Raw genomic sequence first — 60948 nt, 5'->3', positions numbered from 1 at the left:
CCATCCACAGGATGCACTGCAGTAATTCGCCAAGGCTTCTTCGATAGCACCTCCTAAATCCATGACCTCCATCACCTAGAAGGACAAGGATAGCAGGCACATGGGAACAACACCACCTGCACGTTCCCCTCCAAGTCACACACCATCCCGACTTGGAAATATATTGCCGTTCCTTCATCGTCGCTGGGTCAAAATTCTGGAACTCCCTTCCTAACAGCACTGTGGGATGACCTTCACCATACGGACTGCAGTGGTTCAAGAAGGGGGCTCACCACCACCTTCTCAAGGGCAATTAAGGATGGGTAATAAATGCTGGCCTTGTCAGCGATGCCCTCATCCCATGAATGAATAAAAAAAATAGGCTGGTTGGCATAATACAGTTTTAATATTAGAACCAGTAAAAGTCCAGGTATTTGTTCTCACTTATTCAGTGTCGAGCATTTGGATCACAAGTGCAGCTCATTGAATCTCTCGAGAGTCTTTAGGTGCCTGTTGCCACTTCCCCATCTCTCTCCTCATGACATGCCTCAAAATATGTAAGTGGGCTGAACAATACAGATGACAAAATAGATGACATGCATATTTCATGAGCTGACTGCTCCTTTTGGCTCTATAAATATCTTAAAATGACAGAAGACTTACCTGTTTCAGGAGTGTTCTGCAGGGGTCCCTTTAAGGACCACTGGTTAAGCTGCTCAGTACCAGTAGGTGGAGCATGCCTGGTGCACCCTCCACACATTGGTACACAAAAATGGCTTTGGGGTTCTACAACCAGTGTAGAAACCCCATCTAAATATTGAATAAGGGATTAATAGATGGTGCTCAGATGGTTGCATGAGTGCCAACTATTACACCTTGGACCTTGGGGAACCCAACCACTCAATAAAGCTGCACTGCCCGCTCCTTCCGATGCTGAAATACATGCCAAAGTTGATGAACTGTGCTGCCTTGCTGAACAGTGAAATGGTGACCCGACGAATGTCGTTGTGGACAGCAAACTGACTTAAGGTCACCTGTTGCACCTTGCAAAGAGCAGGTGACAAAGAAGTTGACTGTGTTGTGAATGCTTGAACTTGGTTGAAGATCTGCCTGTGACAGATCACACAACTCCTTCAGTGATAGCTCATGCATGAAGTGCACCTTCCTGATGCATAACTCCTGGCTCATATCTGTTGTTGATGAATAATGGCAAGATGATATGCGTCTCTTCCTATGATGCCATTTAAGTGTTGCCACCATTAATTTCTCCTTCTGTTATTCTTCTTTCTCCTCCATTAAGTGGTGTGCCGAGGAATCTCCATAGGGAATTCCATCTTGAGGGATTGCACAAGACCAAATTATCACTCTCCTGGTGTTCCTAAGCACTTGGGTCTCTGCCAAGTTGTAAAGCTCTTGGGTAATTGCAGGAAGCAAGATATTGTTTGCAAATCAAGATCTGCAAACATCACCTAATGTTAAAAAGTTAAGTTGCACTTATCTTTAGAGCTTCTGTTCCTGGCCATCCTTTTTAACACTGGGTGCAAGTCTGGCAGAAATGATGGGATTTGGAAAAGGTGATGTCAACCGGTCATTATCCTGTTATTTCCATACATATAAGGAATTGGTGACGGGTGCTCCTTCCACTGGTTACAGTTGCTGTGAAATTTCAAATTGCTGTAAAAGTCGGTGGAGACTCAGCGGAACCAGATTCCACTTCAAGTTCCTCCCTGCCTTCCCAGATGGCACTAAAAATATGCCTCCACAAAGAGGAATTTCAAGGCCTGAATCTATGGATTGGAAAATGAATTGGAGTTAATGTTACAGAATCCAAGAATAGAACTAAGCCTAGTAACTTGCTGTTGGCATCCATACAAAGCATTTTACACATGCACTTAATTTCCTAATGTACTTCTGCAATTGCTCCAAGCAGCACAGAGAGCTTATTTAAATAAGATTCATGAGTTGACACGACCAGTTCAACACACCATCTCCCTGTGCCTTGGGCCTCATGCAGCAGTCCCAGTGGCACTTGCACAGGGCTCGCTGTATTGGCCTTATATTCTTATTCAGCCACATTGGCCTTTGTCGTCCTTTAATCTGTTTTGATTTACCCAGAATGAATTTCAATTATATTACCAATTTCTATTTTTTTTCTGTAGATTTTGCAACAATTATTGTATTCCAATTTGTTTTTACTCAATTTGTATTCCCTTGAAATTTGCTTTTATAAAGTCAAAATGTTTTTGTCTCTTGCCTTTTTGCATGCTCAGATCAGCATTTGAATTTTGGTTATTATGATACTTGGATCTTAGATTTTCTACCTTTGTACTAATCCTGGGTCAGAATAGTATTTGTTCACCTTTGCTGTTTGATAAATTGAGTAAGAAAGCAATCCTGCACCACCTCTTCCTTAATTTTTTTGGTCTGCTGTTTTCCCAATCAACAGTTGGTAGTTGAAGTCCCCCAATATTAGTAGTGCAGCCCTTTTACAACAACAGCAACTTGCATTTATATGGCACCTTTAACGTAGTAAAATGTCCCAAGGCACTTCACAGTAGCGTTATCAAACATAATTTTGACAGCAAGCCACATAAAGAGATATTAGGACACGTGACCAAAAGCTTGGTCAAAGAAGTAGGTTTTAAGGAGCATCTTAAAGGAGGAGAGAGAGGTCGACAGGCGGAGAGGTTTAGGAAGGGAATTCTGGAACTTAGGGCCTAGGCAGCTGAAGGCACGGTCGCCAATGGTGGAATGATAAAAATTGGGGATGCACAAGAGGCCAGAATTGGAATAGTGCAGACATCTTGGAGGGTTGTAGAGCCGGAGGAGGTTACAGAGATAGGGAGGGGTGAGGCCATGGAGGGATTTGAAAACAAGGATGAGAATTTTAAAACTGAGGCATTGCTGGACTGGGAGCCAATGTAGGTCAGCAAGCACAGAGGTGATGGGTGAACAGGACAGATATGGGCAGCGGAGTTTTGGATGAGCTCAAGTTAACGGAGGGCGCAAAGTGAGAGGCCGGCCAGGAGAGCATTGAGTGTAGAGGTAAGAAAGGCACGGATGAGGGTTTCAGCAGCAGATGAGCTGAGTCGTTGGCGGAGTCAAGTGATCTTATGGAGGTGAAACGGATATGGGCAGCAGAGTTTTGGATGAGCTCAAGTTAACGGAGGGCGCAAGGTGAGAGGCCGGCCAGGAAAGCGTTGAGTGTAGAGGTAAGAAAGGCACGGATGAGGGTTTCAGCAGCAGATGAGCTGAGTCGGTGGCAGAGCTGAGTGACCTTACGGAGGTGGAACGGATATGGGGTCGGAAGCTCAGCTCAAGGTCGGCATAGGACGGCAAGGTTGCGAACATGCTTCCTTCATCTTTTAAAAACACCTTTGTCTATTTCCTCCTCCTGTTCAGAAGGTCTATACAACAATAGTATCACAGTATCATAGTAGGTACCGCACAGGAGGAGGTCATTCGGCCCATCGTGCCTGTGCCGGCTCTTTGAAAGAGCTATCCAATTAGCCTCAGTCCCTTGCTCTTTCCCCATAGCCAAGCAATCTTTTTCCCTTCAAGCATTTATCCAATTCCCTTTTGAAAGTTACTATTGAATCTGCTTCCACCACTCCGCCTCATTATGCATATCTAGCGATTGTGGCCCAGATTTCAGCCTCTGTGTACCGGAAATGGAAATTGAAAGTGTGAGGAGTTGGACATGTCACTGGACTTGGCTAAGAGTGGGATGGGATGGGATGGGATGGGTGGGTGGAGGGGGCAGCAGGAGCAATAATATCCGTCTAACTCAATTAGTAGCCTTCTCACCTCTCAGTCAGAAGGTTGATGGGCTCAATCTCCACTATGGACCTTAACACATAATCTAGGTTGATAGTTCAGTGCAGTACTGAGGGAATGATGCATTGCTGAAGGTAATACATTTTGGATTATATGTTAAACCAAGATCCTTAAGTGGATGTAAAGGTTCTATTCAAATAAGAGGAGGCAGTTTTCCAGGACAATATTTCTCCCTTGTCTAATGTGACCAAAAACATTAATGTTAGGGGAGGGTCGACAGGACAGTCAGCATCAAAAGATTAAAAATAGAGTTTAAAGAGTGCCTCATCAATCCATTGGATCATAGGAATTATTATAAACCTCACTCTGTAATGGTTGCAGTGAGACTGCAGCTGGCGCAAAGCTGAAGCAGAATGAAAATGATTCCTTGATAGTCTTATGTTACTTGTCTATATTTGCTTTGGGAGACCTCACACCTGAATTACACTACACAGTCTGTATTGAAGCAAAGTCAAAGCTGCTTCATATTACACAGAATGTGTTGCATAACTGGCCTCTATATGAATTAAACTTTAATCAGGAAAATACTAATGTAATGAACCTCCTTTGAGGTTACCTACTAAACAGCATCAGACAAAGCATAATATAAACAATTAGGAATTGCTTTTAGGACCTAGGTTTTCACATTTATAAATGGTTTTAAATAGCAATGTTGAAACCACTTGTCTCCTCCCACAGCTCTAATATCCTTATGATGAAAAACCTTGTGGTTTTAAATCCTATGGAATAGCATTTCATCAAATAATACCCCATTGAGAACATAATTCTTCCATAATGGAAATGTAGTCTGTTGCACTTATAACTGAATTCAATTCCATGGCTTTGAAAATTAAACTGACCCTGTATTGAAAATAAAAAGATGATATGATTTCCTTCACCAAAATTGAGAGTAAATACATCATAGAATTCTCTTTAATAAATTGTTATTCATTTCCTTGGTTAACTGGGAAATATTCATTATAGAATGTTACCCTAAAATGTTGTGTTAATGTCTTTTTCAAATTATCATCAACTATTTCACACTCAATCTGACTTTGAATACACGGGCAGGGCTGAAAAAAATGGGAAATATTAGAACACAGCTTGATCAATCAAATTTATGGTCTTTAGTTTACTTGCGATTGTTCTTTGATTATAACACACTGATATACATTACATTCATTGTGCACATAGGACATTGTGTTAGTGAGTGAATGTTACCAATTGGCTTGAGTTAAGAACTTCCTAGAGAGTTGCAATGGTGCTAATGTGCACTGTTATGCTGTGCTGCTGCATCAGTGGTGCATATATTCCTTTAAATGCAATAGTTCTCGGAAACAGATTGTTTATTCACCTTTAACGATCATCTGAATACAGCCAGTATCATCCTAAGATGCTATATATTTTTTACATAAATCTCTCTTTAAAGCACCATGAGTTTTCAACAGCAGCTGTGTGGCCAACCCAATTAAAACGAGCCACTTAATTATGTTTATCAAATCAAATCTTTGAATTGTGACACTTTTTGTTTATTTTTGTTTATTTTTTTACCAGCAAGAAAATTAAGAGTCAACAGAAATAACCCTTTTGAAAAAATTAGCTTAAAGTATTATTATTAAAAATAGACAGTAGAGAATAATGATGTACAGCATGATCTGAACCATCTGCCTCTGGAAGATTGAAGAGTTCGATGGTTTAATCCAGATTACTGAATGCAACTCATTTTCTCAAAGGCACTTGACTAGCTCCCTGTCTTTGAAGTGAAAAACAGCCAGGCTGACTCGTCCTCTGTTTATTTTTCCTTATATATATATATGTTCTATCTGCAGCTTCATATCTGATTAATTATATTATTAATATAGGATGTCTTTTTTGTTGAAAACGATGGTGAGTGGGCAGGTGAAGAATTTAGGACTTGGAGGTAGAGATGAAGAAAAGAAAGAAGAAGGAGGTGCTTCAGATCCGGCAGCTGCGGCAGGCATGACTAGAGAAGAATATGAAGAATACCAAAAGCAGGTGGTGGAAGAAAAGTAAGTTTAACAAAGACCATAAATATGATTTAAATGATTACAATTTTATTAATGTCCAAGAAACAAACAATATCAACCAAACAAAATAATGACATGGCATTTGCAGCATAATATATAATTTAAAAGGCAGTTTTGAACCTAAATTTTAACACTCTGCTAGATTGTTGATAGAAAACAAAATTCTACATTATTACTTACATAATTAGCATTATTGGTGTCAGTATGTGGATGACATAAAACAATTTTAAAAATCTCTCTCTATGCATCTTTATAGATTTGTGCTAATTATTAGTTTTTAGACTGTTTTAGAACAACTGTATGTTAACTGACTGCTATTTAACTTCAGATAAAATTTCCAACAAACCCACCAACCCCCACCTCCGAAATTCCTAAAAGTTTGAAAACATATCCTAGTACCTGTCAGAAAAGGTCTTGTTTCAATGCTTAAGTTCTCCAACCCCCAAAATCTTTCTGTTTGAGGTGCTTGTTTGTTTTACAAAACAAGAGTTGATCAGCAAATTTTTTTAAAAGGTGTTGAAGGCATAACATATATTGATATTCAAATATATTCAGTAAGAACAACTGAGTAGGCATATTTATTTCTTTATTTTACAGCTTTTAAAGTTTGGTGAAATGTCTTTTTTTGCTGGTAGGGGGGCAAGAAGGAAAATAGCATCTCAGCGTTACAAACTGACAGGTTTAAAATGCCTGATTTTATTAGACATAAAAGAACTGCAATCCTCTTGTTTTCATTCTGTTTAATTGGACTTTTGAAGCAAACATCATATAAAAACAAAGAGGAAGTATTACGAGATTATCATGCTTCACGCTCATGTATAATACTATTAACCTTTTAAGAGGTTTAATAGTTGCCTCACTGTGTTGTCAAGTTCATTGATGGACAATTGCATTAGGTGGGGTTAATACATAGAATTATGTAGAATTACACAGAATCTACAGCACATAAACAGGCCATTTGACCTAACTGGTGTATGCCGGTGTTTGTAATCCACATGAGGCTCCTCTCGCTCTAATTATCTCTTCATACCCTGTCCCCATATCCCACTGTTCCCTTCTCATTCATGTATGCATCAAGCCTCCCATTAAATGCACCAAAGCTATCGTCTCCAACCATTCCATGTGGCAGTGAGTTCCACATTGTTACCACTCTCACTGTAAAGAAATACCTCCTAAATTTTTTATTTGTTCTGTTAGTGGCTATCATATATATGCCTCCTTGTTCTAGAAACAGTTTCTGCATCTCCACCATATAATTTTAAAGACCTCTATCAGGTGTCCTCTTAGTCTTCTCTTTTCCAGAGAAAAGAGCTCCAGCCTGCTCAATCTTTCCTGATACTTGCATCCGCTCAATTCTGGTACCATCTTTGTTGATCTTTTCTGCACTTTTTCCAGTGCTTCAATATCCTTTTTGCAGTATGGAGACCAGAACTGCACAAATGTGGTCTAGCCAAAGTTCAGTATAAATTTGTTAATGGGCCAGAAATCGTTCCAAGCAGTGAGGCAACGCTCACCACAGCTCCTGCAAATTTAATTAACGAAAATACTTACTGCGGGCGGTGTGGCGTCGAATTGCTTGAATTTGAACTTTAAACAAAATGTGGCCTATCAACCCTGCCTCTGAGCAGCGTGAGTTGCTGCACAGCTGGAAACATCTGTGAGGAGGAGACACACCCACAAAATCTGTCAGGAAGAGAAGTCACACCCACAGATTTTTAAAAATAAAATAAGAAGGGAAAAGTAAAAAAAAATTTTAATTTTTTAATTTTTAATTTTTTTTTAATGACCAAAGATGATTAAAATAAGGAGTAATGAGACTCCACATTTTAAAAGTTAATTTTTAGTTGCTTGGCAGTCATTAAGAAACTTAGTTTAGACCACCTGTTTGGCGGTGTAATTAGTTACTTTCCAGCTGGGTAGATAAGCAAGTTGGCGCTTTTTCAATGATTTCTCTGATTGCAGCGTGCGATGGCCCTTTAATTCGAAGCTGTCATATCACCAGCAAACCACTAGGAGCAAGTTTTCGATTTCCGCATTGCACTGCGCATGTGCAAAAGTAGGAACTTGCTCCTTCAATTCACCACTAAAAACGGAGTGCGCTGTTGAGCTCCTCCGTTATTTCGGGAGCGATTTCTGGCCCATTATTTTGTCATTCCCTCCCTGCTTTTGTAGTCAATTCCCCCAAAAATGAGCCGTAGTACTTTGTTTGCACTCTTTATGGCCTAGTGTTGCTACTTTTAGCGATTTATATATCTGTATTCCCCAGATCTCTTTGCTCCTCTACCCCATTTAGTTTCTTATCTTATTCCTCCTACCAAGATGAACCCCTCACACTTCACTATATTGAATTTAATTTGTCATTTATCCATCTACTTTGTGAGCCTATTTATGTCTTCCTGCAGAGAATCATAGAATGGTTACAGCACAGAAGGGGGCCATTTGGCCCATCGAGTCCATGCTGGCTCTTTGTCAGAGCAATCCAGTTAGTCACATTCCCCTGCTCTTTCCCTGCAGCGCTACAAATTTATTCCCTTCAAGTATCTATCCAATTCCTTTTTGAAAGCCACCATTGAATCTGTTTCCACCACCCTTTCAGGAAGCGCATTCCAGATCATAACTACTTGCTGCGTAAAAAAGTTTTTCCTCATGTCGCCTTTGGTTCTTTTGCCAATCACCTTAAATCTGTGTCCTCTGGTTCTCGACCCTTCTGTCAATGGAAACAGTTTCTCTTTATTTACTTTATCTAAACCCTTCATGATTTTGAACAATTTCATCAAATCTCCTCTTAACCTTCTCTGCTCTAAGGAGAACAACCCCAGCTTCTCCAATCTATCCACGTAACTGAAATCCCTCATCCCTGCAACCATTCCAGTAATTTTTTTCTGCACCCTCTCTAAGACCTTCACATACTTCTTAAAGTGCAGAGCCCAGAATTGGACACAATACTCCAAACCAGTGTTTTATAAAGGTTCAACATAACTTCCTTGCTTTTGTACTCTATACCTCTATTTATAAAGCCCAGAATCCCGTATGCTTTTTTAACCATTTTCTCAATCTGTCCTGCCACCTTCAAAGATTTGCGCACATATACCCCCAGATCTCTCTGTTCCTGCACCCCCTTTAGAATTGTATCATTTAGTTTATATTGCCTCTATTTTGGTGCTAGTCTCTGCATTATTAGCGATATCCCTCAATTTGGTATCAATTACAAATTTGAACACCACACCTCCAATTTCTGAGTATGTATATGGTGAACAACAGTGGTCCCTGCACGGATCCCTGAGGGACACCACTTCGCACTTTCTGTCAGTCCGAGAAACGTCCCTTAACTCCTACCCTCTGTTTTCTGTTTTGTAGCCATCTTTCAATCCATTATGCTACCTGAACCCTGACTCCACAAGTTTTGACCTTTGTCATGAGTCTTTTACATGGTATCTTATCGAAGGCCTTCTGAAAGTCCATGTATATTACCTCCACTTCATTGTAATGGTCTATTCTTTCTGTTATTTCTTCAAAGAATTAAATAAGGTTGATTAAAAATCCACGATGACTATTTTTTATTGGCCCAGATTATGCTGTTGCAGGGTATCTAACCGCGTCTGTCGTTAGTTAGACTTGCCCTTGCCTGTTTGGGTTTTTAAATTTTTGCGTGGCAAGTTGCTGAAAGTGTGAGCTGATAACGATACAGAGAGCTAAACAGGCCATCTGGGACTTGAGTGAACAGGGCAACCAACTGTGTAGCAACCTCATGCTATTCAATGCATTTCAAAGGTGAGGCAGGCAGTGAGATGCCGTTTTCACAAAGCTAATGGCATCTTGGACAACAACTTTTGGATATTTCAGTTTAACTGCATATCTGCCCCTCGCCTGAAGTTGCTGTACCATTTGTGCATAAGTAATGGTGAGTCATAGAGTCACAGAGTTATACAGCACGGATAGAGGCCCTTCGGCCCATCGTGTCCGCGCCGGCCATCAGCCCTGTCTACTCTAATCCCATATTCCAGCATTTGGTCCGTAGCTTTGTATGCTATGGCATTTCAAGTGCTCATCCAAATGCTTCTTGAATGTTGTGAGGGTTCCTGCCTCCACAACCCTTTCAGGCAGTGAGTTCCAGACTCCAACCACCCTCTGGGTGAAAAAGTTCTTTCTCAAATCCCCTCTAAACCTCCCGCCTTTTACCTTGAATCTATGTCCCCTTGTTATAGTACCCTCAACGAAGGGAAAAAGCTCCTTAGTATCCATCCTATCTGTGCCCCTCATAATTTTGTACACCTCAATCATGTCCCCCCTCAGCCTCCTCTGCTCCAAGGAAAACAAACCCAATCTTCCCAGTCTCTCTTCATAGCTGAAGCGCTCCAGCCCTGGTAACATCCTGGTGAATCTCCTCTGCACCCTCTCCAAAGCGATCACATCCTTCCTGTAGTGTGGCGACCAGAACTGCACACAGTACTCCAGCTGTGGCCTCACCAGTGTTTTATACAGCTCCATCATAACCTCCTTGCTCTTATATTCTATGCCTTGGCTAATAAAGGCAAGTATCCCATATGCCTTCTTTACCACCTTATCTACCTGTTCCGCCGCCTTCAGGGATCTGTGAACTTGCACACCAAGATCCCTCTGACCCTCTGTCTTGCCTAGGGTCCTCCCATTCATTGTGTATTCCCTTGCCTTGTTAGTCCCTCCAAAGTGCATCACCTCGCACTTTTCCGGGTTAAATTCCATTTGCCACTGTTCCGCCCATCTGACCAACCCATCTATATCGTCCTGCAGACTGAGGCTATCCTCCTCGCTATTTACCACCCTACCAATTTTTGTATCATCAGCGAACTTACTGATCATACCTTTTACATTCATATCCAAGTCATTAATGTAGACCACAAACAGCAAGGGACCCAGCACCGATCCCTGTGGTACCCCACTGGCCACAGGCTTCCAGTCACAAAAACAACCTTCGACCATCACCCTCTGCCTTCTGCCACTAAGCCAGTTTTGTATCCAAAGTGCCAAGGCACCCTGGATTCCATGGGCTCGTACCTTCTTGACCAGTCTCCTGTGGGGGACTTTATCGAAGGCCTTACTGAAATCCATGTATACCACATCCACTGCGTTACCCTCATCCACACGCATAGTCACCCCCTCAAAAAATTCAATCAAATTAGTCAGACATGATCTTCCCTTGACAAAGCCATGTTGACTATCCCTGATTAATCCTTGCTTCTCCAAGTGGAGACTAATTTTGTCCTTCAGAATTTTTTCCAATAATTTTCCTACCACTGATGTTAGGCTCACTGGCCTGTAGTTCCCCGGTTTTTCCCTACTCCCCTTCTTGAATAATGGTATTACATTAGCGGTTCTCCAGTCCTCTGGCACATCCCCTGTGGCCAGAGAGGTTCTGAATATATGTGTCAGAGCCCCCGCAATCTCCTCCTCTGCCTCACACAGTAGCCTGGGATACATTTTGTCCGGGCCTGGGGATTTATCCATTTTTAGGCCTGCTAAAACCGCCAATACCTCCTCCCGCTCGATGTTAATATGTTCGAGTATATCACAGTCCCCCTGCCGTATTTCTATGTCTACATCGTCCTTCTCCATAGTGAAAACAGATGCAAAAAATTCATTTAGAACCCCTCCTACATCTGCCGGCTCCACACACAGATTGCCATTTTTGTCCCTAATGGGCCCTATATTTTCCCTAGTCATCCTCTTACCCTTAATATACTTATAAAACATCTTAGGATTTTCCTTTCTTTTGCTCGCCAGTGTTATTTCATGGCCCCTCCTTGATCTCCTAATTTCTTTTTTAAGTATCCCCCTGCACTTTTTGTACTCCTCTAGGGCTTCCTCCGTCTTTAGCCTTTTGTATCTGCCAAAAGCCCTCCTTTTTTTCCTAATCCATTCTCGTATATCCCCTGACATCCAAGGTTCCCTGGAGTTCTTGGAACCACCCTTGACCTTTACGGGAACATGTTGCCATTGTATGGTCTCAATCTCCCTTCTGAAAGACTCCCATTGCTCCGATGCGGATTTTCCTACAAGCAGCTGATCCCAGTCCATTTTGGCCAGATCCTGCCTTATCCTATTAAAATCGGCCTTCCCCCAATTTAGAACCTTTATTTCCGGCCCCTCCCTGTCCTTTTCCATGACCACCTTAAATCTCACCAAATTATGGTCACTGTCACCAAAGTGCTCACCTACTAGCACTTCTTCCACTTGGCCGGCCACATTCCCTAGAATTAGGTCCAGTACCGCCCCCTCTCTTGTAGGACTTTCTACATGCTGGCTCAAAAAGCTCTCCTGGATGCACGTTAAGAATTTTGTACCCTCTAAGCCTTTTACACTCTGAGTATCCCAGTTAATATTGGGGAAGTTGAAATCCCCCACTATTATTACCCTATTATTTGCACAATTTTCTGAGATTTGCCTACATATCTGTTCCTCTATCTCCCCCTGACTGTTTGGGGGCCTATAGTACACTCCCATCAAAGTGCTTGCCCCCTTTTTGTTTTTAAGCTCCACCCATATGGCCTCATTAGAGGAACCTGCTAATATATCATCCCTCCTTATGGCAGTAATTGATTCTTTAATTAATATTGCGACCCCCCCTCCTCTTATACCTCCCCCTCTGTCTCGCCTGAAGATTCTGTACCCCGGAATATTGAGCTGCCAGTCTTGCCCCTCCCTCAACCATGTCTCTGTGACAGCAACAATGTCATACTCCCATGTCTTTATCAACACCTTCAGTTCATCCACCTTATTCGCAAGACTCCTTGCATTAAAATAGATGCCATCCAGCCTTGCCCTCACATATTTGCCCTGTCTTCCAAGCTGACTTGTTTTTTTCTCTATATTTGGCTGCACATCACCCCCTATTGTAGCTCCACTCTGTATCCCATCCCCCTGCCAAGTTAGTTTAAACCCCCCCCAACAGTGCTAGCAAACCTCCCCGCAAGGATATTTGTCCCGCTTTGGTTCAGATGCAACCCGCCCGACTTGTACAAGTCCCACCTTCCCCAGAAGCAGGCCCAGTGATCCAGGAAACTGAAACCCTCCCTCCTGCACCAACTCTTTAGCCACGCATTCATCTGTTCTATCCTCCTATTTCTATACTCACTAGCCCGTGGCACTGGGAGTAATCCAGAGATTACAACCTTTGAGGTCCTGCTCTTTAATCTGCTACCTAGCTCCCTAAATTCTTGATGCAGGACCTCATCTCCCTTCCTACCTATGTCGTTGGTCCCAATGTGGACCACGACCTCTGCCTGCTCACCCTCCCCCTTGAGAATGCCCTGAAGCCGCTCAGTGACATCCATGACCCTGGCACCAGGGAGGCAACAAACCATCCTGGAGTCACGTTTACGGCCACAGAAACGCCTGTCTGTTCCCCTTACGATAGAATCCCCTACCACTATAGCTCTTCCACTCTTTTTCCTCCCAGCCTGTGCAGCAGAGCTACCCCTGGTGCCAGGAAGTTGGCTGCTGCTGCCTTCCTCTGATAAGTCATCCCCCTCAACAATATCCAAAGCGGTATATTTGTTTGAGAGGGGGACGGCCACAGGGGACCCCTGCACTGCCTGCCTGCTCTTCTTACTCTGCCTGGTGGTCACCCAATTACTTCCTGCCTGTACAACCTTTACCTGCGGTGTGACCACCTCACTAAACGTGCTATCCACGACGTTCTCAGCATCGCGAATGCTCCTTAATGAATCCATCCGCAGCTCCAGTGCCGCAATGCGGTTTGTCAGTAGCTGCAGCTGGATACATTTCCCGCACACATGGTCGTCAGGGACACCGGAAGGGTCCCTGATTTCCCACATAGAGCAGGAAGAGCATAACACGGGGCTGGACTGTCCTGACATGACTTACCCTTTAACTAATTAATTCAAATTAAATGAATCCCACCAATTTCACTTCAATTAAAAAGGTATACTCAAGGGCCCTTGCTGAACAGCAGTCCCCCACTACACAACAGAGACCAGAGAATCCACAAACTCTAACCTTAGACAAATTCAGCAGGAAAATACTCACCAGCCAATCACTTACCTCTTCCTTGGTGACGTCCCACTTGGATTACTTTTTGCTTCTTATTTATCTCAGGTCCAGGAGTTAAGTCCCTGTGATGTCGCACAGTAGTTGTCTCTTGTTGCAGGTCTGCTGCTGCTTTTATTCCACAATCTCAGTCTTCTACTCTCAGGTCCACTACCGCTCTGCAGGAAAAGTTTGGAAAAGCAAGGCAAAGCAGCACCTCCTTCCCCCACTTCACCAAACTCCCACACTTACCGAACTCTCAGCACACTGCCATTAGCCTCACTGTTATTTTGACAGCAAAATCTGGGCCGTTATATGCTCTGTCTCTAGATGTGTTGTTATCTGACTACAGAATGAAAAGACTTAGCCACTTTGTATTTGTTATCTGTTGCATCTTTAATTTAATGTAATGGTTAGAATATAATTACTCTTAACATCAAAGTATTATTTCACTTTGTTTTAAATCAGAATTGTAAAATTGAAACTTTTTGTGGCCCAATAGTCACTAAATGTTATCAATGTAAGCAGATGAGACATCATTGAAACTCTATAGACATTAGGGTATTAGCCCTTTTAATAAGTCTTACTGAAACTAGTATATAATTCAACCAATTATGGTTGGCATAGAGGTTTGCTAATGTTTTCTCATTTAAAAAAAAATCCATATCCCAACAATTAGCAGGAGGCATATGAGGATTTAATCATTAAATTGGCTTGAACTAACTGTTTACTTAAATTACCAAGAAGAATTTTGATTGAAAAAGTAATCAAATGACTGAGGCAGTTTATTTGCTTGGTTATGTTAATGCTTCTATAGTAGCTGGTTACAGACTCTCAATAGCTATTTTAAATATTTAAATATTTTAGCATTATCAAATGGAACAAAGCATCTAACCTTACTAAAACCTGATTACAGCATTTTTCTGAGCAGCCCTTTATTCTTTCACTCTATGAATATTCAAGCATTTGATGAATTTTGAACTAATATCATTACTCGAATGGGTGAGTAGATAATCTAATGAGCGAGCATGATTTGCAGTAAGCTTTAGCAAGGGTGAACCTTAATCAACAGACTAAATACCTATAAAGCTTTTTTGAATGTTAGCAGTTCTTAGATACTTTGGCAGATGAAAATGTTATCCCACTGAAAACACCCAGGATAGTAACTGTTGACAGGGGGAACTATTACTCAGAACGATACCAGGAATGAGAAACTATGGTTATGAAGAGTCAATTGAGACACTGGACAATTTCCATCGGAGCAGAGAAGGCTCAGAGGAGATTTAATTGAGGCTTTTAGAATTATGAAGGATTTTGAAAGAAAGAAAAAAACAAACAACTTTCATTTATATAGTGCCTTTCACGATCTCAGGATGTTCCAAAGCACTTCACAGCCAATTAAGTACTTTTGAAATTTTGTCACCATAGGGAAACACGGCAGTCAATTTTCACATAGCAAGGTCCCACAAGCTTGAGCCCACTACCTTCTGACTCACAGGCCAGAGTGTTACCATTGGGCCAAGGCTGACATCTAGGCTGACTAGGGATTGACTATTTATTCTGATTGAGCAGTTAGTGATGAACGGTCATCAATTTAAAATTGTCAGTAAGAGGATGAGGAGAAAGGTTAGAAGAAAGTTCTTTATGCTAAGAGTTGTTAGAGCATCAAATGCTTTGCCTTTGGAGCACAGACCATTGCATGTTTTAAAAGAAGAAGAGTAGATAAGCATTTGAAGAGGGAAAGATACAGGATCATAGGGAGATAACTGGGCAGTGGAACTAGAATGTAATACTCTAGCAAAGAACCAGCACAGGCACAATGGACCATATGGCCTCCTACTGAGCTGTAAACATCAATGGTTCTAGGATCTAAACCACCAACTAAGAAGAAGGGTAGGAATGAAAAGAAAGAAAAGCATTGTGGAAAGTAAAAGTGTTGATGAATAACTGGGGTTGCAAAGTCCAAAGCAAGAATAAGATAGTTTTCGATTTTGTTGCTCAATGTTAGCAACATCTTTGAAGCAATTTTGTCTTTTAAAAAGCATTTGGACAGTTACATGGGTAAGATGGGTATAGAGGGATATGGGCCAAGTGCAGGCAATTGGGACTAGCTTAGTGGTATAAACTGGGCGACATGGACATGTTGGGCCGAAGGGCCTGTTTCCATGTTGTAAACTTCTATGATTCTATCATTAAAAAAAGGGTAGTAAAGTTGGCCACAGCATAGATTGGGAGTAAGGTGTAATGAAAGACTGAAAGAATGGGATGGTGGCTTGAAGCTAATAGGAATAATAATTTACAAATGAGTATAGACTAAAGATGGAGCATAGGACAGTGGAAACGAGAAAATGTTGAGGAGGTAGGCTATACTGCGGGAAGATTTGTGAACAGAGATTTATTTAAGTAATATAAAGAAAATAAGATATTCCTGGCCAAAGATTAATGACATTGGAGAGAACACAAATACCAGATCTGGAAATGATGTAATAGTAGAGTTACCTACAGGGGTTAACACTATAATTAGTAAGCAGTGGGATTGGTTGCAGTGTAAGTATACGTTCTGGTAATTTTTTTAAGGAATGAAAGATTGACATGAACTAGGCTTAGTAGAGAAATAACTTTAAGAGGTTTACAAAAAGGATTACGGGTGCATCCAGGAAAATGGGGATGGGATTTCTAAACTGTATGTGTAGCAAGGATTCCTGTCAGGTTGGGTAAATAAAAGATGAAAATGGCAGTCTATCAGACCAACTCCAGTGAAAAGCATAGATGCTAATTATTTTTTAGAAAGCAAAATAATATTAATGTTCCACACTCTCCATTCAGACACTTAGGGGGTGAAAATCCATGGAGGTTCTCCCAAATATCCACCATAACTTTGACAGAAGATCCATAGAAGCCCTGGAGAAATGGTGTATACAATGTTTACCCAATTTCTTCAGGGTTTCAGAGTATTTTTTGGCAAATTTATGGTGAAGGATTGGTGAACCACCACAGAAATTCAACCCTTTATGGTTCCAGCAGATTACTTGATTCAGATGGAGATAAACAAGGGCAGTTGTATTGAGAAATCAGAGTTATTGCAGTCAAATAAAATTTAATCCAAGAATGGTTTTGTTAAACTTGTATAGAACCTTGGTTAGATCACACTTGGAGTACTGTGCACAGTTCTAGTCTTCATATTATAAAAAGGATATAGAACACTGGAGACGGTGCAAAAAAGATTTTCAAGGATGATTCCAAAATTGAGAGGTTATACCAATCAGGAAAGATTGAACAGGCTGGGGCACTTTGTCTAGAAAAGAGAAGGCTGAGGAGTGACCTGACTGAGGTCTTTAAAATTATGAAAGGGTTCCATAGGGTAGACATAGAGAAAATATTTCCACTGTGGGGAGACCAAAACTAGGGGCCATAAATACAAGATAGTCACTAATAAATCCAATAGGAAATTCAGGAGAAACTTCTTTACCCAGAGAGTGGTTGGAATGTGGAACTTGCTATCACAAGGAGTAGTTGAGATGACTAGCATAGATGCTTTTCAGGGGAAGCTGGATAAACACATGAGGGAGAAAGAAATAGAAGGTTATGCTGATAGGGTTAGATGAAGAGGGGTTGGAGGAGGCTTGTGTGGAGCATAAACACCGGCATGGACCAGTTGGGTCGAATGGCCTGTTTCTGTGCTGTACTTTAAATGTAATTCTATGTAATATAAAAGGAATGGAAAGGGAACTAGATGGATTGTTGGGAAAAAAATCCTTGGTAGCTCACGAGATAGAGTTAGATCCTAGATTGTAGAAAAACAACATTTGTTACCTCTTCTTTCAAAAGGTAGAAGAATGACCTGGAGAACTATGAATAAATTGGTTAATGTTGATAAATGTAAACATTTTATACATTTGATCTGGTAATATTAGTTACATGCATAGAAAAACAAGTGAAATACGAAAAGAATTTGTAAGTAATAGTTGACAGGTCATTGACACTATAGATAAGTGTGAGGTGGTGCATTTTGGAAGGAAGAATAAGGAGGCCAAATACTGCTTGGATAATAAGGGTCCAAACGGGTTAGAGGAGCAAAGGGATCTAGAGGTACAGATGCACAAATCCCGAGGTTAATAAGGCCATAAAAAAGGCAAATCAAGCACTGGGGTTCATTTCTAGAGGGATAGAATTGAAAAGCAGAGAAGTTATGTTAAACTTGTATCGAACCTTAGTTAGATCACGCTTGGAGAATTGGCACAGTTGCGGTCTCCCTATAATAGAAAGGATATAGCGATACTGGAGAGGGTGCAAAAAAGATTCACAAGGATGATACCAGAACTGAGTGCTTATCCTTATCAGGAAAGGTTGAACAAGCTGGGGCTCTTTTCTCTTTTTTTTTTTATTCGTTCATGGGATGTGGGCGTCGCTGGCAAGGCCAGCATTTATTGCCCATCCCTAATTGCCCTTGAGAAGGTGGTGATGAGCCGCCTTCTTGAACCGCTGCAGTCCGTGTAGTGAAGGTTCTCCCACAGTGCTATTAGGTGGGGAGTTCCAGGATTTTGACCCAGCGACTATGAAGGAACGGCGATATATTTCCAAGTCGGGATGGTGTGTGACTTGGAGGGGAACGTGCAGGTGGTGTTGTTCCCATGTGCCTGCTGCCCTTATCCTTCTAGGTGGTAGAGGTCGTGGGTTTGAGAGGTGCTGTCGAAGAAGCCTTGGCGAGTTGCCGCAGTGCATCCTGTGGATGGTACACACTGCAGCCACTGGTGAAGGGAGTGAATGTTTAGGGTGGTGGATGGGATGCCAATCAAGTGGGCTGCTTTGTCCTGGATGGTGTTGAACTTCTTGGGTGTTGTTGGAGCTGCACTCATCCAGGCAAGTGGAGAGTATTCTTGAAAAGAGAAGACTGAGGTGTGACCTAATAGAGGTCTTTAAGATAATGAAAGAGATTGATAGGGTAGATGTAAAGAAAATGTTTCCACTTGTGGGGGAGTCCAAAACTAGAGGTCATAAATATAAAATAGTCACTAATGAATCCAATAGGGGATTCAGGAAAACTTCTTTACCCAAAGAGTGGTAAGAATGTGGAATGCACTACCACAAGGAGTGGTTGAGGCAAATAGCATAGATACATATAAGTGGAAGCTAGATAAGCACATGAGGGGGAAAGGAATAGTAGGGTATGCTAATAGGGTTAGATGAAGTTAAGGAGGGAGGAGGCTCGTGTGGAGCATAAATGCCAGTACAGATCAGCTGGGCCGAATGGCCTGTTTTTATGCTGTAGTTTCCATGTAACTCCGGCAATAACAGAGGCCTGGCTCAAAGAAGATAAGTCTTCCTTTTTCCTCAACCGAGGATTCCCCTACACTGTATTTGACAAGGCCCTTGACCGTGTCCATCCATTTGATGCACTTCTACCTTCACCCCTTAACCTCCCTCCCAGAACCACGATAGGTTCCACCTTGTCCTCACCTTCTATCCCACCAGCCTCCACATTCAACGTAACATCTTCCGCCATTTCCGCCACCTCCAGCACGATCCCACCACCAAACACATCTTCCCCTCCCCTCCTCTTTCAGCATTCCGAAGGGACTGTTCCCTCCGTGACATCCTGGTCCACTCTTCCATCACCCTCAACACCCGCTCTCCTCCCCACGGCACCTTCCCGTGCAAGCGCAGGAGATGCGACACCTGTCCTTTCATTTCCTCCCTTCCCACCATCCAGGGCCCCAGACACTCCTTCCAGGTGAAACAGCGATTTATTGCTACTTCTTTCAATTTACTACACTGTATTCTCTGCTCACAATGCGGTCTCCTCTACATTGGGGAGACCAAACGCAGATTGGGTGATCGCTTTGCTGAACATCTCCGCTCAGTCCTCAAGCGTGACCCTGACCTTCCAGTCGCTTGCCATTTTAATTCTCCGTCCCACTCCCATTGTGACCTCTCAGTCCTCGGCCTCCTACACTGTTCCAATGAAGCTCAACAGAAGCTCGAGGAACAGCACCTCATTTTTCGATTCGGCACTTTACAACTTTCTGGACTCAACATTGATTTCAATAACTTCAGATCATAACCACTGCTCCCATTTTCTCAGACAGCAGTTGCTAGTAATGGTTCTGCTGTTGCCATTTACAGCTCCTCTAGACCCATCTTTTGTTTCTTTCCTTGTCCCATTACCACCCTCCTTGCCTTGCACCATTATCCCTTTTGTCATTTAATCACTCCTGCCCTCCACCCTATCAGAGACCTTCCCTTTTGTTCTTTCCTCCCACCCCTTCCTCCCCCCCCCCACCCCCCACTTTCCCTGGCTCTGTACTTGCTTAAAAACTGTTAAATCTTTCATTTCTTCCAGTTCTGACGAAAGTCTTCGACCTGAAATGTTGCTTTGCTTCTTTCTCCACAGATGTTGCCTGACTTGCTGAGTATCTCCAGCATTTCCTGTTTTTATTTCAGATTTCTAGCATCTGCAGTATTTTGCTTTTCAAAGATGATGTTGATTGGGTACTTAATATTCCTGGCTACAAGGTATTCAGGAAAGATAGGGAAGGAAAGAAAGGAGGCGGGCGGCAGTATTGATCAAAGAAACTACCATAGCACTGGAAAGGGATGATGTAGTTGAGGGGTCAAAGACAGAATCTATTTGGTTCGAATTAAGGAACAATAGAGGAGCTATTACACTGCTGGGTGTATGGTATAGGCCATCATAGAATCATAGAATCATAGAATCATAGAAGTTACAACATGGAAACAGGCCCTTCGGCCCAACATGTCCATGTCGCCCAGTTTATACCACTAAGCTAGTCCCAATTGCCTGCACTTGGCCCATATCCCTCTATACCCATCTTACCCATGTAACTGTCCAAATGCTTTTTAAAAGACAAAATTGTACCCGCCTCTACTACTGCCTCTGGCAGCTCGTTCCAGACACTCACCACCCTTTGAGTGAAAAAATTGCCCCTCTGGATCCTTTTGTATCTCTCCCCTCTCACCTTAAATCTGTGCCCCCTCGTTATAGACTCCCCTACCTTTGGGAAAAGATTTTGACTATCGACCTTATCTATGCCCCTCATTATTTTATAGACTTCTATAAGATCACCCCTTAACCTCCTACTCTCCAGGGAATAAAGTCCCAGTCTGTCTAACCTCTCCCTGTAAGTCAAACCATCAAGTCCCGGTAGCATCCTAGTAAATCTTTTCTGCACTCTTTCTAGTTTAATAATATCCTTTCTATAATAGGGTGACCAGAACTGTACACAGTACTCCAAGTGTGGCCTCACCAATGCCCTGTACAACTTCAACAAGACATCCCAACTCCTGCATTCAATGTTCTGACCAATGAAACCAAGCATGCTGAATGCCTTCTTCACCACCCTATCCACCTGTGACTCCACTTTCAAGGAGCTATGAACCTGTACTCCTAGATCTCTTTGTTCTATAACTCTCCCCAACGCCCTACCATTAACGGAGTAGGTCCTGGCCCGATTCGATCTACCAAAATGCATCACCTCACATTTATCTAAATTAAACTCCATCTGCCATTCATCGGCCCACTGGCCCAATTTATCAAGATCCCGTTGCAATCCTAGATAACCTTCTTCACTGTCCACAATGCCACCAATCTTGGTGTCATCTGCAAACTTACTAACCATGCCTCCTAAATTCTCATCCAAATCATTAATATAAATAACAAATAACAGCGGACCCAGCACCGATCCCTGAGGCACACCGCTGGACACAGGCATCCAGTTTGAAAAACAACCCTCGACAACCACCCTCTGTCTTCTGTCGTCAAGCCAATTTTGTATCCAATTGGCTACCTCACCTTGGATCCCATGAGATTTAACCTTATGTAACAACCTACCATGCGGTACCTTGTCAAATGCTTTGCTGAAGTCCATGTAGACCACGTCTACTGCACAGCCCTCATCTATCTTCTTGGTTACCCCTTCAAAAAACTCAATCAAATTCGTGAGACATGATTTTCCTCTCACAAAACCATGCTGACTGTTCCTAATTAGTCCCTGCCTCTCCAAATGCCTGTAGATCCTGTCCCTCAGAATACCCTCTAACAACTTACCCACTACAGATGTCAGGCTCACTGGTCTGTAGTTCCCAGGCTTTTCCCTGCCGCCCTTCTTAAACAAAGGCACAACATTTGCTACCCTCCAATCTTCAGGCACCTCACCTGTAGCGGTGGATGATTCAAATATCTCTGCTAGGGGACCCGCAATTTCCTCCCTAACCTCCCATAATGTCCTGGGATACATTTCATCAGGTCCCGGAGATTTATCTACCTTGATGCGCGTTAAGACTTCCAGCACCTCCCTCTCTGTAATATGTACACTCCTCAAGACATCACTATTTATTTCCCCAAGTTCCCTAACATCCATGCCTTTCTCAACCGTAAATACCGATGTGAAATATTCATTCAGGATCTCACCCATCTCTTGTGGTTCCGCACATAGATGACCTTGTTATCTCTAGTGGGAAGGAGATAGAGGAGCAAATTTGCAGACAAATCACAGAAAGATGCAAGAATTATAGAGTAATGATAATGGCAACTTCAATTATCCCAATATAGACTGGGACAGTAACAGTGTAAAGGGCAAACAGGGGAAAGAATTCCTGAAACTTGTTCAAGAGAACTTTCTTGAACAGTGTGTTTCCAGCCCAAACAGGAAGGAAGCAATACTGATCTAGTTCTGGGGAATGAAGTGGGGAAGGTGGAGCATGTTTCAGTGGGGAAGCATTTGGGGAACAATGATAATAATATCATTAGGTTTAGAATAGTTATGGAAAAGTACAAGGAACAATCAAATGTGAAAATGCTTAACTGGAGGAGGGCAAATTTCAGTGAGTTAAAAAGGGATCTTGCCCAGGTGGATTGGAATCAAAAACAGTAATTGAACAATGGGAAGCTTTCAAGGAGGAATTGGTTTGGATACAGAGTAGACACATCTCTATGTGAGGGAAAGCTAGAGCTCCCTGGATGACTAAAGACATAGAGATTAAAAGATTAAAAGGAAACAGAAAAAGGAGGCTTATGACGAATGTAAGCTTTATAATACAGTAGGGAACCAGGCAGAATACTAAAAAAGGAAATAAGAAGGGCAAAGAGAGTGCATGAGAATAGATTAGTGGCTAACATAAAAGGGAACCAAAAAGTCTTTTATAAATATATAAATAGTAAAAGGGTAATCAAAGGAAGGGTGGGACCGATTTGGGACAAAAAAGCAAATCTTCTTGTGGAAACAGAGGACATGGCTGAGGTACTAAATGAATACTTCGCATCTGTCTTCACTAGAGAAGAAGATGCTGCCATTGTAGCAGTAAAGGAGGAGGTAATAGTGATATTAGATAGGATAAAAATAGATAAAGAGGAGGTACTTAAAAAATTGGCAGTATTCAAAGTAGAAATGTCACCCGGTCCAAATGGGATGCATCCCAGGTTGCTGAGGGGAGTAAGGGTGGAAATTCTGGAGGCTCTGGCCATAATCTTCCAATCCTCCTTAGATATGGGGATGGTGCCAGAGGACGGGAGCATTGCCAATGTTACACCCCTGTTCAAAAAGGGGAGAGGGATAACCCGGCAATTACAGGCCAATCAGACTATCTTCGGTGGTGGGGAAACTTTTAGAGACAATAACCTGGACAAAATTAATTGGAACTTAATTGGAAAAGTATGGGCTAATAAATGAAAGTCAGCAGTGATTTGTTAAAGGCAAATCGTGTTTGACTAACTTGATTGAGTTCTTTGATGAAGTAACGGAAAGGGTTGATGAGGGTAGTGTGATTGATGTTGTTGTTGTGTATATGGACTTTTAAAAGGCATTTGATAAAGTACCACATAATAAATTTGTTAGCAAAGTTAAAGCCCATGGGATTAACGGAACAGTGGCAGCTTGGATACAAAATTGGCTAGGGGACAGAAAGTAGAGAGTAATGGTGAGCAGTTGTTTTTCAGACTAGAGGGAAGTATACAGTGGTGTTCCCCGGGGGTCAGTATTAGGACCACTGTTCTCTTTGATATATATTAATGACCTGGACTTGGGTATAGAGGGTATCATTTCAAAGTTTGCAGATGACACAAAACTTGAAATTGTAGTAAACAATATGGAAGATAGTAACAGGCTTCAGGAGGACATAGACAGGCTGGTGAAATGGGCAAACACATGGCAAATGAAATTTACGCAGAGAAGTATGAAGTGGTGCATTTTGGTAGGAAGAATGAGGATAGACAGTGTAAACTAAATGTACAATTTTAAAGGGGCTGCAGGAATAAAGAGACCTGGGGGTGCACATACACAAATCTTTGAAAGTGGCAGGACATGTTGACATGTAAAAAAAAAAGCATATGGGATCCTGGACTTTACTGATAGAGGCATAGAGTACAAAAGCAAGGAAGTTATGCTAAACCTTTATAAAACACTGGTTAGGCCTCAGCTGGAGTATTGTGTTCAATTCTGGGCACCACACTTTAGGAAGAATGTCAAGGCCTTAGGGAGGGTGCAGAAGAAATTTACTGGAATGGTACCAGGAATGAAGGACTTCAGTTATGTGGAGAGACTGGAAAAGCTGGGGTTGTTCTCCTTAGAACAGAAGCGGTCAAGGGGAGAGTTTGAGGCATTGGGGACTGGGGTGAAAGGTGAATTAGATTTGGTGCGGGATAGAATATGATCAGTAGAGTTTTAGATAATTTGAAGTGTACGGAGGATTGAGGAAAGAAAATCTGGCCAGGAGATGATTCTATGATTCTACGATTGGAATAGTTCAGGTCCAATGTGTCATAGATGTTTCAGGTATCAGGTGTTCAAGATCATGAATGGTTTTGATAGAGTAAATAAGGGGAAACTGTTTCCAGTGGCTGAAGGGTTGGTAACCAGAGGACACAGATTTAAGGTGATCAGCATAAGAGCCAGAGGCGACATGAGGAAACATTTTTTTATGCAGCCAGTTGTTATGATCTGGAATGCACTGCCTGAAATGGTGGAGGAAGCAGATCTAATAGTAACTTTCAAAAGGGAATTAGATAAATACTTGATGAGAAAAAAAATTACAGGGCTATGAGAAAAGAGCAGGGGAATGGGACTAATTGGATAGCTCTGTCAAAGAGCCGGCACAAGCTTGGTAGGCCGAATGGGCTCCTCCTATGCTGGACTTACTATGGTACCTACTATGAACTCGATGTATAACATTATCATAAAATCATACAGCACAGAAAGTGGCCATTCGGCCCATCATGTCTGAGCTGGCTCTTTGAAAAAGCTATCCAGTCAGTCCCACTGCCCTGCTCTTTCCCTGTAGTCTTGCAATTTGTTTCTTTTCAAGTATTTATTCAATTCCCTTTTGAAAGTTACTATTGAACCTACTTCCACCACCCTTTCAGGCAGTGCATTCCAAATCATAACAACTCGCTGCACAAAAAAAATGTCTCCTCATTTTCCCTCTGGTTCTTTTTCCATTTAACTTAAATCGGTGTCCTCTAGTTACCGGCCCTCCTGCCAGTGGAAACAGTTTTTCCTTATTTACTCTACCTGGAGGGGGTTATAGACTGTAAAGAGTTTGAGGCATTGGGGACCGGGGTGAAAGGTGAATTAGAATTGGGTCGGGATAGAATATGATCAGTAGAGTTTTGGATAATTTGAAGTGTACGGAGGATTGAGGAAAGAAAATCTGGCCAGGAGATGATTCTATGATTCTACGATTGGAATAGTTCAGGTCCAATGTATTATAGATGTTTCAGGTATCAGTGAAGCTATCATATCATTAATTGTAGCCTAATAAATCTTAGAAATGTTTCCAAAATAAACTAGACCAAAATTGTTTCACGGATATTCATACTGATGCAAAAGGAATACCTGCTGCAGTGTGAATTTTTCCTGACCGCTGCAGAAATTATATTGACTCAAAACTCAACCAAGTGGAAAGGTTTGCTCCATGCAACCACAAATCCATTCTTCATAAATGGGGTTGACACTTTGACTACATGTGGTGCACAGAGGAATCTTTTCCCTGATAACAAAGCCCTTTAAACCTCAATATATTTGTGGGCAAAGAGAGAAGTACATGTTTAAAACATTGATTGGATTATTGAGGTGGAACCTGGTTCCAGAGAAAAATGCAAATATCAAACAATTAAATAATTTCAACAAAGAATCCAAGGCCAGAGAAAATCTCCACAGCCCCAATTTTTGGAAGCTACACATGGAATGGAGCCTCACAGCTGGCAGGGATGGGTCAAAAAATCAAGCCATTGTCCCCCAAATTGTGTGGTGCTTAATTTCCCAAGAGGCTTTATTTAAATAGATTAATTATTTAAATTGGGTCCCTAACCAAATTTTCTAAATTCAGGTGAGATTCCACTGCACTCCATGCATTGGTTGCTTTTGCTGGGTAGTGTAGTCCACCATTTTTTTTCCTCCCTTCCTGGCCCCCATGTTAGCTGATATTGTTAACAGTTCCCTCTCCTCAGGTACTGTCTTCATCCCCTTCAAATCTGCCGTCATCACCTCCCTCCTCAAATAATCCACCCTTGACCCCTCTGTCCTTACAAACTACTGCCCTATCTCCAACCTCCCTTTTCTCTCCAAAGTCCTTGAACGTTTTACACCTCCCAAATCCGTGACCATCTTTCCCGCCAATCAGGTTTGTATCCCTCCAATCAGGTTTCTGCCCCTGCCACAGTACTGAAGCTGTCCTAATAAAAGTCACAAATGACATCCCATGTGACTGTGACGATGGTAAACTATCCTTCCTCATCCTTCTCGACCTGTCTGCAGTCTTTGACATGGTTGACAACATCATCCTCCTCCTACTCCTCTCCTCCATCATCCAGCTGGGTGGGACCGCATTCTCCTGGTTCCATTCTTATCTATCCATTCATAGGCAGAGAATCACCTGCAATGGCTTCTCTTCCCATTCCCACACCGATACCTCTAGAGTCCCCTAAGGATCTATTCTTGGCCCCTCCTATTTCTCATCTACATGCTGCCCCTTGGCGACATCATCCGAAAATACACCATCAGGTTCCATGTGCACGCTGATGATATCCAACTCTACCTCACCATCACCTCTCATGATCCCTCCACTGTCTCTGATTTGTCACACTGCTTGTCCGACCTGGATGAACAAAATTTGCCTCCAACTAAATATTGGGAAGACCGAAGCCATTGCCTGTGGTCCCCGCCACAAACTTCGATCCCTAGCCACCAGCTCCATCCCTCTCCCTGGTCACTGTCAGAGGCTGAACCCAATTATTCGCAATCTTGGTGTTCTATTTGACCCTGAGATGAGCTTTCGACTACATATCCGCTCCATCACCAAGACCACCTACTTCCACCTCCGTAACATCGTCCGTCTCCGCCCCGCCTCAGCTCATCTGCTGCTGAAACCCTCATTCACGCCTTTGTTATCTCTAGACTTGACTATTCCAATGCTCTCCTGGCCGGCCTCCCATCTTCCACCCTCCATAAACTTGAGCTCATTCAAAACTCTGCTGTCCATATCCTAACTCGCACCAAGTCCTGTTCACCCATCACCCTTGTACTTGCTGACCTACATTGGCTCCAAGTCTGAGAGAGCCTCGATTTTAAAATTTTCATCCTTGTTTTCAAATCCCTCCATTTCCTCGCCCTCCCTATCTCTGTAACCTCCTCCAGCCCTACAATCCTCCGAGATCACTGCGCTTCTCCAATTGTTGCCTCTTGAGCATCCCCAATTTTAATCGCTCCACCATTGGCGGCCATGCCTTCAGCTGCCGAGGCCCTAAGCTTTGGAATTGCCTCCCTCAACCTCTCTGCCTCTCTCTCCTCCTTTAAGACACTCCATAAAACCTACCTCTTTGACCAAGCTTTTGGACCCAGTCCTAATAGCACCTTATTTGACTCGGTGTCAAATTTTGTTTGAAAATTGCTCCTGTGAAGCGCCTTGGGATGTTTTACTACGTTAAAGGCACTATATCAATGCATGTTGTTGCTGCTGCTGTTGTTGTTGTTGTTGTTGTTGTTGTTGTTTTCATCTTAGATGTGAATAAATTTAAGTTTTGTAAAGCCACCAGATTACAGCTGTGCTTTGATGATGAGGATGGCAAAAGAGATAGAGTAAGATGAAGCTGAAAAAGGGGGCGTGTGACAGATGTCAGGTTGATAATACAAGTGAGAACCAGGCTGAAGATACAAAGTACAAAGGAGAAGTGAAAAAGGAAATAAGAGGGGTAAAGAGAGATTATGAGAATAGATTGGCGGCAAACATAAAAAAAATCCAAAAGTCTTGTATAGGCATATAAATAATGAACAGGAAGTAAGAGGAGGGGTGGGATCGATTAGGGACCAAAAGGAGGTCTACTCATGGAGGCAGAGGGCATAGCTGAGGTACTAAATGAGAACTTTGCATCTGTCTTTACCAAGGAAGAAGATGCTGCCAAAGTCACAGTAAAAGAGGAGGTAGTTGAGATACTGGATGGGCTAAAAATTGATAAAGAGAAGGTACTAGAAAGGCTGGCTGTACATAAAGTAGGTAACTCACCCGGTCTGGGGATGCTTCCTAGGTTGCTGAGGGAAGTAAGGGTGGAAATTGCAGAGGTGCTGGCCATAATCTTCCAATCCTCCTTAGATATGGGGCATGGTGCCAGAGGAATGGCGAATTGCAAATGTTACACCCTTGCTCAAAAAAAATGTAAGGATAAACCCGACAACTACAGGCCAGTCAGTTTAACCTTGGTGGTGGTGAAGATTTTAGAAATGATAATCCGGGACAAAACTAATAGTCATTTGGACAAGTGTGGATTAATAAAGAGCACGGATTTGTTAAAGACAAGTTGTGTTTAACTAATTTGATTGAGTTTTTTGATGAGGTAACAGAGAGAGAGTGTTGATGAGGGCAATGCGGTTGATGTTGTGTATATGGACTTCCAAAAGGCATTAGATAAAGTGCCACATAATAGGCTTGTCAGCAAAATTGAAGCCAATGGAATAAGAAGGGCAGTGGCAGCATGGATATGAAATTGGCTAAGTGACAGGAAACAGAGAGTAGTGGTGAACGGTTGTTTTTCAGACTGGGGGAATGTACACAGTGGTGTTCCCCAGGGGTCAGTACTGGGACCATTGCTTTTTTAGATATATATTAATGACTTGGACTTGGGTGTACAGGGTACAATTTCAAAATTTGCAGATGACAAAAAACTTGGAAGTATAGTAATCAATGAGGAGGATAGTAATAGAGTTCAAGAGGGCATCGACAGGCTGGTGGAATGGACGGACACGTGGCAGATGAAATTTAATGCAGAGAAGTGCGAAGTGATACATTTTGGCAGGAAGAATGAGGAGAGGCAATATAAACTAAATGGTACAATTCTAAAGGAAGTGCAGGAACAGAGAGATCTTGGGGTATATGTACACAATGTTTGAAGGTGGCAGGACAGGTTGAGGAAGCGGTTAAAAAAGCATACGGGATCCTGGGCTTTATAAATAGAGGCATAGAGTACAAAAGCAAGGAAGTTATGTTGAACCTTTATAAAACACTGTGTCAGCCACAATTGGAGTATTGTGTTCAATTCTGGGCACGGCACTTTAGGAAGGATGTGAAGGCCTTAGAGAGGGTGCAGAAAGGATTTACTAGAATGGTTCCAAGGATGAGGGACTTCAGTTCGTGGATAGACTGGAGAAGCTGAGGTTGTTCTTCTTAGAAGGTTAAGAGGAGATTTAATAGAAGTGTTCAAAATCATGAAGGGTTTAGATAAAGTAAATATAGAAAAACTGTTCCCATTGGCGGAAGGGTTGAGAACCAGAGGACACAGATTTATGGTGATTGGCAAAACAAAAAGGCGACACGAGCAAAAGCTTTTTACGCAGTGAGTTGTTATAATTTGGAATGCGCTGCCTGAAATGATGGTGGAAGCAGATTCACTTTCAAAGAAGAATTGGATAAATTCTTGAAGGGAAAACATTTGCAAGGCTACGGGGAAAGAGCAGAGGAATGGGACTAAGTGGATTGTTCTTACAAAGAGCCGGCACGGGCTCGATGGGCCAAATGGCCTACTTCTGTGCTGTAACCATTCTATGATTCTATGATGAGCAACTAAATAATTTCCATATTTTCTGGTGTAATTTGCTAACAGAAAGTTTATTCTGAGGCAAACGTGAACTCTTGAACTTACATTTCTTTAAACTGTCGAGCTAGATGAAGATCAAGAAACTTTGATTACTTTAGGTATAAGTGGAAAATGCAAGGCACTGCAATTTGAGTCAGGAGTGGGGCAAGTAAAAATCCTTCACTGTTTGCTTGGTTTTGAGATTGCCTGCCCATTGACATGCTAGGTTATGCACTCGTTTTTGGCTGTTGCTTCAAGTAGTATATGTTTGGGCACAGGTACATTGCTAGACACCATAGCTTTCTGATTTAATCATCCTATATCGTCTGATAGGTTTACAATTGACTCAACATTGTTAATTTATTTTTTGAGTATATATGATTTTGCTGCAATATCAATCTCACTCTGAATAATCTCTTTAATACACCTTCTGTCATGCTCTTCTGATCTACTTGCAAATTCTAACTTGATCTTTGCTATTTTTAAAATTTCATTTGTGTCCACATTGCCCATTTTGTTTCTAATCTCTGTTCTACTCTGACAAAAATCACTTGTTCTGCTAAAGTAAACTTATTTCTTGTTTAACTATTATTAAAACTCAGCTCTTTAGTGTTCACACAATGTTACAGCTCATTCATTGCTAAACATGTATACCCATAAGGCACACATCGGAACTGTAACTTAGAATTGAAAGGCAGGACACACTAACATCTTCAAATGGCTTCATATGAAAAAGCACTGTAACACAACCAAGTTGTATGAAGTGGTCACTTAATGACACCCACAAAGGACCACAGCTTCAGCACCTGTCTGTGCATGCGCTCCTTCAAATTGCATGTCAAGACTACTTCTCTGCTTGCACAAGATGACATCGAGAGGATAATTTTGTGAGGCTCTGCTTCTGGTGTGGAGCCCTGCTAGTGCCAATGATAGTAGTGGCAATAGAGCAACATCATCGTACCCAATTTTCTGACCTGAGTCCTTGTTAGGGAGGCCCTGTGCCAGGAATGGAACATAGCAGTACAAGGAAACAGGCCCAAACTGGCAGACAGCTCAGAAATGATCAGCCTTTGACTCTGTTGGACAACCTTGTCTATAAGGTGTCAGCCTTTACCTCAATGGTTGCAGAAGGTCATGGGTTCAAATCCACTCCAGAGACTTGAGCAAATAATCTAGGCTGACACTTCAGTGCAGTACTAAGAGGGTGCTGTACTGTTGGAGGTGCCACCTTTGCATGCGACATTAAACCAAGGTCTGTCTGCCCTCACAGGTGGATGTGAAAGATCTCATGGCACTATTCGAAATAGAGCAGAGGAATTCTCCCACTGTCCTAGCCAATATTTATCCTTCAATATTCAAGGAAAAATTCAAGATAACTCCTGAGCTAACAGCTCCTTATTGAACTCCTCTCCTCTGCAACTCTATCCTTGGCTATCCATTGCCCTTTGTCCCTATTCTCCTCTCTTCCACTGCTTAAGAACCCCTGGCAGTGGGTGCAAGTTGTTGTTGTTCAACCAACATCAATAAAACAAATGATGTGGTCATTATTTCATTGCTTAATTGGCAGTAAAGTGCTTTGGGATATCCTGAGGTCATGAAAGGGACTTTATAAATGCAGGTTCTTTCTTTCTATAAAAGTATTGAGGGAGGAAGAAAAGGAGAAGCTGGATGTATCCTCCAAGCTACAGCCTGGGTACCATCCAGTCCTTATGTCTTGCCCCCTTCTCATTCACTCCCACACAGGCATATGCACAACCACACAATTGATACTTAGTAATATGATCTCTGTTGGAAGGTGTCTCTTGGAACCAGCACAGTAATAATAATCACTTTTCCTCACTGTAAGCCTGGAACAATAGCCTGCAAACACTATCAGTGGGCCTGGCCAAGACAGTATCTTACCCTGTGAGCACCAACAAGTGAGGATGAGTAGTTGCAGAAGGGCAGGAACTTGCTACCCCGATGGCCATATAGCTGTCACCATGTCTGCCTGTACTTTATGAAATGCAGCAATTCCCCAAAATTTGGCCAGAATATCATGCTCCTGTTGCTCTTGATCGGGAAAGGAAATGAAAGGACTAGTCATGGTGACCAATTCATCAGTCACCTGTTTGATACAAATGTGGCCAGCACATTTGCCGATACAACAGTGCTAGCCAGGAATGAGCTAGTGACAGAAATATTGGCGATCTTGGCTGCCAGTTGCAATGCCCTACCTATGTTGCAACTGACTCCCTCCTGACCTGATGGCTGTGGAGGCAATATCCTGAGTCATTGGCAGTTATGTGTGCCAAGGCCTGCAAATATGATTAGTTGTATAATGACATGACTATGATTTAGATGTCTGCTGATCTCCCTGTCATACCTTCTTTCATCTTGTGCACTTCTACCATGAGATATTGTATTTGGGGCACATCCAAACCCACCCCCATTAAAAGCTTTTCATGCTGTGCAATGCAGGACTAGTGCTACACTAAGCTAAAGGCTCGCTCCCAGATAGTGAGGTGAAGATTGTCAATAGATAAAGAAGAGGTAAGGGTGGAGCAGGCAAAGGTAAGAAGTGGTAGCTGACAATTTTTTAAAATTCATTCTCAGGATGTGGGCATCACTGGCAAGGCCCATCCTTAGTTGCCCTGATAAGGTGGTGGTAAACCTTCTTCTTGAACCTCAGAGGTTTTGATACAACTGAGTCACTTGCTAGGCCACTTCAGAGGGCAGCTAAAAGTCAACCATGTTGGTATGGGACTGGAGTTGCATATAGGCCAGACCAAGTAAGGATGGCAGGTTTCCTTCCATAAAGGAAATTCCTGAACCAGTTGGGTGTGTATGACAAGAAAAAACTATGAACAATTTACAGAAACATAAATGGTCCAATTTTCCTTGCCCTCAAGAAATGCCCAGGTTCCCAAATGCAAAGCTCAGGAAACGGGCAGAAAGCCAGTCAATCAGGCCTGACCAAACTATTTAAATGAGGCTGGAGGGGCATTGTTGGCTTCCCACCTTAATTTCTATGTTCATCGCTGCCTGGGTGCTCCAGTGCTGGATTGTGCAAAAAAATAGCCCTGGCAACAGGAGGATCTGTGAGCAGGATCTCCATCGTCAGCCAGAAGGTCCCAATCTCTGAGGTTCAACATACAGCTGCTCATCAGTTTCCATCCCCTAAAGATGGTACTAGACACTGGGAATGTCCCCAGGCCAAATACAGGAAATCAAAATACCCATGGACTGAACAGGATCAACAAACTTTGGGTGTGCTGCTCCTGTCCAACACCTGGGAGGGGGGCAGGAAACTCTAAAATATTAACACCACAGAAACAGGCCTGCTACAAATTCGGGTCTATCATATACTCCAAATGCTTTCTGTGCATAAATAGTCAAAAAACCCATAAAACTTGACTAGGCCATTCAGTCCATCAGGTCTATGCTGATAGTTTTTCGCATAGGCTCCTAGTCTAATCCAACTCTCCTGCTTTTTCCCCATATCCTTTAATATTCCTTGTTTTCAAACAATTAATCAATTCCCATTTAAAAAGAATTTATAAATGCTGCTTCAACAATAATGTGTGGCTGATAATTCCACTTTCTAACCAACCCTTGTGTAAAGAAATTTTTTCTAACATCCCCTTTGATTATTTTTGCAATCATCTTAAATTTGGGCCTACTCAATAGTATCTTGCTATCCAGTGAAAATAGTCTATCCTTACTTGTCCTATCACAACCATTTATAATTTTGAAGACCTCTACTAAGTTACACCTTAGTCTTCTCAGCTTTAGTGAAAAAAGCTGAAACTTCTGAAGTCTCCCTTCATTCCTAGTAACGTCCTAATAAATCAATGCTGCACCTTTTCTATCACATTTATATCCTTTCTATCATGGAATGCCAAAAACTGTAAATACTCCAACTATGGCCTAACTGATGACTTGTAAAAGTTCAGCATTGCTTCCTTGCGTTTGTATTCTATGCCTCTAGATACAAAACCAGTGATTCAGTTTGCCTTATCCACTTGTGCTATCACCTTTAGTGACATGTGTATCTGCACACCAAAGTCCTCTACTCCATTTAAAATCTTATCATCTAGGGTACATCCAAAATGTATTACTTCATATTTCCTGGATGATTGATACATCAAAGTGACCTTCTGCAGCTGTGGCTCATGATACTGGTTCAGATCCCATGGACCCCATAAAACACAAATAGATCAAGGCTCCTGGTGCTACCCAGCCAGTCCATAAGGATTGTGATGGCATGCTTGAGATGCCTTGATGGAGGTGGGACAGTGCTGCAGTACAATCTGGCCAGCATCTCTCACATTGATGCGGTTTATAGTATGCTACACAATTTTGCATCTGCAAAAGACTGCTGATTAATACCCCAAAAGAGGATGAAGATGATGACCAGGGCTAGTAGGGTCAGCAGGCAGCTGAGACCCTGATTAAAGAAGAGATTATGCAAGAGAATCCTTTGCCAGCTGTCAGACATCTGTGGGTCGAGCTCATAAGGGATACTTTCAGTATCAGTCCTGGCTTCTTGGTTCCCTTAAGTTTCAAAACATATCCTTAAGAGTGGCCAACATCTAGAATATATTCCATTGGATGGGTCATGTCAGACCTTACTTGGAAATCCCAATTTTGGTAGGATGGCCAGATGGTATTATTAGCAGCACGTGCTAATTCTTTACAAATTGCAGTACTATTCCTTGAAACAACATGGCAATTGTGAGTTCATTCATAAAGTAATAAGGTTTAGAGTTCTCTGCAATCAGAAATAAGATGTGAGTAATTTGAAAGCTGAAAAGTTATTTCAGGCTACATGTTTTATTGTGTTGTTTCGTTTCTCCTTGAGTTTCAGTGCTTCCTATATTATGCCTTTTTAAAGTCACAGGCATTATACTGCAATTCCACATTAACTGATTTGAACCATATTCATAGTTAGTTGAGTAGCATTTTTGTCTTTGTTGCCAAATCAAAATGGATTCAAATTAAGTCCTTGATTGGAACTAAACCTGACTTAATGAAAGATCAAGTTGTTCATTTGACAAACAGGAAATAGCCTTGAATTTTTAAGCTTTTAGCATTAATGGTGTATGACGAATGCTTATTTTAAAAAGCGTAATTCAAATAGATTAAGTAAAATTCAACAGCTGTTCACATTCTTTTAAAACCTTTGCAGAATTTTTCATGAAAATGTCTTATTTTTGAAGTTTTCGTTCTTTTGTTTCTATTATTTTCTTAGTCATTTTATCACCCACAGCAGGAAACAACACCACCTGCACATTCCCCTCCAAGTCACACACCATCCCGACTTGGAAATATATCTCTGTCCCTTCATCGTCGCTGGGTCAAAATCCTGAACTCCCTACCGAACAGCACTGTGGGAGAACCTTCACCACACGGACTGCAGTGGTTCAAGAAGGTGGCTCACCACCACCTCCTCAAGGGCAATTAGGAATGGGCAATGAATGCTGGCTTTGCTAGTGACGCCCACATCCCATGAACGAATAAAAAAAAAATCAGAGGTGCCCATTATTTCCAACTGGCAATTGAATGATTGCCTTGGACTCTTTGGGGAAGGGTTACATTTCTTATTTTCCCTTTTTTCTGTTCCTTTGCCTTTTATGGAGTGTCATAGAACCATGTGGCTACTATTTGAAGAGCAGGGGTGACAGGGGTCTTCTATCACTCCAAGAACCAATGTTTGGCATTTGTGCTGGGAACAGTCCTGTGTCAGTTCAGCTCAGCTTATTATTCAGCTCAATAAGGTTTGTTTCTCAAACAGGTCTACAGGATGTCAATCTAACTACCAACCTACACTATTTTATTCTATCAATTGCTTTCCTCCGATGGGTTTAGCAGCACAAAAACAGCATGTGACTGAAATTGCTTTTAGTGCCTGGAAAATGGATATACTGATGGCTAAGATATTCTTTTTGAGGGCGATCGCAGCAATACACTGCTTTATTCCACGTTTTCTGTGCGACCTGATGTGTCACAACTAATGCTCAGCTGAACAGCCTGTCAGAACACAGATGCAGTAATGCTACTGTGCCACTTGTTAAGTTGCTAACCATCCATTTTATGAAGTCAAACCTGCAGAAGGTGACTATTACTGTTGATTATTACACTTGCCTCGAATGCTTCTTGTTCTGATTAGCTTTGGTAAAAGTGTAAGAAACCCAATATATCCAAAAAACATTGCATTGACCTATGCCCGTAATCCCAATCATACTGCTTTTTATATCTAAAATCTTGTAGCCTGTCAAAAAGTTATTTGTGAGGGTGGTCTTTATTGCTTTTTTCATAACAGAAACATATATGTCAACTCACGGGACAGGCCAGCAATTTTTCAAACCTGCCAGGATGAAAAACATATAACATGGCTCAAAAGAAATGTAAATTCTTTCAAGCTTTGGTAATGCAATTAAGCGATTATCTTAATCACTTAAGAAAAAAACAATTATCTGAAATAAGAATAGAAAATCTTTGAAATATACAGCAGGACTGTCAGCAACTGAAAAGAGAAAAGAAATGTATTGGGCAGAGAGCTTAGTCATGCATATGGTAAATTCAGGAGCATCCTGTGCACATTTAGCCCTCATGCTGATGACATGGTCTCATTATTTGACTCCAAATCACACGTCAGATGCAACAAATTGGGCATGTGAGATTGTGAGCCTAATTTTGTGAGTTATGACTGCAATATACAGAGCCCTGCTGGTGGGAATGGCCTGGTAAAACTTCCCCTTTAGTGCATGTAATATTGTGCAAATCATTTTGTTTAATACTGCATTTATGACTAGGGCTTAATGCCTTCTAAACTCTCCTACACAAACAAATGCACCAAAGCTTCTTCATGTGGTGTGAGTTCCTTTAGATCTGGGCTGCCCATCCATTATGTGCAAATTTTGAACATAAGAGCAGTTATGATTGAAACACAGGAAAAAAAATTCTCTAGTCTCTGTAATGAAAGCATAAGCACTTTCTTTATACTAATGATTTCATTACAAATAGAAGACAATGTTTTCCCTGTGGTGATTTGGCCCATGGATATGCCTTCCTGTGGCACACTCACTCTCCCATCATTGCATGTACAATGTAATTTGAATAGCTCCACTATTTTTATTTATAATACCGTACATGTTGTGTCAATGCTAATATTTTATATCAACACAGCTCTTTTTTGCATATATCTTTACAACTACAACTTTCTCTCATGTCCATGAAAGCCCTGTGCTGCTTCTTTGCAGCAATATTCTTAGGTGTCAGCCATAGCTCAACGGAAGCAATCTTGCCTCTGAGTTAGAAGGTTGTAGGTTGAAGCACACAGTCTAGGCTGAGATTGCTCTCAATACTGCACTGTGGGAGGTGCCATCTTTTGAATCAGATATTAAACTGAAGCCCTGCCTGCCCGCTCAGGTGAATGTAAAAGATCCTACAGCACTATTTGAAGAAGAGCAGGGGAGTTCCCTTAGTGACTTGGCCAGCATTTATTCCTCAACCAACATCACTAAAATAAATTATCTGTTTATATATCTCATTATGGTTTGTGGGACCTTGCTGTGTGCAAAATGGCTGCTGGATAATGCAAAAGTGACTGCACTTCACAAATATTTAATTGGTTGGAAAGCACTTTGGGACATTCTGAGGTCATGAAAGGTGCTATGTAAATGCAAGTTCTTTGTTTTCTTTCATGTTTTACCTTTATACTATTCTTGTGTACCTTCTTTCAAACGTCCCAACAGGTCCTCTGAGTCGTAGCAACAGCATCGGTGCTGTCTGTAATCTACTTCCTGTTTAGTGCATGCCGGGAAGCTGGTTTCCCTCATTAAAAATGTACTTGCTTCACTCCATTATTGTTCTTCCTAAAATTAGCAGGGCATCATCATTAAATTAGCTTTTTTTGCTGCTGCCGCTGCCACATTTTCACCAGGAATTACACCCTTCCCGGCTGGATTCTCAGACCTCAAAATTTATAGGAGTCTAGTGGCTTCAGAAACTTGGAAAAATCATTATTGCAGATGCATCATGACTGACTGCTACTTTTCCATTACACCTAACAAAATATACATTTCTCACAGTCAGCAGTTAGTAATGGTGCTCTCTTGCACTTTGACCTGAGCTTCCACCCGACCCAAAAGGTCACTTTCTTCAAATCTGGCAATGAACTGTGCGGAGAGAGAGGGGAAGAAGGATGTGCATTGAGAAATAACCACAAATGAAGACAATATAATGGTTACTGTTTAGACTTTTAAAACAATTCTAATGCCAAAAAATTGTGCAACCAAAACCAACAAAAAACTGACCATAATGGGTTTTTTTGTTCTACTATTGAAACTATATATTTCTTCCTGGTTTCAGAATGGAACGAGATAACTTATTTGTACAGAAGAAAGCAGAAAGAGCAACTCTCAGGGTTCATTTAAGAGAAAAGTACAGGCTCCCAAAGGTAAAAATATATTTTACTGACAGTTGTTATGAAAAGCAGAAGAATTATAATGGAATGGTGTCAAACATATTGTAGAACAGATATTTTTCTAAATGTGTAGACAATTCAGCAACATATGGCCATGCGTTACAATGTACTTAGATTGATATTGATGTCCCGGATCTTGCACTAAGCAATCTTATAAGAAAATGCCGTCACCAGAAATTTCCTTGGGGCTTCTCCTGATCAGTCACCATCACTTCGGCAGAGAATCAGCGGAAACCCCATTTATGTGTCTATCTGGGGTTTCTGCTGATCCATTAAATTCACAGCAGTTGATCAGGAGAAACTCAGAGGAAATTCCCAGCACACATGAACAACAGGGTGATGTTCTATTAGATTTGTAACTCAATTATTTGCTTCCATTCAACTTCTCAAGTATTAAGACCAAACAAATGGCACTGTGATCTATACAATCAAGGTACTCTATAGGCCAATTATGCTATACAGTTTGAATTGATGTGAAGCAGTTTCACCTTGGCAGATACTGTTGTGCGTGCTCTTTGGGCACTGTGGCGCTCTCTGCTAACCTTGCACTCTAATGCAAGATCAGTTCATTATAATAAATCATAGGTGCTGTTGGTGCACAATATATGACACACTGGGAGTGCCACGGGGTTGGGGGTCACTCTTAAAAGATATCCTTCAACTAAGGAGGAAAATTATTAGAGGCAGATGAAAGGTGAGAACTGCCCCATTTAATGACACAACTTTGGAGGTCCCACAGAACAGTGTGGCTGTTTTTGGAGGGGATGTCCATCCATTTAGCACAGCACTAGATGGAGATGACAGAGCGATTGAATACTCTATCATCTGGACCCAAACATAGGAGCAGGTGCGATTTGGCTATGATAGATTGGGGAACTTTACTAAAAGGGATGATGGTGAATAGGCAATGGCTAATATTTAAAGAATGTGTGCAGGAATTACAACAATTATTCATTCCTGTCTGGCGCAAAAATAAAACAGGAAAGGTGGCTCAACCGTGGCTTACAAAAGAAATTAGGGATAGTATTAGATCCAAAGCAGAGACATATAAAATTGCCAGAAAAAGCAGCAAGCCTGATGATTGGGAGCAGTTCAGAATTCATCAAAGGAAGACAAAGAGCTTGATTAAGAGGGGGAAAATAGAGTATGAGAGTAAACTAGCAGGGAACATAAAAACTGACTGTAGAAGCTTCTATAAATATGTCAAGAGAAAAAGATTAGTGAAGATAAACATAGGTCCCTTACAGTCACAAATGGGGGAAATTATAATGGGGAACAAAGAAATGGCAGAACAATTAAACACATACTTTGGTTCTGTCTTCACAAAGGAGGACACAAATAACCTCCCAGGAATGTTAGGCAACCAAGGGTCTAGTGAGAGGGAGGAACTGAAGGAAACCAGTATTAGTAAAAAAGTGCTAGGGAAATTAATGGGGCTAAAGGCTGACAAATCCCCAGGGCCTGATAATCTACATCCCAGAGTACTAAAGGAAGTGGCCCTGGAAATAGTGGATGCATTGGTGATCATCTTCCAAAATTCTATAGACTCTGGAACAGTTCCTACAGATTGGAGGATGGCAAATGTAACCCCACTATTTAAAAAAGGGAGAGAAAAAACAGGGAATTACAGACCAGTTAGCCTAACATTAGTAATGGGGAAAATTCTAGAGTCTATTATAAAAGATGTGATAACAGAACACTTGGAGGGCATTAACAGGATTGGACAAAGTCAGCATGGGTTTATGAAAGGGAATCATGCTTAACAAATCTACTGGAGTTACATAAGAACATAAGAAATAGGAGCAGGAGTAGGCCAATCAGCCCCTCGAGCCTGCTCCGCCATTCAATAAGATCATGGCTGATCTGATCCTAACCTCAAATCTAAATTCATGTCCAATTTCCTGCCCGCTCCCCGTAACCCCTAATTCCCTTTACTTCTAGGAAACTGTCTATTTCTGTTTTAAATTTATTTAATGATGTAGCTTCCACAGCTTCCTGGGGCATCAAATTCCACAGACCTACTACCCTCTGAGTGAAGAAGTTTCTCCTCATCTCAGTTTTGAAAGAGCAGCCCCTTATTCTAAGATTATGCCCCCTAGTTCTAGTTTCACCCATCCTTGGGAACATCCTTACCGCATCCACCCGATCAAGCCCCTTCACAATCTTATATGTTTCAATAAGATCGCCTCTCATTCTTCTGAACTCCAATGAGTAGAGTCCCAATCTACTCAACCTCTCCTCATATGTCCACCCCCTCATCCCCGGGATTAACCGAGTGAACCTTCTTTGTACTGCCTCGAGAGCAAGTATGTCTTTTCTCAAGTATGGAGACCAAAACTGTATGCAGTATTCCAGGTGCGGTCTCACCAATACCTATATAACTGCAGCAATACCTCCCTGTTTTTATATTCTATCCCCCTAGCAATAAAAGCCAACATTCCGTTGGCCTTCTTGATCACCTGCTGCACCTGCATACTAACTTTTTGATTTTCTTGCACTGGGACCCCCAGATCCCTTTGTACTGCAGTACTTTCCAGTTTCTCACCATTAAGATAATAACTTGCTCTCTGATTTTTCCTGCCAAAGTGCATAACCTCACATTTTCCAATATTGTATTGCATCTGCCAAATCTCTGCCCACTCACCCAGCCTGTCTATATCCCCTTGTAGGTTTTTTATGTCCTCCTCATTCTCCACTTTCCCTCCCATCTTTGTATCATCTGCAAACTTTGATATGTTACACTCGGTCCCCTCCTCCAAATCGTTAATATAGATTGTAAAGAGTTGGGGACCCAGCACTGACCCCTGCGGAACACCACTGGCCACTGGTTGCCAGTCCGAGAATGAACCATTTATCCCAACTCTCTGCTTCCTGTTAGATAACCAATCCTCCACCCATGCCAGAATATTACCCCCAATCCAGTGATTCTTTATCTTGAGCAATAATCTTTTATGTGGCACCTTGTCGAATGCCTTCTGGAAGTCTAAATACACTACGTCCACTGGTTCCCCTTTATCCACCCTGTACGTTATGTCCTCAAAGAACTCAAGCAAATTTGTCAGACATGACTTCCCCTTCGTAAAGCCATGCTGACTTTGTCCTATTAAATTATGTTTATCCAAATGTTCCGCTACTGTCTCCTTAATAATAGACTCCAAAATTTTACCCACCACAGATGTTAGGCTAACTGATCTATAATTTCCAGCCTTCTGCCTGCTACCCTTTTTAAATAAGGGTGTTACATTAGCAGTTTTCCAATCTGCCAGGACCTTTGCCGAGTCCAGAGAATTTTGGAAAATTTGGAAAATTTTTTGAGGATGTAACTAGTAGAATAGATAGGGGAGAACCAGTGGATGTGGTGTATTTGGATTTTCAGAAGGCTTTTGATAAGGTCCCACACAAGAGGTTAGTGTGCTAAATTAAAGCACATGGGATTGGGGGGAATATACTGGCATGGATTGAGAATTGGTTGACAGACAGGAAGCAGAGAGTAGGAATAAACAGGTCTTTTTCCGGGTGGCAGGCAGTGACTAGTGGGGTACCGCAGGGATCAGTGATTGGGCCCCAGCTATTCACAATATATATCAATGATTTGGATGAGGGAACCAGGTTTGCAGACGACACAAAGCTGGGGTGGAATGTGAGCTGTGAGGAGGATGCAAAGAGGCTCCAATGATTTAGACAATTTAGGTGAGTGGGCAAGAACATGGCAGATGCATTATAACATGGATAAATGTGAGGTTATCCACTTTGTTTGTAAAAATGGAAAGGCAGATTATTATCTGAATGGTGATAGATTGGGAAAAGGGCAGGTGCAACGAGACCTGGCTGTCCTTGTACACCAGTCGCTGAAAGCGAGCGTTCAGGTGCAGCAAGCAGTTAGGAAGGCGAATGGTATGTTGGCCTTCATTGCAAGAGGATTTGAGTACAGGAGCAGGAATGTCTTACTGCAGTTGTGCAGGGCCTTGGTGAGACCACATCTGGAGTATTGTGTGCAGTTTTGGTCTCCTAATCTGAGGAAGGATGTCCTTGCCATGGAGGGAGTGCAATGAAGGTTTACCAGACTGATTCCTGGGATGGGAGGACTGACATATGAGAAGAGATTGGGTCGACTAGGCCTATATTCACTCGAGTTTAGAAGAATGAGAGGTGATCTCATCGAAACATATAAAATTCTAACAGGACTAGACAGACTAGATGCAGGGAGGATGTTCCCGATGGCTGGGGAGTCCAGAACCAGGGGTCACAGTCTCAGAATACGGGGTATGCCATTTAGAACCGAGATGAGGAGAAATTTCTTCACTCAGAAGGTGGAGAACCTGTGGAATTCTCTACCACAGAAGGCACACAATGCTCCAGATGTGGTCTCACCAAGGCCCTGTATAACTGCAGTAAGACATCCCTGCTCCTGTACTCAAATCCTCTTGCAATGAAGGCCAACATACCATTCGCCTTCCTAACTGCTTGCTGCACCTGAATGCTCGCTTTCAGCGACTGGTGTACAAGGACACCCAGGTCTCGTTGCACCTCCCCTTTTCCCAATCTATCACCATTCAGATAATAATCTGCCTTTCTGTTTTTACAACCAAAGTGGATAACCTCACATTAGATGTATTCAAGAAGGAGACAGATATATTTCTTAATGCTAAAGGGATCAAGGGATATGGGAAAAAAGCAGGAACAGGGTACTGAGTTAGACGATCAGCCATGATCATTTTGAATGGTGGAGCAGACCCGAAGGGCCAAATGGCCTACTTCTGCTCCTATTTTCTATGTTTCTATGTAAGGAAGAAATATGTTGGGCTAAGGAAGGTTGCTTCATTTTACAATGTTGGCTTTCGATGCATCGTCATTGGACTTCATTCACCTCAGAGGGTGAATGCACTGGACTTTGCCAACTGTTTATCTTTCTAAATAAACAGTCACACTCATGTTGTTCCTGGGTACTGTGTAATGTTGCCAAATCAATTTGTTAACCCTGTGGCCCATTAAGTGTGGCAAGCAATAAGCACCATGTAAACTGCCAGCATAAGGGTTCTGAATGCTCCATGCTCTCGCACTCCCAGCAGGCAGTTGTTTGGCTGGTCACTTCAGTGACACACACCGTTCTGACTATGCTACCATGGGGGGATCTTGGTGTACCATATGTTAAAAATGTTACTATTGAGTTAAAATTGAGTACTATTGAGTTAGCTCTTAATGAGTTAAATTCATAGGACAGCAAGGCTAGAAGATGTGGATTAAGATTCAGCTGGGAGGTCTGAACCAGTGTACTTCAGACAATGAAAGTTAGTTTGGATATTTCAGGAATTGTTCACATAGAATCATACCGCACAAAAGAAGGCTATTCAGCCAATTGTACCTATGCCAGCTCTTTGAAAGAGCTATTAAATTAGCCCCACTCCCCTGCTCTTTCCCCTTAGCCCTGCAGTTTTTTTTTCTTTTCAAGTATTTATCCAATTCTGTATTAATTTTTAAAAAATAATTATATATCCTGGATAGAACATATATCCTGGTTGAGATGACTTGAACTCAGCCGGGATAGTTCACAGAGTAGTCTGGTGAGATTCCATTTCCATGGGTCAGAATTAACATAAAGGAGAAAAAAATTCATGTCAGAGTCAGTCAGGTCTAACAAAGGCTGTGAGAAGGCCAGTTTTGGTCTGAGCTGGGAATTAAGATATAACAGGTTAGTTTGCTCAGCTCGAAGCTGGTCCAAAAGGAAATAAAACAAAAAAGAAATATTCTATCCACTATTTGGGATGGCATGGCATGTTTTTGTTGCTTTGGGAGGCATTGTAGGAAAAGATTTTAAAAATCTGGAATTGCAACTTTTATTCAGTCACACGTATTATGCAAAATAAACCATCTTTTTAATTTGTTATTGATCTTGTCTTATCAGTTCCACCTATTGAAAGATTGGAAATGTGCACGTGGGGGCATGTGCAAGTTTATGGTATCCAGTTTGTATATAAAGGAGGATGCAGAATTACATCTCACAGGCTACACTATTGTATAAGTAGATATTGGGCAGTGTGAGTAAGCTCCAGAACATAAGTAACATGGGGTTCATTTATGGGAGCGACTGGTGACACTGAACCAAAGAAGGTATCTGTGGCAGGTACTGAATTTGTAACAGTCCCTTTTATCTTTCCTTGGAGGTGAAGGCAGATAAGGAAGGCAGGGCATGCAGACAAGGGTCGGGGGGGGGTTCACCAAACCTGAAACCCATGACTCCTTATGAGGGGAAGACCGGGAAGATTCTGAGATTGGGTGTAATATAATTGGGGGGAGGGGCGGGGAGGAGGAGGTTGATGGTTTCCCACAAGCTCATGGCCATTCATTCTTTACCTCCATATTTTTTATCTCTTTATTCATTCACTCTCTCACACACAGGCAGACATTGCAGAATTTTAGCCTATCACTTTCCAATGACTGGCCTTGTGAAGCTCTGTTTCAAGGAATATGTTACAGCTAGCAGTGTAAAATATGAAGTTATGTTCCTGTAGGTGCTCAAGAGGGAGGTCAGCGAGTTCAATGTACAACGTCAAGTGAACACCTCACAGCACATTGCATTACCCACTCCTACAACGATTCATAAAAAACCCAAAACTTAATTTTAATGATATCAGTGGGAAAACGCTTAACGTGTTCATATGACAATTGTTTTAGAAGAGATGTTCACTAGTTTAAAATAAATGGGTTAAAACCTGCATTAAAATAACAGACGGTGAAATATCTTACCAATGCATTAACATTCATTCACTGATTTCATCAAAAGTCAGAAAATTTCTATTACACTGAAGCAAAGTTATAAGTGCTCAAAAAATATATACTTATAATACAAATCACTTGCGACTTTAATTTCATTATGCATCCAGACTTTGGGTACTAAGATATCTGCCAATCTGAATAAGAGGATTATTGTATATAGCAGATTTGGAACCTGTGAAAGTCAAGCCCCGAGACAGACAACTTTTTGTGTAAATCCTCACATGTAGACATTTCAGCTCTTGTTGCTGCCTTTACTGTTTTCAAGCATGTTACCATTTTTTTTTCTCTTTCTGTACAAGTGGATGTTACCAGATGGCCTTGATTTCAACAACAAAAAAAAACTGCAGATGCTGGAAATTTGAAACGAAAACAGAACATGCTGGAAGCACGCAGCGGGGTCAGGCAGAATCTGTGAGGAGAACAGACAAAATGTTTTGGGTATGGAGCTTTCCTCAGAACTGAAAGACATTACAGATGAACAGCATTTAAAATGGAACAGAAGAAGAGAAAAGGGGTTCCTTTTAAAATGCTGTTCATCTGTAATGTCTTCCAGTTCTGAGGAAGGGCCCATACCCGAAACTCTTTGTCTGTCCTCTCCACAGATGCCGATTGATCTAATGTGAGTTTGCAGCGTTTTCCATTTTTGTTTCAGATTTCCAGCACCTGCACCTTTTTCGTTTTTTAAAAAATATTTTGTTTAATGTTGTTTCCTTTTAAAAATACAGAATCATACAGATAATAATGGGATCAGTAACAAGAAGGGTGTAATATGAGGGTGGAAACACAACAAAATAAGAACATAAGAACATAAGAAATTGGAGCAGGAGTAGGCCAATCGGCCCCTCGAGCCTGCTCCGCCATTCAATAAGATCATGGCTGATCTGATCCCAACCACAAATCTAAAGAACACAAGAAGTCGGAGCAGGACCCGGCCACATAGCCCCTGGGCCCTCTCCGCCACCCACAGGGCATTGACCGATCCGAACTCAGCTTCATGTCCAATTTCCTGCCCGCTCCCCATAACCCCTAATTCCCTTTACTTCTAGGAAACTGTCTATTTCTGTTTTAAATTTATCTAATGATGTAGCTTCCACAGCTTCCTGGGGCAGCAAATTCCACAGACCTACCACCCTCTGAGTGAAGAAGTTTCTCCTCATCTCAGTTTTGAAGGAGCAGCCCCTTATTCTAAGATTATGCCCCCTAGTTCTAGTTTCACCAATCTTTGGGAACATCCTTACTGCATCCACCCGATCAAGACCCTTCACAATCTTATATGTCTCAATAAGATCGCCTCTCATTCTTCTGAACTCCAATGAGTAGAGTCCCAATCTACTCAACCTCTCCTCATATGTCCGCCCCCTCATCCCCGGGATTAACCGAGTGAACCTTCTTTGTACTGCCTCGAGAGCAAGTATGTCTTTTCTTAAGTATGGAGACCAAAACTGTATGCAGTATTCCAGGTGCGGTCTCACCAATACCTTATATAACTGCAGCAATACCTCCTTGTTTTTATATTCTATCCCCCTAGCAATAAAAGCCAACATTCCGTTGGCTTTCTTGATCACCTGCTGCACCTGCATACCAACTTTTTGATTTTCTTGCACTAGGACCCCCAGATCCCTTTGTACTGCAGTACTTTCCAGTCTCTCGCCATTAAGAAAATAACTTGCTCTCTGATTTTTCCTGCCAAAGTGCATAACCTCACATTTTCCAATATTATATTGCATCTGCCAAATCTCCGCCCACTCACCCAGCCTGTCTATATCCCCTTGCAGGTTTTTTATGTCCTCCTCACTCTCTACTTTCCCTCCCATCTTTGTATCATCTGCAAATTTTGATATGTTGCACTCGGTCCCCTCCTCCAAATCGTTAATATAGATTGTAAAGAGTTGGGGACCCAGCACCGACCCCTGTGGAACACCACTGGTTACTGGTTGCCAGTCCGAAAATGAACCATTTATCCCAACTCTCTGCTTCCTGTTTGATAACCAATCCTCCACCCATGCCAGAATATTACCCCCAATCCCGTGATTTTTTATCTTAAGTAATAATCTTTTATGTGGCACCTTGTCGAATGCCTTCTGGAAGTCTAAATACACTACCGTCCACTGGTTCCCCTTTATCCACCCTATACGTTATATCCTCGAAGAACTCAAGCAAATTTGTCAGACATGACTTCCCCTTCATAAAGCCATGCTGACTTTGTCCTATTAAATTATGCTTATCTAAATGTTCCGTTACTGTCTCCTTAATAATAGACTCCAAAATTTTACCCACCACAGATGTTAAGCTAACTGGCCTATAATTTCCAGCCTTCTGCCTACTACCCTTTTTAAATAACGGTGTTACATTAGCAGTTTTCCAATCTGCCGGGACCTCTCCTGAGTCCAGGGAATTTTGGAAAACTATCACCAAAGCATCCACAATCCCTACTGCCACTTCCCTCAAGACCCTAGGATGGAAGCCATCAGGTCCAGGGGATTTATCCGCCTTGAGTCCCATTATTTTACTGAGTACCATCTCTTGAGTGATTTTAATCGTATTTAGCTCCTCCCCCCCGAGAGTCCCCTGTTTGTCCAGTGTTGGGATATTCTTAGTGTCCTCTACTGTAAAGACTGAAACAAAATATTTGTTCAGCATTTTTGCCATCTCCATGTTTCCCACCATTAATTTCCCGGTCTCATCCTCTAAGGGACCTATGTTTGCCTTAGCCACCCTTTTTCTTTTTATATAACTATAGAAACTCTTGCTATCTGTTTTTATATTTTTTGCTAATTTCTTTTCATAATCTAACTTCCCTTTCTTAATCAATCCTTTAGTTACTTTTTGCTGTCTTTTGAAGAATTCCCAATCTTCTATCCTCCCACTAAGTTTGGCTACCTTATATGTCCTTGTTTTTAGTCGGATACTATCCTTGATTTCTTTACTTAGCCATGGATGGCTGTCATTTCTTTTACACCCTTTTTTCCTCAGTGGAATATATTTATTTTGAAAGTTGTAAAATAACTCCCTAAATGAACACCACTGCTCATGTACCGTCTTACCCTTTAATCTATTTTCCCAGTCCACTTTAATCAATTCCGCTCTCATACCATCATAGTCTCCTTTATTCAAGCTCAGTACGCTTGTTTGAGAATCAACCTTCTCACCCTCTAATTGGATATGGAATTCAACCATGTTGTGGTCGCTCGTTCCAAGGGGATCCTTAACTAGGACATTATTAATTAATCCTGACTCATTACACAGGACCAGGTCCAAGGTTGCCTGCCCCCTTGTAGGATCAGTTACATACTGCTCAAGAAATCCATCCCTGATGCACTCAATGAACTCGTCCTCAAGGCTGCTCTGCCCAATTTGATTTGTCCAGTTAATATGATAATTAAAATCCCCCATAATTATGGCTGTTCCCTTATTACATGCCCCGACTATCTCCTGATTAATACTTCTTCCAGCAGAGTTGCAACTATTAGGAGGCCTATATACTACGCCCACTAATGTTTTTTTTCCCTTATTATTCCTTATCTCCACCCAAACTGTTTCATTATCTTGATGCTTTGTCCCAATATCATTTCTCTGTATTACAGTGATTCCTTCCTTTATTAACATAGCCACCCCACCTCCCCTTCCTTCCTGCCTGTCCTTCCTGATTGTTAAATACCCTGGCATATTTAATTCCCAGTCGTTGTCACCCTGCAGCCATGTTTCTGTAATGGCCACAAGATCATACCCATACGTAGTTATTTGTGCCGTTAACTCGTCCATTTTATTACGAATGCTACGTGCATTCAGATAAAGAACTTTCAAATCTGTTTTGTGACGCTTAGTTCCTGCTTTTTCCTTTTTTAACACTTTACCTATTACTCCATACCTTCTGTCCCTTCCTGTTACGCTTTCCTCTCTCTCCCTGCTCAGGTTCCCAACCCCCTGCCACTTTAGTTTAAACCCTCCCCAACAGCACTAGCAAACACTCCTCCTAGGACAGCGGTCCCGGCCCTGCCCAGGTGCAGACCGTCCGGTTTGTACTGGTCCCACCTCCCCCAGAACCGTTTCCAGTGTCCCAGGAATTTGAATCCCTCCCCCTTGCACCATTCCTCTAGCCACGTATTCATTTGAAATATCCTCCTATTTCTACTCTGACTAGCACGTGGCACTGGCAGCAATCCTGAGATTACTACCTTTGAGGTCCTATTTTTTAATTTACCTCCTAACTCCCTATATTCTGCTTTTAGGACCTCATCCCCTTTTTTACCTATATCGTTGGTGCCTATGTGCACCACGACAGCTGGCTGTTCGCCCTCCCCCTCCAAAATGTTCTGTAGCCGCTCCGAGACATCCTTGATCCTTGCACCAGGGATGATGAAATATCTATCAAAAAAATAAATTAACTGAATGGATGAAGTCCTTGACTGAAGCCTTACCATTCATATGTAGCATTTATATTTTACATAGAGTTATATAGAATTACAAAGAATGTACAGCAGGGAAACAGGCCATTCGGCCCAACTGGTCCATGCTGATGTTTATGCTCCACACAAGCATGCTCCTACCCTCCTTCTTCTAATTTTAAACTTTAATTTTATTTCTAAATAATGTAACGCCCAATTTCTACTGACCTTTTTCCTAAAAAAATATAGGTTTACAATTAATTACTCACCTTATTTCTTCACACTCCTGACGTATTCATAGGTGGGAGCAAGTTTTAAAAAAAAAAACACCAATGGAAAGCCCAACTCTGAAAGGTTGATATGGTCACATCATAAATGCATTTGCACACAATAAACCGGGAAGACTATTGTTGGTAGCTCCCATAACCCATCAGCACCTAAACAATGGTAACTCATCCATGGTGCTGGAAGAGTTTTAAAAAATCAGGTTGCAAATTCAAATTCATATTTCCAAACAACTAAATTAAATTCAGAATTTGGATTAAAAATAAATGACTTACTCTTTTTTAGAATAACCACTCTTTAGAGATGGCGTATGGCTATATTTGTAATAACTTAAGACTCGGTGGAGCATTTTCTGACAAAACATCTACTTCTGTTGATTGAGTTTCCTCTATTTCTGTTACACAATTAAAGGGGCACAATCACCATGGAAAAAATGTTTGGCAATTGTGAAAAGTTAATTTGCAAACACATGATAAAGTAGTATAAACCTTGATTAAGTACATCAGTGCATCGCTTCCAATTGATATTGTGACATAAATGGTACTCGGCTTTTTCTTGCTGCACAAAAAAAATTGCTCAACATTTTTCATGAGAAAGGTATGCCTTTAATCTATTTATGGAACCTAGTTTTGACCCTTTAACTGTGTTGCAAAAGTTTTGATATAGTCATTTTCAATGCCTAACAGAAAGTTACAAGTGGATATCAAAAAGATTGTCTAATCAGCTAATGCATTTATAATATACATATGCCTTTAACCTTGCAGAGAATAAAGAGCGATAATCACATTGGTGATCTTTTAAATGATCAAAATGCTACCTTATTACATTTCAACTCCCAGCAGATAGATGAGCATCCAATGCAAACAGTCCTCAACCAAAAAGCCAAGAATAACACACCTACAGTATCCTTTACTCTCCTGCCCTTTCCTCTGCATGGGCCCCTGATTTTATAATTCTGTCATCAAAGGGAAGATAGTTTCATTTCTGGACATTTCTCAAGTTCTACTTTACAACATTTAGTACTAAATATTTGTACGTGTGTGGTAGAATTTTGAAAATATTTTGGCAAAACTCGGAATGCAAGAAGTCATTATGAATAGACCAAAAATATGTGAAAATCGAAAGGAATGCTATACACATGACTTCAAAAATGCATATTATTATTTCAATATTTGTTGTTAATTGTACTGACAGACTTGTGCTTGTTCAGAGTGAACAGGATGAGAATCAGATACAGATGGCCGGAGATGACGTTGAGCTGCCAGATGAGCTGATGAAGATGATAAATGAGGACCAGGATGAAGAAGAAGTCAAAGAGTCTTTCATTGGACAAATTCAAAACCTCCAGAATATGGATGTAGACCAAATAAAAGAGAAGGCCCAGGCAACATTTAGTGAAATAAAGCAGGCTGCTGAACAGAAGTGCTCCCTAATGTGAGCCAGTGTTGTTACCTCACTTTCAATTCTAGTGTTACCTCAAATAAACCCTTGTAACCATGCACCTCACATAGGATGCATCTGTCCAATGTGCACTCTTGATACAAACAGTGTAAGGCTGTTAGTACCATATCCAGTGACACTACATGAATGATTGGTATAAGACATGTATATATATAGAAATATATATATGGGGTATAACAAAAGGTATTTTTATGCACTGTAAATATGCATGTACTATGCGTTAGCATTTATATAGTGGAGTTTGGATGAAATTAGTTTATTCAGTGCATTAATGCATTATGTTGGGATTAACTAAACATTCTCAGCAACAGTCCATAAGAATGACTGGTTTAGTGAATGGAAATGCCATATTGATGCAACAAAATGCCACTTTAAATCTGAAACTTTGGCACATCTTAAAGGTGCTATAGAAAAAGTTTAAACTGCCATTAATTTGTAATATTGCTGATCATAGAGGGGTGGATACTATCATTGGGGGCAGTTCTCTGCACTGCCATCCTTTAGCTTGATAAACACAATACCCAAAAGGGAAAAGAAAACTCATTTCAACTTTTAACGCGTCCTATAGGAAAATTACACATCATATAAGCTGTATTCATAAAGCTTGAGCATGTGTCTGTCAGGTTTAGAACAAATCTTGCTTTCCAATTGCCATAGAATCACAGAAAGTTACGGCACAGAAGGAGGCCATTCAAACCATCGTGTCCTTGCCGGCCGAAAAAGAGCTTTCCAGCTTAATCCCACTTCCCAGCACTTGGTCCGTAGCCCTGTAGGTTACGGCACTTCAGGTGCACATCCAAGTACGTTTTAAATGAATTGAGGGTTTCTGCCTCTACTACTTTCAGGCAGTGAGTTCCAGACCCTCACCACCCTCTGGGTGAAAAAAATTCTCCTCAGCTCCCCTCTAATCCTTCTACCAATTACTTTAAATCTATGCCCCCTGGTCACTGAACCCTCTGCTAAGGGAAATAGATGCTCCCTATCCACCCTATCTAGTCCCGTCATAATTTTATATACCTCAATTAAATCTCCCCTCAGTCTCCATTGTTCCAAAGAAAACAACCCCAGTCTTTTGTTGGTTTCTTGTGATTGTGATAAATAGAACACCTAACTAAGCAAACTGGAGCAAGTTAACCAGTCTGGCTCCAATTGAAATATTTATTTGTTCAAAACATTGCAGTATTGAACTTGACCCAAACCTGTACAGAATGATCCCTGGACTCAAATGAGAAGCAACAAAAGCAATGTGCAGATTAAATAAGGAATAACTTGTAACAGTGACTTATCAGGCCATTACACTCCAGTGAAAGAGCAAGATGCTCATTGGAGAAGCTTTCACAGTTAAATAGTATATGTGATTTTGGAGCCAACTATGATCTGAACAATGATTAGATCAACTGGCTCCTGATCACCATTATTATTTAGGAAGGCAGCTTCTGTAATAGATTAAGTTTAAAGCAAAAAACATCGTAAACTTTTATTTGTGTAACGATCACCTACAGTGAAGTTAATATTTAAAATCTACCTTTGTTGCTGCTCTTTTGGAAACATCATGGCATACATGCTGCTCCTCCTCCCTAGGTCCCCACGGTGTCAAAATCAAGTCTCATTGCAGTTGCCGACTCTAATGAACTCATTCTTTCACAAGATCTGAAAACTGTGAAACTCCTTACCTCAGTTTTTACAACCAAAGCTTGGCAATACCTAATTACTGCTTTCCTTTTTGGCTTTTTAACTTGCTGATGTCCTGTACTGTGCACTTAGCCCTTCAACTGAATTTCTCAATAAAAACATCAAAAACTTTAACATATAATCTGTAATCACCAGCAAAATTGTCGTATAAAAATAGAATCTTCAATAGGCTTGGGGATGGAACATTTTTTCATCTCTGGAATCCAATGACCAGGTAAGTTTTCTCCCAATGGAACCATCAGAACAATTTTTAAAAAGGTAATTGATTCCATCCAGGATCACTTATCTTTGGCTGGCGAGAGTTCGAAGCCTTTCAAAAGGCCTCAGTAAAACTTACACTAGCACTTAGCTGCTGAGTTTCACTGAGGCTTTATAAGGGTGTACTGGGCAGAATCCTTTCAGTCCCCATCCCAAAATTCCTTCACTTTCTCCCCTTGTAAAATGTTATGAGCTGTTCTTCATTGTAAGAACTGTTGGCTGTTGTATGTTAAATATGAAATGTTCAGTAATATGAAGCTTGAATTATATTTTTACACCAATGCCACTGATTCCTTATCAAAGTTGGCTCTTGTGTCAATCCTTCTTTCCACCCTGACCCATTCTTATGGTATAGTTACGAGTGTGAAAAATAGGGATATTATGTATTTTATTTCATAAAATTTTGAAGCAGCTAGAAATAAAAAGGAAGTTGTCTTTCCTTACCCAATTTAAAAAATGAAGGCCAGGAATTGAGTTGTCTATAGGACTGGGTTAAGGTGATTGATCGGTCAGGATATGGGGGGCTTTGTCCTAGGTGCTAATTAAATTGTACATTGTCAAGACATTACATGTCTTCAGAAATCAGAAGATACATAAGCACCTGCTCAGTGGTATTCTGTGCAATAGTTCATACCGTTGTCTCTTTAATCACGGATGAATAAAAATTCTGAATCCAGAGACTTTTAGACTGATTATCCCATAGCCTTCAGTTTTGGAACAAGATCCAAACTTTGTGGATGAACTGGAAACTTGCACCAGCCACATACAACATCACACCGTAAAGCCCTTGGAAAGACTATGTTATGCGAAAGTTCTGCTGCTCATCATACACTGTAAGAAATAATTTTTAAAAAGAGTATTTTAGCCCTTTTTAAACTGATTGCAATTTTATTGCTTTTAAGTAATTGTGCTGGTTCAGTATGTTTCCATGTCTGAGTGTTTCTGTATATTTAAGCTGCAAATAAAACTGACCTATAGTTTTTATCCTGTACACATTCGTCTGGTGTGGTATTCTACACCTGTCAGAAGAAGAGCGACAGAAGATGACGGTGTGTAACCCATGTGATTTTCAATGTGCTAAATCGTGCGATTGGGTAATAATTGTTATTCCTGGGTCTTCAGTCCAATTTAAGGCAGGTATAAGCTCGAATAATAACAATTAGCTCTCTTAAAGAGAAAGCTGACCGATTTAGCTCACTCTCTCCTCTAACAAGCAAAGTGTCATTAGTATCACCTTATCCTTTGATTGTTATGCACCCAGCTCCTTCCAATGACAACAGGGCACTTCTGCAGAGTTAACTAGTTTGCTGCCGTAGATATATCATGGGTACATATTCACAGATTATTCAGCAGGGCCAACAACTTCATCAATTTTGGCAATGACCAACAGTAACAACATGGTGTGCGATGCTATCTCCAACATGGACCATATTTATTCTCAGTGTCCAGCTTGTATGCAACCACTAGAACAGGTCTCAACCAATTTGGGGGGGGGGGGGGGAGAGGGGGAGTGGTTGTACCTTTCAGTACAACCCCACTGGAGATTTGAGGATAATCAATATCTGTTGCATAACCCATAACTTTGCTCTGTAAGGAGTTGTCAGCATTCAGCTCAATAACCAGGGATGGCATAGCCATGGCAGAGCAAGAACTTGCATTGCAACAAGAAAGATTATTGTGACAGACACTACATAGAAACATAGAAACACAGAAAATAGGAGCAAGAGTAGGCCATTCGGCCCTTCGTGCCTGCTCCGCCATTCAAAATGATCATGGCTGATCGTCTAACTCAGTAACCCGTTCCCGCTTTTCCCCCATATCCCTTGATCCCTTTAGTATTAAGAAATATATCTATCTCCTTCTTGAATACATCTAATGACTTGGCCTCCACAGACTTCTGTGGTAGAGAATTCCACAGGTTCACCACCTTCTGAGTGAAGAAATTTCTCCTCATCATGGTTCGAAATGGCATACCCCGTATCCTGAGATTGTGAACCCTGGTTCTGGACTCCACAGCGTTCGGGAACATCCTCCCTGCATCTAGTATGTCTAGTCCTGTTACAATTTTATATGTTTCAATGACAAATGTGAGGTCATCCACTTTGGATCAAAAAAGGATAGAACAGGGTATTTTCTAAATGGTAAAAAGTTAAAAACAGTGGATGTCCAAAGGGACTTAGGGGTTCAGGTACATAGATCATTGAAGTGTCATGAACAGGTGCAGAAAATAATCAATGAGGCTAATGGAATGCTGGCCTTTATATCTAGAGGACTGGAGTACAAGGGGGCAGAAGTTATGCTGCAGCTACACAAAACCCTGGTTAGACTGCACCTGGAGTACTGAGAGCAGTTCTGGGCACCGCACCTTCGGAAGGACATATTGGCCTTGGAGGGAGTGCAGCGTAGGTTTACGAGAATGATACCCGGACTTCAAGGATTAAGTTACGAGGAGAGATTACACAAATTGGGGTTGTATTCTCCAGCGTTTAGAAGGTCAAGGGGTGATCTGATTGAAGTTTATAAGATATTAAGGGGAACGGATAGGGTGGATAGAGAGAAACTATTTCCACTGGTTGGCGATTCTAGGAGTAGGGGGCACAGTCTAAAAATTAGAGCCAGACCTTTCAGGAGTGAGATTAGAAAACATTTCTGCACACAAAGGGTTGTAGAAGTTTGGAACTCTCTTCTGCAAACGGCAATTGATACTAGCTCAATTGCTAAATTTAAATGCGAGATAGATAGCTTTTTGGCAACCAAAGGTATTAAGGGATATGGGCCAAAGGCAGGTACATGGAGTTAGATCACAGATCAGCCATGATCTTATCAAATGCGGAGCAGGCTTGATGGGCTGAATGGCCTTCTCCTGTTCTGATGTTCCTATGTTCCTAGAACACCTCTCATTCTTCTAAACGCTAGTGAATATAGGCCTAGTCTACCCAATCTCTCCTCATACGTCAGTCCTGCCATCCCAGGAATCAGTCTGATAAACCTTTGTTGCACTCCCTCCATGGCAAGGACATCCTTCCTCAGATAAGGAGACCAAAACTGCACACAATACTCCAGATGTGGTCTCACCAAGGCCATGTACAACTGCAGTAAGACATCCCTGTTCCTGTACTCAAATCCTCTTGCAATGAAGGCCAACATACCATTCGCCTTCCTAACTGCTTGCTGCACCTGAATGCTTTCAGCGACTGGTGTACAAGGACACACAGGTCTCATTGCACCTCCCTTTTCCCAATCTTTCACCATTCAGATAATAATCTGCCTTTCCGTTTTTACAACCAAAGTGGATAACCTCACATTTATCCACGTTATACTGCATCTGCCATGCTCTTGCCCACTCACCCAACTTGTCTAAATCATTGGAGCCTCTTTGCATCCTCCTCACAGCTCACATTCCACCCCAGCTTTGTGTCGTCTGCAAACTTGGAAATGTTACATTTAGTTCCCTCATCCAAATCATTGATATATATTGTGAATAGCTGGGGCCCAAGCACTGATCCCTGTGGTACCCCACTAGTCACTGCCTGCAACCCGGAAAAAGACTCGTTTTTCCTACTCTCTGTTTCCTGTCTGTCAACCAATTCTCAATCCATGCCAGTATATTCCCCCCAATCCCATGTGCTTTAATTTTGCACACTAACCTCTTGTATGGGACCTTATCAAAAGCCTTTTGAAAATCCAAATACACCACATCCACTGGTTCTCCCCTATCTATTCTACTAGTTACATCCTCAAAAAACTCCAGTAGATTTGTTGAGCACGATTTCCCTTTCATAAACCCATGCTGACTTTATCCAATCCCCTTAATGCCTTCCAAGTGTTCTGTTATCACATCCTTTATAATAGACTCTAGCATTTTCCCCACTACTGATGTTAGGCTAACTGGTGTGTAATTCCCTGTTTTTTCTCTCCCTCCTTTTTTAAATGTGGGGTTACATTTGCCACCCTCCAATCTGTAGGAACTGTTCCAGAGTCTATAGAATTTTGGAAGATGATCACCAATGCATCCACTATTTCCAGGGCCTCTTCCTTTAGTACTCTGGGATGTAGATTATCAGGCCCTGGGGATTTGTCAGCCTTTAGTCCCATTAATTTCCCTAGCACTATTTTTTTATTAATACTGATTTCCTTCAGTTCCTCCCTCTCACTAGACCCTTGGTTCCCTAATATTTCCAGGACGTTATTTGTGTCCTCCTTTGTGAAGACAGAACCAAAGTATGTGTTTAATTGTTCTGCCATTTCTTTGTTCCCCATTATAGGGCTCGATTTTCGCACCACTGAGCGGGTGCTTTCGTGGCGGGGGGGCTGCGAAAATCGGGGATTCCTGGGGCAGTTCCGGAGCCCGGCTCCAACCCGCCCACTTCCGGGTTCCCCAGTGACTCGCCGACATGCAAGCGCAGCCCCCGCATGTGGGATCCCAGCCGGCAATTAAAGCCGGCGGGGTGCCACTTAAGGAAATCGTTAAGGTATTTCAGGTCGTTTAGAGACCTGGTTAACATAACATTTTAGGAGGGGTGGGATTTTGCAAACAACTGGGACTGTTTCCCGTACTGGGGGAAACACTCCCAGTTCAAATGGATGTGTTGCAGCCATCAGCCTATGGCAGCTGCAAAGGTCCATTTGACAGGTGGGGGGTGGGGGAGACCCTCACTCATTGCAGGAGGCCACTCTGTCACTTGGGACAAAGTTTGGCCTCCACCACCCTCCTCCTAACAATAAAATTCACCAACTTGCACACTTACCCCGGTGTCCAGACACATTTACCTACCTTGCGGACCCCCTCAAATGTACATCTTCCGGATGCGGGCCGCTGTAGCTGCAGTCATGACCTCATCGGAGGACGAACAGCATCATCAGCCTCGCTGGCCATGCCATTTCTTTGTTCCCCATTATAATTTCCCCCATTTCTGACTGTAAGGGACCTACAATTGTCTTCACTAATCTTTTTCTCATGACATATTTATAGAGGCTTTTACAGTCAGTTTTTATGCTCCCTGCCAGTTTACTCCCATACTCTATTTTTCCCCTCTTAATCAATCTCTTTGTCCTCCTTTGATGAATTCTAAACTGCTCCCAATCCTCAGGCTTACCGCTTTTTCTGGCAATTTTATATGTCTCCTCTTTGGGTCTAATACTATCGCTAATTTCTTTTGTAAGCCACGGTTGAGCCACCTTTCCTGTCTTATTTTTGTGCCAGACAGGAATGAATAATTGTTGTAATTCCTGCATATGTTCTTTAAATATTAGCCATTGCCTATCCACTGTCATCCCTTTTAGTAAAGTTCCCCAATCTATCATAGCCAACTCGCACCTCATACTTTCGTAATTTCCTTTATTTAGATAAATCAAGATATCTCCCAATGAATACCACAACGATACCATTTCTTAAAGCTGCAATCCTGACTGTCACAGTACCACGCCCAAACTAATTCCTCTTACACGTATCAAAATATAATTTGGCCCATTTTGCCTGTCCTGGCTCTTTGAACGAGCTGTCCAATTAGTCCCATTCACGTGCTCTTTCCCCGTAGACCTGTAAAAGTTTTCCCTTCAAGTATTTATCCAATTCTATTTTGAAAGTTACTACTGAATCTGCTCCCACCACCCTTCCAGGCAGTGCATTCCTGATCATTTCAACTCGCTGCATAAAAAAATGTTTCCTCATGCCGCCTCTGCCTCTTTTGCCAATCACCTTAAATCTGTGTCCTCTGGTTACCGACCCTTCTGCCATTAGAAACAGTTTCTCCTTATTTACTCCATCAAAACTGTTCATGATTTTGAACACCTCTATCAAATCTCCCCTTAACTTTCTCTGTTGGATTGACGACAGAAGACAGAGGGTGGTTGTAGAGGGTTGTTTTTCAAACTGGAGGCCTGTGACCAGTGGTGTGCCTCAGTGATCGATGCTGGGTCCGCTGTTATTTGTTATTTATATTAATGATTTGGATGAGAATTTAGGAGGCATGGTTAGTAAGTTTGCAGATGACACCAAGATTGGTGGCATTGTGGACAGTGAAGAAGGTTATCTAGGATTGCAACGGGATCTTGATAAATTGGGCCAGTGGGCCGATGAATGGCAGATGGAGTTTAATTTAGATAAATGTGAGGTGATGCATTTTGGTAGATCGAATCGGGCCAAGACCTACTTCGTTAATGGTAGGGCGTTGGGGAGAGTTATAGAACAAAGAGATCTAGGAGTACAGATTCATAGCTCCTTGAAAGTGGAGCCACAGGTGGATAGGGTGGTGAAGAAGGCATTCAGCATGCTTGGTTTCATTGGTCAGAACATTGAATACAGGAGTTGGGATGTCTTGTTGAAGTTGTACAAGACATTAGTGAGGCCATACTTGGAATACTGTGTACAGTTCTGGTCACCCTATTATAGAAAGAATATTATTAAACTAGAAAGAGTGCAGAAAAGATTTACTAGGATGCTACCGGGACTTGATGGTTTGACTTCTAGGGAGAGGTAGGATAGACTGAGACTTTTTTCCCTGGAGAGTAGGAGGTTAAGGGGTGATCTTATAGAAGTCTATAAAATAATGAGGGGCATAGAAAAGGTAGATAGTCAAAATCTTTTCCCAAAGGTAGGGGAGTCTATAACGAGGGGGCATAGATTTAAGGTGAGAGGGGGGAGATACAAAAGTGTCCAGAGGGGCAATTTTTTCACTCAAAGGGTGGTGAGTGTCTGGAACGAACTGCCAGAGGCAGTAGTAGAGGCGGGTACAATTTTGTCTTTTAAAAAGCATTTGGACAGTTACATGGGTAAGATGGGTATAGAGGGATATGGGCCAAGTGCAGGCAACTGGGACTAGCTTAGTGGTATAAACTGGGCGACATGGACACGTTGGGCCGAAGGGTCTGTTTCCATGTTGTAAACTTCTATGATTCTATGATTCTAAGGAGGAGAACAACCCCAGCTTCTCCAGTCTCTCCACATAACTGAAGTCCCTCATCCCTGGTACCATTTGAGTAAATCTCTAAGGTCTTGACATCCTTCATAAAGTGTGGTGCCCAGAATTGAACACAATACTACAGCTGCGGTCTAACCAGTGTTTTATAAAGGTTTAGAATAACTTCCTTGCTTTTGTACTCTATGCCTCTATTAATAAAGCCCAGGATCCCATATGTTTTTTTAACAGCCTCCTCAACTTGCCCTGCCACCTTCAAAGACTTGTGTACATACACCCCCAGGTCCCTCTATTCCTGCACTCTCATTAAAATGGTGCCATTTAGTTTATATTGCCTCTTCTCATTGTTCCTACCAAAATGTATCACTTCACACTTCTCTGAGTTAAACTTCATCTGCCATGTGTCTGCCCATTTCACCAGTCTGTATATGTTCTCCTGAAGTCTGTTTTACATTGAATTACATTGAAACTACAGCACGGATACAGGACCTTCTGCCCAACTGGTCTATGCCGGCATTTATGCTCCACATGAGCCTTCTCCCTCCCTAATTCATCTAGCCCTATCAGGATACCCTTCTATTCCTTTCCCCCTCATGTGCTTATCTAGCTTCTCCTTAAATGCATCTATGCTATTTGCCTCAACTAGTCCTTGTGGTAGCACGTTGCACATTCTTACCACTCTTTGGGTAATGAAGTTTCTCGAGAATTACCTATTGCATTTATTAGCAACTATTTTTTTTATATAACCTCTAGTTTTGGACTC

General features: G+C 41.7%; 1 protein-coding gene across 1 annotated transcript; it reads left to right on the top strand.

Annotated features, from left to right (window-relative positions):
• The first annotated feature begins 5554 nt into the window (after positions 1–5554).
• cplx4a (complexin 4a) lies at positions 5555–51550 on the top strand. Its single transcript, XM_067990303.1, has 3 exons — positions 5555–5825; positions 38299–38386; positions 51068–51550. Exons 1-3 carry the CDS (start codon positions 5659–5661, stop codon positions 51293–51295), a joined length of 483 nt encoding a protein of 160 aa, XP_067846404.1. The 5' UTR covers positions 5555–5658; the 3' UTR covers positions 51296–51550.
• The last annotated feature ends 9398 nt before the right edge of the window (positions 51551–60948 follow it).

Source organism: Heptranchias perlo, chromosome 1 (assembly GCF_035084215.1).
Source record: "Heptranchias perlo isolate sHepPer1 chromosome 1, sHepPer1.hap1, whole genome shotgun sequence".
Taxonomy (NCBI): domain Eukaryota; kingdom Metazoa; phylum Chordata; class Chondrichthyes; order Hexanchiformes; family Hexanchidae; genus Heptranchias; species Heptranchias perlo.
The sequence above is the reverse complement of the archived record's forward strand: the minus strand, read 5'-3'. Positions and strand labels throughout refer to the sequence as shown.

Bases quoted from the DNA above. Each gene is read 5' to 3' on its own strand.
- cplx4a (XM_067990303.1), top strand. From the start codon at position 5,659: ATGTCTTTTTTGTTGAAAACGATGGTGAGTGGGCAGGTGAAGAATTTA. The intron at 5,826-38,298 runs GTAAGTTTAACA...TCCTGGTTTCAG, and splicing joins AAGCAGGTGGTGGAAGAAAA to AATGGAACGAGATAACTTAT. The intron at 38,387-51,067 runs GTAAAAATATAT...GTGCTTGTTCAG, and splicing joins AAAAGTACAGGCTCCCAAAG to AGTGAACAGGATGAGAATCA.